Below are 69,468 nucleotides of genomic sequence, written 5' to 3'. Positions count from 1 at the left end.
AAAGTATTTGTAATAGATTATGATTTAATGTACATTTTATGTTGTAATAAGTTTATCCATTTTCTTCGTTAATTAATATAAAAAAAAATGAATTGAAATTAAACCGTATTTTATTTCTATCAGTTCAATTCTTTAACTAAAGTTAATCAATATTACTCATCCCTCGTCACAAAACTTGAACACGCATTTTTTTTTTGGTATAATGTACAAAAAAACAATTCGGAGTTACTTAAAAATAAAATTTAACCCTTTTTGATTCTTAGGGTACAATGCATCCCTCTGATTTTTTTATTGAACAAAAACCCCCCTTTCATCCATAATCACCGTTAATTGGTGATGTGGCACATAGGAAAAAAAATTAAAAACATCCTTAATGTTTAAACTGTTTACAAAATTTATATTTATAATTTTTTTTGCATATTTCACCCTCTTTTTATTTAAATACAAAAAAAATAAAATTGAAATATTTAAAAATCGACTTTCGGCAAACGGAATTCATTTTGTGCCACTTTCACCTATTTATCGATGTTTGTTCATAATTAAACCAATTAATTAAATTATTTATTAAAATCAATCGAACTTCAATTAAACAAATTGATACCCAATTAAAACCTAATTAATTCAATTTTAATCTAATTGAAATTTATTTCGAAAACTGTCGAAATTTTTCCGGAAACCACCACCGACCCTTGCCTGCAACCCAATGTCGGCCAGAGAACAGACCCCGCGGGTCTATTCTTGCATAAAACAAACCACCAGAGGGTCTGTTGTGACAAAATGCCGATGATCTGTTCTTGGGTCTATTCAAGCACATGGTGGTCTATTCTCGAGAACAGACCATCGGATCTGTTCTCAAGAACAGATGGTCTGTTCTCAAGAACAGACTATCGATGATGGTCTGTTGAGAATATATTCGGGTAGATCTGTTCCACCGGATCTGACCGAAATCTGATATGTCCGGCTATCGTTTTTAGAATAGGTTCGGTAAAAAGGTTGGCGCTTTCGGAATAGATTTAGTTAGGTTTTATTTGAATTCCAATTGGTTTTAATAAGTATTTTAATTATTAATTATTAATATCTAAATGAAGAAAAATGTTAAATATGTTAAAAAAATTATAAATATAAAATTTGTAAACAGTTTAAACATTAAGGATGTTTTTAAAAAAATTCCCTATGTACCCCGTCACCAGTTAACGATGATTATGAACGGAATGGTGTTTTTGTTTGATAAAAGAATTGGAAGGCCGCATTGTACCCCAACAATCAAAAAGGGTTAAATTGTATTTTTTTAAAAATTCCAAGGGTTTTTTTTTGTACCTTATGCCTATTTTTTGTTTATAAATATTACAAATGACTCTTTTGAATATTCTCATTTTCCCTCCCTATGAAAGTCTTCAACCATAAATACAAACGTATCACTTAAATTTTTATTTACTCTGTATAAATTTATCAATTAAAATTAGTGTATATATTTCTTTCACTAATCTATACTATATATAAAAGCACGGATGGGGGGGGGGGACAGGCAAATTTACCGAATAATCCTTTTCAGTTTATTACTAAATAAAGGTTTTATAGTCATTAACTAATTAGTTATTTAATTAATCACTATTGTAATTAAAGTCCTAATTAGAATAGGTAGCTAAATTATCTCCAATTCAGTTTTAGTATATAATAAATAACTAAATTGTCTCCAAATTATTAGGAATATCTATCTTTTAGTTTGATTTAACTACAAAATTAAAATATTGTATTTGGTCAATATATTATTATTTAAATTTATATCTTATTATTTTTAAAGATATTATTAATAAAATAAAGTCAATTATTTAATTGTGGTTATTAAACTAAAAGAAGAATAAATTTAGTATGGAAAAAAATTTAATAACCGAATAAATTTACTAATATGTTTATTGACGAATTACGTTACGAGCCACGTGCATAGCACGTAACGCAAAACTAGTAAATTATTAAAATTAGATTCAATCAATCATAATTTAACCTTACTTAAGATAATGATAAATGCTAACTTCAAATTTCAGTAAAATTAACGATTTAATCTCCAAACCAAACGGTGACCTGAAATAGGCTACCAACCAAATAATTTTGAAGACCCCACGATTGATCAACTTTTGACATCAATTGCCATGTTCCAAAATTTACTGTCTTCCAAATGTTATTGTCACAATGACATGAACAGCGTATATAGATATAAGCACAATGAGTGATCGACATTAGAATCGATATCCCACAATCAAGTTCCGTAAACTATGAGTAATAGAAATGCGACATTAGAGTCATATCAATAATCACAAAATTGAGGAAGAAACTAAAAAAACAGCATTCAGACTATTTGGTAATTCTCTGTAATCAGTTGTGTCCTTTGAGCAAACTTGGGGGAAGGTCCACCTTTCAGAGGCAGGACATTAACAACCTGCAAAAATAACTAGAAATTTTAAACCAACTCTACTATGGATTTGAAACTATAATACGATCTAACAGAAGTTCAATTATCAAATAGATAAACATGCTTATCAATTTAATTTTATAGCAGGTTCTCAACATTCCAAGTTTATGCTCATTATTCAAAGTGTCAAAGTATAAGGCAATAAGCTACATAACAATAACTCGATGGCTTCATTTAATGTGCGAGTTCAGTCGATCATTGCTAGACAAATAAATTCCCATCATTCTTTATATTTGGCTATGCTTTCACATTTTGCAAAGAAAATTATTCATGGAAAGCAGAAAGCAACCACAATTTCAATGATCAAAATTGCTATTAGCGAAAAACATCAGAGCCTGACAAACCTTTAGATCACTGTATGTGCTAGTCGCTGAAAACCGAACATTGATAGGGAAGAATGCTGAGGTATCTGCTGGAGGCACGGAGAATTCCATTTGTCCACTGCCCAGTTAATAGATTAGCATATTACAGCAGAAACTAGATTTGAGATGAGAACATGCATGATCAAACATAAATAATGCCAAAGAGATGATGATAACATTTTTCCTCACCTGCGGTTAGAATTATCTATGAGAAGAATCGACCATTCGAGGACAGAATTTCTTGAGTCATACCTGCATGTGAAAACAAATTAATAAACTAAATTCTGCTTAAGGCAACATGTAAATTGTGGAAAAGGCTCAATTAAAAACAAAAAGCAAGGGATTATAGTTTCAAAAATAAAGGATCAAATTTAAGCCCCTAAAGGTTTTTAAGGCCTACACAAGCCCTTAATGCCTCCAATTTGAAGCATGTATGTAAGCAAAGTGCAGTTAAAAATGGATGATGTTGGTACTGACATGGAAGATGACAAGAAAGACAGATATTTGACGTGCTCTAGTAATAATTAGTCTAAATATGAGGGTATTGATTTTTTAAATCTGTTATAGGTATGTTTGAAATTGTGAACAGCGAAATATAACTTTAAGTTAAGTTCTTCAAAAAAGATAGATAAATCTTCTAAAAATTTAAGTTAAGTTCTTCAAAAAAGATAGATAAATCTTCTAAAAATCAAACACTTGCAAAAATGTAGAAAATTACATCTAGATGGTTCCAAGGCAATGACACCTAAAGTTTGAGTTAACTGAGTCAACACTATTCAAGTAGCATAATTCCGAAATTTTATTAGTTCTCTATGAAAATAAAAGAATATAAGACTGTGTATTCATAGACTCACAGAAACCCTAATACTCCAAGAATTAGTAACCCTAAACTAGGTCTATTAAAATAATACTGACTAGGGCTTATTATGTGAATCTCACACCAAACGTGAGGGACATATTTAAACCTTTTTCCTAATTCTAAAAAAAGACGAGTACATAAAGGAAGACCTCTCACCTCCATTCTCCATTAATATCTCCAACACTCGGAGCTTCACGTAGAGCGGGAAGAGGTATCGAGATCACAACATTTCGCAGATCAAACATCGATGAAGCTTCATATTCCATGCTGACAAAAGTTTCATTTCCAGAAACAGAGGGCCAACAGTTGACTGTATAACACAAAGAATCAATCAATCATTAGCGCACAAACCAGAAACCATATTACAGCAAGGTAATCTGGACTAAAAATATAATCCCACTTGTCAATGGCACAATGGACTCATCAGCACTTTGCATTCTCCACTTCAAAAGGCCGACCCCTGCTGGATCACCAGTTCCAGCGGGAAACGGCCTGTTAGGATCTTTCAAGCCCAGAATATTTTCATTTGCAAATAATTCTTTATTCATGTTGGGGTGTGACTTGAAAACGACGCCAGGATTTCCTCCAGTTTCAATCTGGAAATAAGACTAATTATTAGATCCCATAGTACAGCTATCACAGCAACTTAAAAGATAATTCTTTTACTCAGTAATGACTCAAGATTGTAGGATCATAATTTAGTGTGTGCAACAAGTAAGCATCGTAGATAATTGCAATCTACTAAGTTGTAGCTTAATCATGAAACAATGTGTTTTCCTGTTCTCCAGCACCTAAAATATATCTTAAACTAACATTCTGCGGAAAGATTTTTTTTCAGCTACATTTTTAACATGGCTATCAGCTAGGCATATCAGAAATCATACAGTCAACCAAAAAACTTGAAACCCTCTAGAAAGACCAGAATGCAGCAAATAAACAGCTCAAGTAGACAACAATTAAATCAGATAGCGGCCATCAAACTTCTTTCATTGACATAAAATTTAAATTGAAATGATAAATAAATAGGAATAACATGATATATATGCTGAGTAGACGTAAAAGAGCAATCCACTAAAAAATAATTGCAAAACGAAAAGCAGTAGAAGTTTTCAATAAAGATTATTCAAGAGTTTTCCTTTGTGGACAACGAACTCTAACCTAGCTTATAGTAACATGATATTCCACGAGACTTTTTGTGGTGGACAATGAACTGACACAACTTATAGTAATATAACATCAACATATCCTTCCATTGACAAATTTAATTTTTTTGGCAATTACCTATATTAGATATTTCTTACCATTGGTCAGATGAGGTTAGAAAGAGAGGATCCTATACTCAGATATAGGCACAATATAATACCTAAGTTATAACATTCATGCTATGCAAGCACTGATTCATAAGAGAGAGAAACAAACCTGAACTTGGATTAACCCATCTTCTTGGTTAAGAATCTGAAGTGACAACTGCCCTTGAACATCAAAGTTGCTCAATCCACCATCCCGCTTCAGCGTAACATTGATTCTTTCCTCAACAGTTAATGTAATGGGATCAGTTGGTGGTAAGGTAGCAGCTGATCTGGATTGCCCTACCCTCGGTTGCACTTCCTCGACAATATCTTCACCTTCTGCTTTCAAAGATTCCAAGAACTGGTTTTCCCTTCGGTTTTTACCAAGCTTCATGCCAAGACCTTTAGGAGGAGCAGTGGCAGATGAAGGCTGACGACCTAGTAACAAAAAACAGATCTCTTATTGCATATATAAGAACCCAAAACACATTATGATAACTCTCACTCAAACAAACATTTGAATCATTGACTATACTAACCCTCACATAAGAGGAAGGGAACAGGAGAAGTAGAAGTCTAAGGATGAATAAGTATAAGCGTATGGTTAAAGGATAGAGGATGAATGCAAACAAGTAAGGAGAAAAGCAAAGAGAGAGAAATGAAAATAAGTAGCAGGGAAGAAGAAGAAAAAGAGATGAAAGTCCAAAGTAACAGTGACTTTAAGATGACCCGTGACTCAATAGGTTCATGTCCCAGCATACAAAACACAAAAATCATGCCCACAACTGCACAGCCCACGCCAATTATACCAGAAAATTAGCATGCGGTTTAAATCCCAAACTCCAGCTAACCCCAAAACAAATTTCTATAACTAAAAGAAAAACAGGAACATCCCCACATTCTTTTCATCTTGCGTCAATAAGATTACAAAATGGGAACATACCTTTAGATTTGATGGAAAAGGAGTCAACATCCGTGGTCATTCCAAAACCAGAACCACCGCCAAAACCACCTTCACTGCTGGAAATGCTCATATCACTAAATTTACTCTCAATCCTTCCAGAGCCCATCGACTGTAAGGACATAAATCCTCCTTTATCACCTCTATTCTTTTCAATCTGCAATATCACAGACACATTAGTAAGGAAGCACAATGAAACCATAACCTTACAATCTTTTCAGGAAGAGCCTCAACTTTATACCTTGCTCTTGTCAATCTCACTAGCTTTGCGCTTCATGACATCCTTGGTTTCATTGATCTTGCTCTGAAGGACAAGCTTGTGTAATTTTTCTTCATGACTCTCCATCTCACAGTACTGCTTAACTTGTGCAACTGTGACATTTTCCTTATGTCCAAGGGAGATTATCTCATCAAATGCAAAAATCAACTCAAAAGCTGTCTTGCAGATTCCCTCTTCGTCAAGAGATAGTGCATATTCAGGAACCTAAGACCACTTAAGGAAACCGCTAAATAACAAAGAAACATGCTTTAATAAACACAAAACACTGCAAAAACTTTAAGAATGATAAGCAACAAACAACAGCCATATGAAGGATACAAGCTTGGAAAGCCGGCTCAATGTATCCAAATCTTCAACAATGTTGCTCTGTTTAGTTGTGACAAGCAGCAAGTACAACATCTCTATTGGCTGGTAAACATATCGCACATTTTCGGTCTCGACAAAGGTATGCTGTTTCCCAGTTCCAATCAATTTGGGAAAAGCTGCAAGAAGACCTTCAATCCTCATACGAGTCATGTCCACAAACTGCCTAGAAACAAGCACTGCATTGATTGAAACATAAAAATGATATCAAGAAAACCATCTTCAAATTCATTTTTCATTAATTCATCGTCAGATAAAAAAAAACACATCTTCTACTGCTTGAAATTGAAAATAACATCTAATCTTGACATGGGACTCAAAATCCTTATTTGAGCCACAGAACCTTGGGTCAGAATCAGAATTCCAAATTTAGATGTCCATTTCGAAAGCGTACCAAACAAACCCTTAAGTTACCGACCAAGATAAATGCACTAGGATCAGCATCAGCCAACTTTCAAGAGAACAAAGTTCATACTTTAAGTACAAAAAATAACAAAAAGTAGATCAGTTTTTAAGAAACTAAAACTACATAAATTTTAGTACAAATTTGAATTAATCATTAAATAAATAAACATTTAAGTGACAGTGATCGGGTGGTTTGCAAATCTTTTATATATTATACTTTAAGAAACTAAATTAGAGCATTAATGTAAAGATTAAATCAAATTAATTAGAAAAAATAAAACCAACCTTTGCCAGACTTGCTCACAATGGAAGCAGCAAGCACAACCTGTAGAGTGTGACAAGTAACAGATATAATACTGCTACAATAATTAATTTTTTTCCAGAAGATAATACACAACAAAATAATAGCAAATTAGATTACCATTTTGATTAATCGGAGAATTCCACACTTCTCTACTAAAAAATGCCTTCACTGATCTCTACAAATAACCAACAAAAGAAAAATTATTCACCCAATTAGTTAGCTGATTAGTATCATCAAACACAATGTGATCTACAGCATTAGATCTAACATTAAAGAGATCGATTAGGTTACAAAATAAAAAAAATTGAATCGTGAAAATAATGAAGCAAAATCAGAATGGAATCAAAGAATTCGAAAGCTTAACAAATCCAAAATTGGAATTACGAATTCTAAGAAGATGAATGACGGGGAAATAGATGGATCTCGGAAATTACAATTCATTTCTATATGTAAGTTTAGTTGGTAATTACTCACCTGGATCTGGCTGATACAGCAAACACAGAAAATTTTGAAGAAGACAAGGAGGAATATGGGTTTATTTTCTTCTTCTTGGGAGGTCGAAATATGGGTTTTTATGGTATGTTATGCTCAATGGGCTTCTAGTTTAGCTATTGGATTCGGGTTAGTTTCGTGTTGGGTTTGAAAGAAATTGCACCATTACTAGAAATATGGGTTTTTATGGTATGTTCAATGGGCTTATAGTTTAGCTATTGGATTGGACTTTTTTTAAAAAAACTTCACAAAAGGCTTAATTACTTAAAAACCACCCATCTTGAACTTTTTTTTCGTTTATATTCTGACTTAGGAAAAAATTCATTTATACCCTGACGTATGTGTTTATGTTTCACCTCTACCCCGAGACACTAAATTAACCTCTTTTCATTTAGAAAAAAGTTTTAAATAATCCTTACTTTTGAACATTTTTAAAGATAAAGTATTTCTTTGTATTTTTTTAATAAAAAAAAAGTATAAAATAATCCTTATATTTAGTTGTTTTCAATAAATCATCTTTTTTTTTTGAAATTTGGGGTAGAGGTGAAACATAAACACATACGTCAGGGTATAAATGAATTTATTTCTAGATCAGGGTATAAACGAAAAAAAAATTAAGGTGGGTGGTTTTTAAGTAATTAAGCCTTTACAAAATCACTCTTTTTCAATAGTTTACTGATAAATTATTGATAGATTGGAGGTAAAACGGGAACTTTATAAAAAAAATAAAAAAATGAATAATAGATGGTAATTTTCCTATTGGATTTGGGTTAGTTTCATGTTGGATTTGGAAGAAATTCTAAAAAAAGTAAATTAAGTAGTAATTTGCACTCTCAACTTGTAATCAATTAGCAATTAACACATAAAGTAGGCAAATCAGTTTACAAACTTGATAATTATAGACAATTAGCTCCATATTTGGCAAATTAACTTACAAGTTAAGGGACGAATTGCCAATTAAAAGGACAATTAGCTTATAAATTGAGGGGGTAAATTACTAAAATGGGGCTGATTGCTCATAATCACCAAGTTTGTATACCAATTTATCTAAAAAAATAATTTATCTATTAATTTCTCATTACTTATAAATTGAGGGAGCATATTGTTATTTAAAACGTAGAAGAGTACAAAATATTTGAACTCTATTGTGCTAATTATTTTCATGAGTTCATAAATCAAAGACCAATATGTGCCCAATGACATTAACATTACATTTCCTAAACTCTGTTGGGTTACAACACTATTGAACCCGGTAACCCGATTCATATAAAGCAAGTATATCATAATTCAGCTAATGAAATGTTGCCAGTTCACATCCACACACGTGAAGTTCATAATATGTTTTATTGTGTTATTACTACTAAACATCATTTCTGTCTAGATAATCATTCTTGTCTTTCTACAGGTCTTAGGTTTTCTACCAATTTTGTCCAACTACACAATTTTATTCATGTGGCGATGATATGTGGCATTGCCACATCAGCGTCACATAGGCGCCACATGAAAAAATTTACATAATTGGACAAAATTGAAACAAAATCATGTGTTTCAGGACAAATTGGATAAAATTGAAAGATTTGGATTTTTGTGAAACTTTCATGAAATGTTTGGCCTTTTTTGGTTATTTGGCTAATATTTTAAAACTCTCTCAAATAGTACTTAAATAATAAGATTGAGATTCCTTCAAATTCATTTGAACTTGAGGGGATCATATTCACTATCTATACCGTTCATTATAAAATAAACTGTTTAGATAAAAAAGTACAATTTTAATCAAATTAATTTACACTGTTTCGTTTACAATGAACGGTATATATCGTGAATAAGTAAGAGTTAATAAGTGATAATTAAATTATTCATTTCTCTACTTAAAAAAGACAGTACTTACTTATTTAACAATACAAAAATTATCAAGGGATAATTATGTTTTGTCATTAAAAATATAGTACATTATATTAAAATCAACTTCGTACTTTCAGGAAAATAAAAATCGAAACAAACAACATCTATCAAACTTTCTTGGAAGTTGACTTCCCCATAATTACTAAGAATGAACGTATTGTTTTTTTTTGTAATGTTTGTGCATGATATATTTTTAGTTTTACGGTATTAGTTTGTTAACTACATGGCTACGTCTTGGCCAACTGCAAAAAAAAGAGTGAAAAACTTAACATATGCCAAAAATCACTAGCCATTATTGAAGCCATTTTGCTGTTTAATATACAGTAAAATGGCTTCAGTTCTATAATAGAGATATAGATGTTCTCTTGTGTGGATTGAATTTTTCTCTCTAAAATATAGATAAAAGAAACGAGAATTAGATATAAAGACTTTAATTGAAAGTCGCCATAAAATTTGCCTTTGCTTATTGAGCTAGTCGATGAGCTTTTCTGTTATATTCTCGCTTGATGTATTTGACGGCGCTATTTCGAAGGAGAAATTTCAGCCACCAAATACCTTGACAAATACCCCAACATAAAGACAATTGACAATTGGTTGTATTTGTGGACTGGGATACTTGGATTGCGTCTCCTTCGAAAGAAATATAAGCCCAATTCTTATGGATACTCCATTTCATCACTTCTCGCAGGGCAAGAAATTCTAATATTCTATGAAGCCATATACCTCTAAAAATTGTCGAGAAACTCCCCAATCTGGATCCTTACTTGGAAAAGGCAAGTCCAGCTATTGCTCCAAATTTTTTGTCCTTCTCTGTACTTGCGTTGTATCGAATTATAGTCGATCTTCCATCTTCGAAGGAAGTTGAAGGAATACGAGTTGTGGATCCTGACAATTGGTTAGCATTCAAAAGGGAAGAACAAAATTTAGCTAATTGAGCATGATGAAATTCTATTTCATAAGAATGAGCCATTTTAATTGCATTTGATTCCGTCTAGGCCTTATCTTTAAAAATTGCAGAAAACTGCTAGGTCGTGGGTTCAATTCCTTCCACAAGCGCTCCCCCCTCCCCAAATTATCAAAAAAAAAATTGCAGAATTTTGGGCCTTCTAGATTGACCAAATAAGATAACAAAAGGATTTTATGATATTCTCCGACCCATCTAGTTGTTTTAGGTCGACATAAATTTTTGACCAAGCAGTTACAAAACGTGTGCAATTTATGAGATTGGAATGAAAGGTGAGATTAGAACCAAACCACACCTTTCGAGCAAAAGCACATTGGAAAAAAAGATGGATGGCATCCTCCTCTGCATGGCAGTAAGGGAAAATATGGACAGTTTGCAATCAGAAGTTTAAATTTGTACCTGTGGCAATCCCATCCACTAGAGATCACCAAACAAAGACTTCAATTTTGTTGGGTATGTTCAAATTCCAGAGAAATTGCCAATCTTTTTTCCTTAAATGGTAGGATAAGCCCTCATTTGTACCCTCTTAAAGATTTAAAGCAATGTAGTAACCTAATTTTACCGTGTAGATGTCAAATTAAAGTATCCACGTTAAAAGCCTCTTATATGGGTAATGACTGAATGGATACAGTTGTTTGTTGATCAAAAATGTATCTAATAATTCCTTCATTTCATGTCTTAGAGTGGTAATTCAGTAGTTGAGATAATGTCGATGAATCAATTCTCAACTGGAAGAGGACTTGGTTATCCTGCTGTCTGATCGGGTGAAATAGATACTCAGTTGGTAACCATGGGTCCTCGAAAACTTTGATGTGTGACCCTCCAACTCCTCCTCACCCAATTATTAAACTCAGTTCCTAAAAAACATTTCTACGGTCTGTCATTGATGACTTCTTTTAAAAAAATTGTAACAATGTTCGCTTTACACTTAGGTGTATCGCTTTTAAATTCAAAACAAACAGAGACCGTTCTTTATATTATTCTCTTTAATTTTACTATTTTCTCTACATTATTTTCTATAGCTTATGTTTTCGCTTACGGAAACATTAAACAATTTCTTGATGATTATTTGGAAGGGAAAGAATTATACGATTCCATACTTATAAAAACGAACAAATTTAAAACCACATGCTATTTTTCTATGTTTATATAATTTCGCAAATTTGTTTATAATTTAGTGATTTGCATTTGTGTGGGTTGGATTTATAGGTTAATAGGTAGCAATATTAATATGTTTCTTACTATTGATTTTGCTTCATTAGGGGGCTTACTTTTTTTTTTTTAATTTTTTTTTTTTAGATCAAAATTTGTTATAGCTAGTGCATATTTATTTTTTGAATTTTGTGTCTTTTTGCTTTCTTTTTGTTCGTTAAATGGAAGGCAAAGACCTTTACCATTTTTTGTATAGTTAGGGTGGATTGAAATTGAAAAAAGGGTTCATTTGCCCTTTTTTTCATTAAACGGAAGGCAAGAGCTATTCTCTTAAGGGTTTTAACCAAACGGAGACGGCAGCCGCCGCAGCTAGCCCCAACTTCCCTCCGCCCTTGAAGTTTTACAAAAATTTGGAAGTTATGCTTTTCATATTAACCTAACATAAAACTCTAGACTATAGCCACGACATCTTAATTTTACCATAATTTTGCATATATGTAAAAATTCAAAAGTAATGCATTTATTTTCTAATGCATTTTCTATTAACTGTTTTTGTTTAGCTTCAATTTTTAATTGCTAGTGACGTGAAAAAATTTCTTGGACACGCTTCAATTATAAGACTGCAACATTTTATTTCTTAAAAACCAATTGTTCCAAGTTGCATAAAATTTGCTATGGTAATCCACGACTACTATTTTCAGCTTTAAAGATCATTACTGCCGCATATACACTAGTTCTAAGGTAGGTTCTTCTTAATTTTAACACAATTTTAGATGTTCATTTCTTATTTATATAGTAAAATGTTAAAATAATTTTATCTTAATAAATTAAAATCTAGAATATAATTAAATTCTATAGTAAATGAGTTTGTTTAGAACAATGATAACCAAAGACCATGACTATTGCTAAAAGCAACGGTTGCGACTATTAAAAAAGCTGCAACCTTTATTTTTCACCAAAGGACCTTTCCCTTTAAGTTTTTGTCCGGATTAGAGCCTATCCTCCCTACAAATATATCCGTTTTTGAAAATGAAGCAATTACCATATAAAAATAGTTATCTTAAGAGTTTTAACCGGACAAATGGGGCGCCGCCGCACCTAGCCCCACCTTCCCTCTTCCCTTAGAGTTTTACAAAAATTTGTAAGTCATATTTTTCATATTAAACTAACATAAAACTCGCAACGCCATCTCAATTTTACCATAATTTTGCATCTATGCAAAAATTCAAAAGTAATGTAAGTATTTTCTAATGCATTTTCTATTATCTGTTTTTATTTGGATTCACTTTTTAATTGTTAGTGACGCGAATAAATTTCCGTGACATTCTCGTGATATTCAATAATACAAACGCCAACATTTGGTTTTTTAAAGACCAATTATTTCAAATTACATAAAAATTGTTATGATGATCCACAACTACTATCTTCAGCTCCAAAAAATTTGTATTGCAATTTTTTCATAATTTGGTGCCATTTGTTAGTATAAATTAAAAATCAAATTGAACCAATTAATATGAAGAAATTTTTATATAAATTTTAAATAACAATTACATAAATATAATCTAAAACTTATTTCATAATTAATTTTTTTTACAGTGTATGTCTAAAAAGCATATGCTAAAATCTGTTGTGACTTTAGTGTTGGTGTTTGTAAATCGAAGACATACACAGAACTCTACAAATAGGATAGGTGAAGTGAAGCTAATGCATAATGAAGCTAATGCATGGTTGTGGATATATATAGATATCATACCAACAAGCCATTACCAATAAGATGATGAAAAAGAAGAGTATCAACTCATAAATTATAGAAATATGAGCTCTGATGTGGTAAACATAACCAACATAGAGAACAATAATATAACCAAAGATATTATTAGGCTATGATGGTGCAATATGCAATCAACTATTACATTGCATGCCTCTCTAAGATTCATTTCTTTTACCAATATTGATATAAAAAACATGACTCCAAAATGAATCCCTCCAAAAGCAATAGTAATCACTATTAAAAACTATTATTTCTTTGTAAAAGAAAGAGAAAAGTTTACAAGCGAAAAATATAGCCATTGAAGTCAAAACTAACCCAATAGTGGCTGTTTTCAAGCTTCTCTTAGCATAAGCTTTAGCTTTTGCATTCACTTTATGTCACGACCTAATTTCATGGATCTCGATCGGCGTTAGGGTATGGATATACTCGTACCAAAACTCGTTGTAAACCTCGCGGATAAACATACAAACATATAAACATGCAAGAAAGCCACTGACCGGGGGCAACCGAGACTCTAACCTATATCTAGCCGTTTATATAACGACTTAAATAATAACTAAAACATCTGAAATACTCGGCTAAAACCCAAGACTCAACATCATGTCTTAGAAAAAAGAATCTTGATGTTACATCAAGTTAGTCCAAGTGAATATCGAAAATTAGTTAATGAAGTAGAAATGATTGAAAAATCGCATATTTTCAATCCTTCATACCTGAAATACGAAGCAGCAGTGAAATTACAGAAAGTGTATAAAAGCTTTAGAACCAGACGGATGGGGCGGCGGCCGCCGCAGCTAGCCCCACCTTCCCTCCGCCCTTGGAGTTTTACAAAAATTTGGAAGTCATGTTTTTCATATTAACCTAACATAAAACTCTATACTATGGCCATGACATCTCAGTTTACCATACTTTTGCATATATGCAAAAATTCAAAAGTAATGCATTTATTTTCTAATGCATTTTTATTAACTATTTTTGTTTAGCTTCAATTTTTAATTGTTAGTGACGTGAATAATTTTTCGTGACATGCTTTAATTATAAGACTGCAACATTTGGTTTCTTAAAGACCAATTGTTCCAAGTTGCATAAAAATTGTTATAGTGATCTACGACTACTAGTTTCAGCTTTAAAGATCATTAATGTTGCATATACACTAACTCTAATGTAGGTTATTTTCTTCTTCTTAATTTTAACACAATTTTAGATGTTCATTTTTTATTTATATAGTAAAATATTAAAACAATTTTATCTTAATAAATTAAAATCTAAAATATAATTAAATTTGATAGTAAATGAGTTTGTTTAGAACAATAATAAACAAAGATCACGAGTCATGACTGTTGCTAAAAGCAGCGGGTGCGACTATTAAAAAAAGCTGCAACCTTTATTTTCCACCAAAGGACCTTCCCCTTTGAGTTTTTCTCCGGATTAGAGCTTATCTACCCTACAAATATATCATTCTTTGTAAAAGAAGCAACTACCATATAAAAATAGTCCTCTTAAGAGTTTTAACCGGACAGATGGGGCGCCGCCGCACCTAGCCCCACCTTCCCTCTCTCCTTAGAGTCTTACAAAAATTTGTAAGTTATGTTTTTCATATTAAACTACCTTAAAACTCGTAACACCATCTCGATTTTACCATAATTTTGCATTTATGCAAAAATTCAAAAGTAATGTAAATATTTTCTAATGCATTTTCTATTATCTGTTTTTGTTTGGATTCACTTTTAGTTGTTAGTGACGCGAATAACTTTTCGTGACATTCTCGTGATGTTCGATAAAAAAAAACGCAACATTTGGTTTCTTAAAGACCAATTATTCCAAGTTGCATAAAAATTGTTATGGTGATCCACAACTACTATCTTCAGCTCTAAAAAATTTGTATTGCAATTTCCTCATAATTTGGTGCCATCTGTTAGGATAAATTAAGAATCAAATTGAACCAATTGATATGATGAAATTTTTATATAAATTTTAAATAACAATCACATAAATATAATCTAATATTTATTTCATAATTAATTTTTTTTTATAGTGTATGTCTAAGAAGCATATGCTAAAATCTGTTTATGATTTTACTAAAGTTTTACATTTTCTTTCACTTGTTTAGTCAAGTGGCATTTGATAAAACTTAAAATTAAATGCTACAAATAATAATTACTGAATTAAATAAATTTGTTTGATAACTACAAATTTACAACTAAAAATTATTGAAATTATTATATTTACATATTAAACATTTGAATATCAACTATTTTAAAAATAAATTATTAAATACAAATTATATATCAATTAAATTCTTAAAACACAAATAAAAATATTTTAAAAATATTCTGAAAATTACATATATCATAAATAAAAATTATAAATTTTAGTTGCATATGTTGATAATTAGTCCTTAAAGATTATAATGATACTCCCCTTTAGCTTGAAATTAGTCCTTAAAGTAAATTATTAATTTTTTGGAACTCTAAAAAACCGTCTAAATCTGATAACCAATGTTGTGTGTTACAAACGAAAGTCCAAATAATAGTAAATAGCAGAAATATTAAATAAAGGTCTAATGCTTAAAAATACTTGACCTTTTGGCCCCTTCTCAATCTTACTCTAATGTTGAAAACCGGTCAATTTTATCTTATTTTGTATTTTCTCGTTTCAATTGTACCCTTAAGCATTAAATTGATATTTTTTTATTTGGAAAAATTTCAAAAAGGTTAATTTAATGCAAAAATGGTCAATTTGAAGAACTTTTTTGAATTTTTTAAATGAAAAAAATAGTTAATTTAATATTTACGGGTACAATTAAAACGAAAAAGTGTGAAACATGGTAAAATTGACCAGTTTTCAACGTTAGGATAAAATTGAAAAGAGGTTAAAAGGTCAATTGTTTTTAAAACATTAAGCATTAAATAAGCGACATATAGACTATATAAAAAGATAAAGATAGAAAACAAATATTTATAATAAAAAATATAGTAATTTGTACTTTTAAGTGTTCATTTAAGTATAATACGCTAATTGTGATAAAAATAAAATATATTTGAGATAAAATATTTTTATTTGTGAGTAATAATAATAAGAATATAAAACTAATATTTAATAACTTAATATTTTTAATAAAAAGAGTAAGTCAAATTTTTTAACTTATCATTTTAAGTGGTTTTTTAACTTAACTAAATAAGTTAAGTCGAACTGTTTTGAATTATCAAATCCACTTAAAATAATGTGTATACATTAATTTAAACAATAAGTTGAATTATTATTCATTGTTTTTAATTGGATTGGCGAAATGCCATTACTGTGGCCCAAACAAAAATACCAAACCAACCAATAATTTTTCCCCCTTTAATTTTGCCTTAAATTCTAGTGTTTTTGTTAAATATATCACAATCTTAAAAGTAGGATCCATCATCTTTTAAATATTTGCCAAATACATCCATGACTCATTTTGAAGTGATGTAACATAGTATTGTTCGTCTACAATACAATATTTTTTATTGAATAAAGGGTTAACGCGCCCTCTAAACTTATGACACGGGGTTATCTAATCCAATTTATACTTTTTTGACCAACTAACCTCAAGACTCTTCATTTTTGAGTCAAATAACCCCGTAATTGAATTTTTAAAACGCGTAAAATACAAATCGGAGGTGAGAGATGTAAAAAAGTAATTAGATACTTTTCTAATTATTGCAATATAATTATCTTAAATCTATTTTCTAAAATAAAAATATAAATTATAGGGTTATTTGACCCAAAAATGAAGAATTTTAGGACTAATTGCTAAAAAAAATATAAATTGTATTAGATGATTTCGTGTAAACAAGTTGAGAGGGCGCGTTGACCCTTTGTTCATTTTTCATTTGTTATTAATAATAGCAGCAAGGCATATATATTTGTTTCTAATAACAAACAACATTACATCATTATTATTAAAAAAAATAAACAAACGTTTTTACAGTTTAACCAACTCCATAATTTTATAACTCTTTACGGTTTTTCTGGTTGAACCGTATATTTGCTATTTAGAGATGAGTCAAGCCAGACTAACCTCCAGTTCCCGGTCGAACCAGCCGATCCAGTACAATTGTTAATATCATGATCATACTAATGCATTGCATGTTGCGTTATGAAACTACAAAGAGCCGAAATCCACCCTCAAGTAAGATACAAAAACGTGAACAAAAAACATAAAGAATCAGGTGGATGTAATGATCCATCTCAGTTGCCATATCCATGAGTACATTATTTCCAATGCACAGAAGGTAGAGGTTAACAAAAGGGGTACAAAGGGAAGCTTATCACCAACAAAGTAAGGATGCAAAAACTGACCCCATATTTCAATACCCAAAAGACCAACCAGGTAACACTTCCCAACCCATCCAAAAACGCGTGCTCTTTCGACATTGCCACTTGATCTTCCCTTTGAACCATATTGTTCACTTCCCTTTGTTGCAGAATCCCTTTCTTTCGTCATGAATTGTGCAGAAAAACTGTACCACATCAGAATGGTGTGTAATAGCAACAGCAGCACCTTGATAGGATATTCCTGAGCCTCGTGTAGAAGTGGGAATAATGAGTAATAGGATGCTGCATGCATAAAACATAAACCATCAACTCATGTCATTTTTTAGAAAGTGATTTCTAATGACAAAAATTAACAACTAAAGCTACCCGCTCCATCTGCAGTCGCGCCCACACAAAAAATGAGGAATTTGCTGTGGATTGTGCAAATGGCCATTGCATTAATTATCTGTGAAATATTGCACTAAATTTACAGTGCACATATGCTAGCAAGTGTGTTGTTTGGGGAAAAATATTCTTATCTCATACAAAAAATTGATTAATTGAGATGTAAACATCGTAGCAGCAAGCAAATGTTAGTAGTATCTCGAATAGCAAGTAAGATTCTTAGCATGGTTATGGTATTGAATTTTTCATACCGTACCCATAAAAATAGTTGCTGCACAGCAGCAGCTGAACCCTAAGTGTGTGCGCTGTAATTGTTTTTACAGTTTAATAGCTTACGCGCGCAGTACACGACAGTTTTGGCAATGAAATCCTCTCTTTTTCTTATTTGGCTATGACTAGAATTAAAAATAAACATAAAACCTCCCCCCCTAAGCATAATTTGGCATGAATAAGCATATACCTATAGAAAGTAAGAAGTAGTGCCTTGCATCCTCCAGACTTTGTGATGCAATAATAGCCAAGGGTATGACAAAATGGAGTGATGCTTTCTCATGGACATGCCAACCGAAGAAAAAGCCACATGTATAAGCATAAGCAATCCATCTAGCAACAAATCTTGGTTGAGGATTCTTCCAAGCTTTAAAGAGGCAAGGAGATAAGGCAAGCAAAACCATGATGAAGGTTGTCAAGGGGGTGACCTGCAATTCAGTTCATTTAAACAGATAACATCATGATGTCTTTCAAAAAGATTAAAGTCAAATGAGAAAGGGGAAAAAAAACTTAGAACCAGAGTTAGTTTTTTAGTGGTTAAATTACACAAGTCCATTGACTCAACAAAAGTTAATTTCCCAGAATCAATTTCCCAATAACCATGTTTCAGATAAGCAATGATGTCTAACTGTTACCTATTTGTTTAAATCAAGAAAAAAACGTCTATCACACACAGCCATCTAACATGAATGATTTATCATAAACGACAAAGAAGAAGAAGCTACTAGTCGAACATATTATTTCATAGAAATATCGCATCAAGTACATTATCTAAAGTGGTTGGAGAATTATAGCATCATTCTCTTTTGCCTACAACAATTTTATTGTGTAAAGATTACCTGAGGCAATACAGCAAAAGGAGATGAATCTCCTACCAACCCGCCAGTAAATGAGGCAATTGGAGCTTGGATGTTGAATCCTAGTTTTCTGAAGATGATAGAAAGACATTTATCCAACATCATATAAAACACCCAAAAATTTGGAGCCCAGTATGCATGGCAAAGTCCCCTCCCAAAAGGAAACATCCGTCTGATAACTTGTTGTATCTGCAAAGTAGGATTTATATAATGAATGCACCATAATATATATTATTGATTCTTACCAATGTACCAAAAAAATAGAGGTATTGTATTGAATAGTCATAAAATCAGCTACTAATCATTGGAAAGATAGCAGGACTTATGCATAACCTTTTGTGAAAAACAATTTGTTGTCCCTGTGCAATTGTCTATGTGATCAAGTGTATGAGACAGAGAAACAAAGAGTTCAGTACATGATTTTTCTTTGACACTGTTTACCAATACGAATATTCCAATTGCCATATTTATAATATCTATTAGTAGGGAGGTTTTGCGCATGCTGCCAGTGTTTTCTTACAACACAGGGAACTAGTCAGTGCAGGTACTGTGGAAACAGAATGTACAGACTACAGAGCTTACTATATAGAGCATACAGACTTCTTGTTAAAGGATTATTACAGACACTTCCTTTTCTGCTATATATTTAGCCGCAGAACATTTAGTGGATACTGACCAGGGTACTTCCCAAGTCCATCTGTGTCATAGATGATACATCACTCCATATATTTACGTATTAGTGTCAATAACTAGGTACATACACAACACTGTCAAGATGTTTAAGGAAAATAAAGAACCCAGAAACACATCATCAGATACAAAACAAGAGAATACCAAATAGCCCCAAGAACACACCCAACTCAATGGCAAAGAGGTCCAGAACCAGTACGACTACATGCCAAGCTAATAAAATTATGACCAATTGAGCATAGCTAGATGGCATACAACGACAGCAGTAATTGTATTACATAAAGCTGAAATCCCACTGTTAATTAATTATGCTGACATCCACACAATAGTATTACATGATAAGAAACTATGGCATTGACTCCATTCATGCAAGAAACAAACCAAAAACACAAATACCTGACCATGGTATAAGAACGGACCATAAGCAGCCGCGAAAACTACCACAACCACCGCCCCCAATGCAGAAAGCCGTCTAAAACCTACGAAAAATCCTTTCCAGCAATAGTGCCTCATCAAGTATACAAAATAAACCGGTGCAGCCACAGCAAACAAGTGCTTAAAACACAACAAAACTGCAAAAACAAAACCACCCATCACATCTCTCCCTTCTTGCAAGTACGAAACAGACAGCAACAAGAGCCCTAGTAGAAACCCATTGTACTGAAAATGCATATGGTCTACCATTATAAGCCCTGGAGACCAAACCACCAAAACCCAACTCAAAATTCTCTTCCTTGGCTCCAGATTTTTAGTCAATCTATAAAGCCCTAGTAAGAGACACAAATCTGAGACGATCACAGTTATTCTTTGGAAGTAGAGGACAGTGTTTGACTTATAATTGAGGCCTCTGTAGATGTCAACTATTTGAGGGTCGATAAATTGGGCAAAAAGGGAGAGAAAATATTCATAGTAAGCGAAAAACGGAGGGTAATCGAGAGTCCAGGGGCTAGTCTCGTCGACGTACCATCGAGTTAAAGGGAGGGAATGGGTTAAAGCGAGCCAATGCCGATGGACCTCAAAGTCTGTGCTGTGGTATGATGGGATTAAAATGAGCTTAATGCAAGCTGATATGCCAAAAAACCAAAGAATCTGAACTATGGTGGCTGATTCGGCATGCATTGTGAAATTTGTTGGGTATACCAGTGTCTGAATCTAATAGCGGTTTACTAATTTTACAGAAGATCGAAGCTTGTCGAATAATTAATAGAACAGCATTTGTTTGGTTGCACAGAAAGTGAGGAGCAGACACAAAAATTAACAAAATTTTAATTTTAATTACTGTTACTTGGACTTTTGTGTTCCGGCACATGAGAAGTTGGATATTGCCTCGGAGAGAAGAGGTTGCAGATGGAGATGAAATGAATCCAGCAACAATGGCGGTGGTTTAGCTTTTACGATGGCTTCCACGGTGGATGAAGTAGCGGCAACGGGAATTCTTCATCTCTATTGCCGGCCGATATGGGGGATTCTTCACATTTGGGCTTATTTAGTTCGAATTGGGTTTTAGCCTTTTAGGTTTGGAAACTTTACACATTTACCAACTTTCCATTTTCTTTATATTTTCATTATAATTTCTTTTATTTTTAAATTTATATTTTATTTTAACTATAAAATGCACTTTGAAAAAAAAAACATTTTTTCCTATACAGGAAGCTCACGATCTGATTATAACAACTTTGATTAAATTTACGAAGTTTTGATTAGCTTGCAATTCAATTATAACTTCTTCTTTTTTAATCAAATCTGCAATAAAATGAGCTTTATACACAATTCAACTATAACTTTAGAAAAAAAAAATTAAAAACATATTTTTCCTATACAGAAAGCTCGCGATTTGATTATAACAACTTCGATTAAAATTTACAAATTTTATTAGCTTGCGATTCAACTACAACTTCTTATCAAATATGCAATAAAATGATGTTAAGCATGATTTTGTTTGTCTTTTAAAAGAATGTTTATCATGTATATCATGATTTGAAAAAAAAATCAACACGAATTAAGTTTACGATGTTCTAGCTTATAAATAATTATAAACAATTATTTAATGGGCTAGTTAAAAATTATAGTTCTTTTTTTAATAGATGATTTCGATTTGATTAATTAGTAGTAAAAATTAAACCAGAAAAAAGAAATTGCAATTTTTATTTATTTACATCAAAATTAATTCAATTTAACTATAATCAAATTAACTGATTTAAATGAGAAGTTGAGATGTTAATGTAGCAAATAAATGAAAAGTTTAGGATGTAACCAGCCTTTATAATTGACATCGGATCAGGCACACCGGTTAGCCTCTTGGGCCTTGCTTACACTTGCAGCAAGTACGAAAGGTAAAAAGAAAACAGAAGACAGTAACAGAATATAACAGACATATTCGAGTCAGTAAATAGTGATCGCTACTTGAAGGGGCAGCGTAGCTTCGGATTCATCTCCACCACTGACTCACCATTTTTCTGTAAGTATTCTATGGCGACCGTTTCTATTCCCTTTTCTTCTTCTTCTCTCCCCACCCTTAATCTCCGCCGACTCAATCGGTGAGTCCGTCTCTCTTCCTTTAAATCCTTCTAATTTACTTTTTTTTTCTTGATCGTTGATCAGCATTTTGTTTGCGTATTAGCCGATATCAAAGAAACAGCGGCATGGCATTTGCAAGTGTCAGTAAAGAAGGTGTTGGAGTAAAAGTTAGTGAAGGTGAAGGTAATTTACCCAAGGTTGTCCTTTCATCTCCTCATGGTAGGTTAGTATTTTCATTTCCCCAATTCACTCCTTTTTACTCTACTTTTTGGCTGTCTTCTCTCTTCTTAATTAATTAATTCCTCTATTTTATCGATTAGTGAGGCTGAGATTTATTTATTTGGAGGCTGTGTAACATCATGGAAACTTCCCAATGGCAAGGACCTTCTTTTTGTAAGACCTGATGCTGTCTTTAACAAGAAAAAGCCTATCAGTGGAGGTATTCCACATTGTTTCCCCCAGTTCGGACCGGGTGCTATTCAGCAGGTATATCATGATCCAAGCTCCTTCTAGATTATAATTGGTGTTTTACTATTGAATTCTTTTTGTTTAACTATGCGATTACAAATGTACTTAACAGCATGGATTTGCGAGGAATGTGGATTGGTCCGTTGTTGATTCTGAAATTGTGGAAGGCAGTCCTGTAGTAACTCTCATGCTCAAGGATGGTCCTTATAGTCGCGCCATGTGGGACTTTGGTTTCCAGGCTTTATACAAGGTAGGTGATTACTTCTCTGTAGAGAAACAGTGGTCAGTGTAACAGTAAATCTTTATTTAGTTTAGTGTACTTGGAATTTTTAAGTCACTCAATTTCTCTATCGAGATTCTATTTCAATATTCACATGTCAAGTTTTTCTTCTATTCCACTATTTGCAGGTTGTGCTTGACGAGAAGAGCATTTCCACAGAACTAAAGATTACAAATACAGACAACAAGCCATTTTCATTTACTACGGCTCTACATACATATTTCAGTGTAAGTATCACAACTTTAACAATTAGCAAACAAGTATTATGATGTTTTGCTATCAGATTTGATTTCGACACAAATATTGAGAAGTTGTTTTTTATTACAAAGATAAATGCAGAACTTGGGAACTTGTTTCTGAGATTTACTTAGCTTCAGAAATAACAATGCATTGTGAATATTGATTTTGGACAACATCCTGCAGGCATCTGTGACTGGGGCATCTGTGAGAGGTTTGAAAGGTTGCAAAACGCTTAATAAGGATCCAGATCCTACCAATCCTATTGAAGGCAAAGAGGAAAGGTCAGCAACATTTTTCTTACGTTGTGTTTATATACCAATATGTTCTTTTGTTTTCTTACTCATTGGCAAATCTCGAGAAAGAGAAAGAAGGATAAGTAAAATACGTTTCTTATTTCTGTTTGGTGATTATAACTTAACCTGACAATGTTCGTTTTCTTCTCCATTTGTCAATTTATGCAGTAGTAATGACAATGTCAAATTTACTAGACATTTGAACATGGAAACAATCATCCATCAACATTTTAGCAAAGGCAAGCTTAATTAGGTTAAGTTGTGTTAGATATAATAAAATCATAGTTAGAGTTAGCAACTTTCACCTAATAGTTTACACTTTTGGATTGATTTTATTTACATGGAGTTGGAGTTTCTATTTTTGAAACACTTAGAATTTGATCCATGACAGTTCCTATTTGGTTAATGTTATTGTCCTGCCTTTGGGATCGAGTTACGGGTCTTTGATTCACTATAGGATCAAAAGAAAAAGACCCTGTTTGTTTAGAGTTTCTCCCTTTTCGACCTATATTGAATTGAGTTTAGGGCTCGTTGGAGAGAACCCTTCGATCTCTGAACTTTAGGAGTTCAAACCCTTTTAGTAAAATTATGCTTATTTTATTCCATATGAAATAACGTTTATATAGAAAACAAAGTAAGGTTGACTAGACTAATCCTACCTTAATTAGGAAAGCATAAAACAAGCTAACGACCTGCTGGACTAATCCCACTTTATTTAGGAAAATCTAACCAGCCTAAATAAGGAGAATAACAATATCTAAATAGGAATATAAAGAAAACTAATTTAAGAAATTGACTTTTTCTTTCCATGTGTAAATCTCTTGTAAACCAAGATTGGTTTCTGCGATTCAGGAGTTCCCTTGCTACTGCTCGTAACAGTTAATTATATATTTGAGCACAAGGTAAGGTGGGTGGTTATTCGCATTTCAACCCCGATGGGCATTAGCTTGCGAGAGTGAACTAAAAGAAAAAATATCATAGTTGAAGCCTCACCTAATAGTGTAAAATTTTGTATTGATTGCTTATCTGATAAGTTGAAAACTCAGTAATCCTTTCATAAATTCATTGTTGCACTTTCTAACAACTCTGTTGATAAATCAGGGATGTGGTCACTTTCCCAGGTTTTGTTGATTGCGTTTACCTTGACGCCCCCGCAGAGTTGCAGCTTGACAATGGGTTGGGTGATTTGATAACCCTCAAGAGTGAAAAGTACTGAATTGGCAACGCATTGATGTTTTATTGTGCTTTGTTCACTATATCCTTCATCATCTGATCGCATTTTGGGTTTTTCCATTCTTTTAACTCATGGCAGTTGGTCAGACACTGTACTGTGGAATCCACATCTGCAGATGGAAGCATGTTACAAAGATTTCGTTTGTGTTGAAAATGCCAAGGTATATAGAATTTACTTTCTTCTTGAATAACATTCGAAGCTTTGTGGAGTTCTAGTGCTTGGCTTTTGAACGTAGTTGGTTAGCAAAGTCGTTATATGGTAAATAAAAAAGTGGATATTCTTATTAAATAAGTTTTAGGTTCCGGCATTGACTCTTGGTGAGTAATTTTCTTTAGTGTTATTTTCTCATGGCGCCTACTCTTTCTATGTTGTTAATGCAGATTGGTAAAGTCGAGCTAGAGCCTGGGCAAATCTGGACGGCGAAGCAGCATATCAGCGTTGGCTAAAATGTGGCAGTGAACTGTTTAAGCTTTGATTATAGGATGATACTATCCTTTCTTCCCATTTCCATTTATCTTCGGCATTAGGGAAGATATTCTAGCAATAAGTCACAACAGTTAAATTCTCTTTATGATGTCATTTGTAGTTTAAGTTAATTGAAATTACAGTTCTATACACAGAGTGACAGACTTGAGTGCTTGACTGTAAACATTATGTTCTTACTTTAATCAGGTGTCCCTCATTTTGTGTTCACCAATAATCAGCACAAGTGCATTTCCCATTACTGAAAACATGGAAACGGTTTCTGTCCCGCATGATAATTTCTCTATCATAAATCTTGGAAACAAGTTTCATTACTATGTGGCAGTCCTCACACACTCTGAGATTCTTAACAATTCTTATTGTTGTTCTTGGTTTTGTCCTGATTAGTCCAAATGCAACAGCCAGCCGTTCACTATGCTGATTCATGGCAGTTTCTTTTTCTTCATCGTTGAGATCAAGCAATAAATTCTGTGTTGCAGGTTTATATCCTTCTTGTCTTAACCGCTCTGAGATTTGGTACCACTTGCAGTTAATCTTTTCAATTTCAGGATGGGAATTGTCCCCAGCAAGAAACCCATGGACAGCCCCATCTAGACTAATTGTGCTGCATCCTGGAAGTTTAATTACTCCATTCGCTTTCATAGTCCTCCTTGCTTCAGCTGCTTCATCCCATTCTCCTGCAGCAGCATGAAGGTTTGCTAAGTGAATATAGCGACCGCTATGGCCAGGATCTATTTCGATGATATATTTTGCTATCTGTTTACCTAGTTCTACATTTCCATGAATTCGACAGGCATTTAACAGGGTCCCCAAAATGACTGCATTAGGTGTTATTGGCATTTCCTTGATCAGATCATATGCTTCCTTCAGCAATCCAGCTCGACCCAATAGATCAACCATGCATCCGTAGTGCTCCACTGTTGGATTCAAACCATATACTCTTGCCATGCTGTCAAAAATCGACTTTCCTTCGTCAACAAGTCCTGCATAACTGCATGCTGTCAAAATAGCGGTAAAAGTTGTGAGGTTTGGCTTTAATCCTTCCACTTGCATTTGCATTAATAAATTTAGGGCTTCTCTTCCCTGTCCATGAATTGCAAAGCCATATAGTAGTGCAGTCCACACAAAGATATTTTTCTTACCTATTCTGTTAAACACTGCTAAAGCTTCTTGCATACTACCACACTTTGCATACATGTTTATAAGAGCACATCCTAACATCGGGTCTATATGCATTCCATTCGTCTTAATGTATGCATGAATCCATCTTCCTTGATCCAATGCTCCGAGATGTGCACATGCTGATAATACGCTAGTCATTTCTACTTTGTCTGGTTTTACACCTGCAATCTGCATTTCTTGAAATAGGTCCAGCGCCTTCTCGTCAAGGCCTGCTCGTATGTGGCCAGAAATCATAATTGTAAATGAAACAGCATTTTTTTCTGGGTTGTCTCTGAATAGTTGATAAGCTGTTACAGTGTCGCCGCATTTCATATAGGCATCAATGATCGAGTTCCAAGAGACAATGTCTGGTTCTGCAATTCGGTCAAAGAGTAATTTTGCAGAAGTTATAAAGCCAAATGTTGCATATGCATGAAGAAGGGAATTTGCGGTATAAAGCTGTGAAGCAAAACCCAGTTTTATGATATGCCCATGGACTTGCAGAGTCTCTCCTATGGTCAAACAGGCTTTGAGCAGAAACGGAAAGGTGTGGGAATTGTGTAAAGCAGAATGAGTCAACATTTGATGATAAAAAAGAAAAGCTTGCTCGGGCTGGTTGCTATCGGCATATCCTCGAATCATAGCATTCCACATGAAACTGTTGGGTCTGCTGATTCTGTCAAAAACTGTATTGGCATAGGTTAAGTCACCTGAACTAGGAGAGGCAGCAAAAGCTAGCAGCTTGCTGGTGGTGATGCTTTCTAAATGAAGACCTGTTTTGAGCATCTGGGCATGGATCTGCTTTAATTCCACCATTGTTGAACATCTATCGAGCAGAGATAAAGTCTGTGCCATGGTCGAGTCTAGCCCGACCAATGCCATTGAGTATTTCTGATTAAATTTGTTTCAGCAAAGTTGGATAAGGTTCCTGAGATAATATAGAGCGGAAACCACCCAACGAGTGATAGCTTCTGCTTTTTATGACTTTTGTTCTTTTCTATTTTCCTACAACTTTTTTATTCTTGTTTCAAAACTCTCGTTCTTACACTTGGATTGCTGGTCTCCTGCACTTTGGTTATAGCTAAAAGTTCACTTCGAAAATGACATCTTTGTATTTTTAGTTTGATTTGGTTTTAATAAAAATCTAAAATCAATTCTATTAAATAAAAACAAAATTACATTAAATATTTTTATAAAATTTGGTTATGTTCATCTAAATTTATTCTTTTTGTTTGGTTCATTTTTATTCCATTAGTATAGTTTTAAAACATAATTTGTGATGATTCAATATACTCCCCCGTCCCATAAAATAGAAAAAGTGACTTCTTCAAAAATTTAGAAATTCATTTATTATGGTCAACTTTTTAAAATGTTCCTTTAATAAACTTTAAAATTTTAAAGAGTGGATCATTATATAGCCATTACATTAAATGCTAATTCAAAAATTACGAGTGTTTTGATAATTTATTTTTAACTAATGGACCGTCAAAAATGTCAAACTTTTTCTATTTTTATTGGATTGAGGAAGTATATGTATGTTACGTTTTAGAATAGAGTTTAGTAAAAATCAAACCAGAATTGAAAACTAAATTCTCAATTCATTTACATTTAAATCAATTTTTCAAAACTATTTTAATCAACACAAAATTAACTTTAGGTTTAGTTAATTCAGTAAAACAGTTTAATTCAACTTTTGCTTTGACACAACAAATGAAATTTAGCCAGCAAATACAGATCAACATAAAAGAAAGAACAACAAAAACTAGATTCTAGAGTATGAATGAATGCATACTATATAATATAATATGATAAAAATAAAAATTCATTTCAGAATCCTAAAAGCAGAAACAAGAATGAATTTACATTGCAGACTAAGAAAATAATGAAATTCAAGAAGCCAACAACCCAACAATGCAAACCAAAAGTATAACCAAAAGGACATACCAAACCCAGAAAACCAAAACCTTATTCTTATTCTTCATTTGCTTAGCATAGTAAAGACTATCAGTTCCTCCACTGATAAAATTACCAGCATACCCCACATTTTCTTCGATCTCATTCAACTTCTCCCCTTGTGTTTCCACCAATACCCCCATATCAAGAAACACATTTTGCAGCTTTGTCAAACTTCTCCGAATATCCATCACAGCCTCATGCCTCTCCTTCCCTTCTAATTTCCCTTCAAACACTCGAATTTCGACACTCCCCGAAACGATTTTATCGATCATTTCTTCGCTCGGATCTTCTCCGGTTGCAGTAAAATACCTTCTCTTGAGATCATTTCTGTAATCAGATAAAATCTTGTCTCTTAAAACCTGAAATTCATTCATTATTTCCCTGAACTTAACCCTCAAGCCATTACTGAGAGTTATTCTTGTCCTGTCGATAGGACTTCCTTGTCGATACAAATATGATATTTTCCGATTCGATTGATTGGATCGATCCATCGATTCGAGTCTTGCTTTAACAATCTTGGCTTTCCTTAAAACTGCTGTTATATTAGATTCTATTCGATCTCTTAACCCGCGAAGAACTTTGTTACTGTGAGTAGACTTGGTTTCTTGATCAAGTGCTTGAAGATCAGACAAGAGACTAGTGATCTCTTCCATTTCTGCGTTGATTGCATCAACTTCTTGAAAGAACTGAGACAGATTTGGGTCATCTGAAGTAGGGTTATGGTGCCCCGATTCTAAATCCGATTCGGTTTGAAGATCCATTTGGGCTTGTTTCTTGAGGTCTACATAACTTAAGAATGATTTGGTCATAAGATCATTCATCTTTGCAAGAATTTTGCAAATACACCAATCCCTGCAAAACAAATGTATCAAGAATAAGAAAGAATACTGTTTAAACAGATTCAAGATTTGGATTAAATCAAAAAGAAATATTTAAGAACAGTGGAAAAGATAAAGAAACTGTAAATATAATGAAAACAAGATGAACAAAAAAGAGCAGTTACCTCGAAAAAACTAGGTGCCCTCTGTTTATTCTTTTTTCTGATAATATGTTAGGGTTTGGGGAACTAGAGATTTTGAAGAAAAGAGAGGAGAAAGATTAAGAAAACTGGAAATCCGGGATTTTTAAAGAGGGAGATGAATGGATTTTTTTCAGTTTTATTAACGACTCTTTGAAGAGATTTTTTGAAACGATTCAAAATTCGGTTGTATTTAAAATGGTAGCCGTTACACTACACACCCGCTTCTACACCGCCAAAGTAGGCTGTGATGCAATTTTCCCAACGGCATCGTTTTAGTGCTCTCCTTTGTTTAATTTTCCTCATTGCAATTTTCATGTCTTCGTACTCACACACTAGATATGTTCATGGGCTTGGATAAGGCCAGTTCAAGCCCAGGACTAGAATTGGACAATGATCTTTTGCCCCAAATCTAGCTGGAGGCCCAAAAAAACTAGTTTATAAATTTTAGAGGAAATTAGGCCCAGCACCACCAAAGGCCTAATTAATCTCATGAATACGGATCATAATGTTTCATTGCAAAATCACTACATGAAATAAGCGTGTCTCATACCTAACTTTTCTTTTTTTAATTTTACGATTCTTTTGTATAAAATCAGGTTCTCAGTTTCACCTAAAAGAAATCAATCAAACAACAATAACAACAACAACATTAGTGCTTCGTCGTTATCGGAATCAGCAGAGACTACCTTTTTTGCCATAATCGGAATCATCATATCGTCGTTGATGAATGCCGTCGAGACTACCATTTTGCCATAAACCATATAATTGAAATTTGCAATCGGCTCTCCGCCTTGAGAGCATAAGAAAAAGCGGATGCTCAGCGTCGTAGAAGACGATCGGAGACAGCGGCGGTGGTGCTTGGCGTTACTTGATTTTGTTGAAATGAAATCGCATATTGTAATTAATTTAGGATATTTAGTCATTAGTGAGTTGAGTTATATTTCTTTATTCTTTCTTTTTTGTTCATCTGATGCAACTCTCTGCACAAGATGGGTATGCAATCAATTAGAACTGGAGATCATAGCTTAGTTTAGTTTATGCACATAACATGCTCGATTGTATGACTGAGAGAGTAGCATTGTAAAATAATATGGTTTTTTTTCACCATATATTAATGATATTAGAGCAGCGTTACACCTATATAATAGAGCAGTATAGTAATCACTAGCTAGAGTTGAACAATTGGTTACTCCTCTTAGTTGGGACAAAATTCAGCAAACACTAAAAGTTTGGATCATAAAGACCTGATTGTGTCTTTTTAGTGTTTTTTGCAGTACGCAAATATTTATTAATAGAAACAGTAGAATTGTCCCACCAATTATTGGTTTAGACCCCTTTATTTGTTTGCTCACTCGGTTTAAAATTAAATGTATTGGCAGATGGTAAATGAGGCCAAAAGTTCGGGGGTCTGCTTCTAACATGTGCTATGTATGTATTAAACAAATTCAAGAGCATACTAATGTTGCTTAACCATTAATAGTCTCATCTTTTGTCAACTTATTTGGAGTATAATATTGATTTCTGTTCTTTTATAGCTATCTATCATTAGTGTCATATTCAGTTTTTTTTGTTTTACCATAAAGATTTGCCTACTTCTATTTCAAATGTTAATGAACTAATAATAAACAGATGTTTAGTAAACCGTTAGTAAACCGATAATAAATTAATAGCAAAGTTATTTTTATTATAAAATAAAAATAATAAAGTTGAAACTAATTTAATACATTTTTTATACTATTATTGGTAAACTAATAATAAATTAAATAATAATTTATTTTAACATTTTATGATTTAAAAATAAAAAATAAAATAAAAAATAGTAATTTATATTTTAAGTAAACCAATTATTTTAATTTTAATAATACCGTTAGTACATATTAAGTTAACCGTTGGTAAACCTAACAATTTTTTTAATGAAGTGAATTTGTTTCAGCTTAGGTTTCTATTAGGCTTCAAGAACAGCAAAGAGACCCCATTGTTTATCATTTTTTTTAGTGGGATTTTTCAATTTGGCGGTTGTGGCATTCCCTTTGCACCACTCCATGTAGATATGAAAGTCCCATTTGTATTGCTCTTGGTTTGCTTCTACTTTTGTGGTTGATAGCAATTTGGTTCAATGTGAGCAATTTGGTTCAATGAAAACACGAAAATTGTTCTAAGGGGTAACATACAGAGCATTTATTGCTTTTTGTATCCTTCTCGGGCATTATTGCTTTTTGTATTTATTTTTTTAAATAAATTTTAAATGCTATGATTTATGTTGTTTCTATAATTCTAAAACTGTTGTCTAATTCTTAGTAAAACGATAGTCAATTGTTAGTAAACGATTAGTAAATTAATTTATCTTTTAGTAAAAGGTTAGCAATTTTTTTAGTAATTGAAAATGAATGGTGTTGGGTAACCAATGGTTAACATTGGGTAAACCGTTGGTTAATTTATAATAAATTTTATTTTGAATATATCATTAATAAAATCGTTAGTAAACTGTTACTGAATTTTATTTTTTATTGCCAGTTAACCAATGGTGTACTAGTGGTACACCCATAACCTTATTTTTAGTACACTGTCAGTAGACGTTGGGTTAACTGTTGGTAAATGTGTAATAATTTTTATTTTGAATATATGGCTATAAGTTGTAGTATTTTGTGTAAATAAGTATATTGGCCTTTTTATATTTTTATTTTTAGAATGTCGTTAGTGAACCGTGAGTAAACCGTTTATCTTTTTTAGTAAACCAACAGTCAACCATTGGTAGTTAACTAATGGTACACCAATAACCTTATTTTTAGTACACCGTCAGTAGACGTTGGGTTAACTGTTGATAAATGTGTAATAATTTTTATTTTGAGTATACGATTATAAGTTGTAGTATTTCGTGTAAAAACGTTTATTGGCCTTTCTATATTTTTTATAATTTTGCTTTTAGAATACCGTTAGTGAACCGTGAGTAAACCGTTTATTTTTTTTAGTAAATCGTTAGTAATGTGATAGTCAACCGTTAGTAAACTTATATTTAGTAAACCGATATAAACGATAAGTTTAGTATTTTATAATTTTAAAAAATAAACAATAGTAAATTTTTTTTAAGTAAACTGATAGTCAACCGTTGGTAAACTTATATTTAGTAAACCGATATAAACAATAAGTTTAATATTTTATAATTTTAAAAAATAAACAATAGTAAATTGTTTTTTAAGTAAACTGATAATAAACCGTTGGTAAATTTATATTTAGTAAACCGATATAAAACACAGGTTTAATATTTTATAATTTTAAAAAAATTAACAATAAGTAAACTGATAGTAAACTATTGGTAAATTTATATTCAGTAAACCGTTACTAAATCGATAGTCAACCGTTGGTAAATTTATATTTAGTAAACCGATATAAAACATAAGTTTAATATTTTATAATTTTAAAAAAATTAACAATAAGTAAACTGATAGTAAACCATTGGTAAATTTATATTCAGTAAACCGTTACTAAACCGATAGTCAACCGTTGGTAAATTTATATTTAGTAAACCGATATAAAACATAAGTTTAATATTTTATATTTTTTAAAGAATAAACAATAATAAATTGTTTTTTAAGTAAACTGTTGGTAAATTTATATTCAGTAAACCGTTACTAAACCGATAGTCAACCGTTGGTAAACTTATATTTAGTAAACCGATATAAACCATAAGTTTAATATTTTATATTTTTTAAAGAATAAACAATAATAAATTGTTTTTTAAGTAAACTGTTGGTAAATTTATATTTAGTAAACCGATATAAACCATAAGTTTAATATTCTATATTTTTTTTAAAAATAAACAATAGTGAATAGTTTTTTAGGTAAACTAGTAGTAAACCGTTGGTAAATTTATATTTAGTAAACCGTTACTAAACCGATAGTCAACCGTTGGTAAATTTATATTTAGTAAACCGATATAAACCATAAGTTTAATATTTTATAATTTTTAAAAAATAAACAATAATAAATTGTTTTTTAACTGATAGTAAACCGTTGGTAAATTTATATTTAGTAAACCGATATAAAAAAAGCATCCATAAGCTTTTTGTGATGATGTGGGTATGGAGAAGTCTGTATGAAATAACAGTGTCATTTTTATGTATATGTATATATATATTGGTGGCTTATTTATGAGTGTTTTTATTTCTATTTTCACTATATATGTTTACCATGAGACAACATTATTATGATCCATTTTCTATTTCTTAAGAGATGTGATTTTTAATAGAGATTGGTTTCTTTAATAGTTAGAAAGTCCTTATTTTTTGTGATTTTCTTGTCAAAGATAGGAAATTAATAGCAATATGTTAATATTAGTTGTAATATACTATTAGTAAATGTTAGGTTAACCGTTGGAAATTTGTAATAATTTTTATCATGATTATATGGTTAATAAATTGTTGGTAAACTTGAATTGTGTATTTTAAACAAACTTCACTTTTAAAAAAATTAAAAAATTTATTTTTAGTACAACCGTTAGTTAAATGTGAGTAAACCGTCGATAAATTTATAGTTAATTTCCATCTTTTAAGAAATTAATATAATTTTTGTGATAGTACACCGTTAGTTAACCGTGAGTAAACTGTCGATAAATTTATACTTACTTTTCAAAATATTATTTCCATCTTTTAAGAAAAATAGCCAGCAAAGTCGCAATCGATAAATTTATACTTAATTTTAATAATACCGTTAGTAAACCTTAAATTTATACTTAAATTTATACTTAATTTTAAAAAGTGTTAGTACCTAAACTTGTTCTGTAAGTGTTGAATTTAATTAGACAAAAGTGTTAGTACCTAAGCTAGGCCAAAATCGAGTCACCCACACCTGCAAACAAGAATAGCAGGACAAAAAGAAGAATTAAAGTGAAGAGAACATGCACAAATCAACAGTGTTGCTAAATGTATGATAAAACAAACATCTTTCTCTGCCATCTTCCTCTCTATTAGAAACCCATGAAATAAGCTCATTTTTCAAACCAGTGATACGCTTCTCAACTTTCTCACCCAAATCAAATCGAAGCAACTCACCCATTTCAACAATAAATGCAGTTGTATGAAATTTCACTCGGCAAAGTTGGTCAAATTCGAGTCAGCCACCAATTCCACCTCCGAACACACAACTACTTGCCCCGATTCAAATCTGAGAAATTATAGCCGGTGATTTTCAGTTCCGCTGCCGGAATCTCGATTCCAGCGACACTAAAGGAAGAATAGTAAATCAGACTAATGCGAATTTGATTCTTGTAAAGATTCTCATACCTGTTTAAGAAATCGTTTTACGATCTTTGGATGAATCCATGGCGGATCGGGACTGTTTTTGGTTTCTCTAGCTAGTTTCTTCGTAGGTCTATTCAACAATTGAAACAAGCTAAATAGACTAAGGAGTAGCAGATGTTACTTATCAGAATTGAAAAAGTCGTATTTTTGCAAAGAAACTTGAGTCAAATGGTAAAATTATTATTCTTTTAGTCAATAGGTATGAGTGAGAATATTTTGTCTATTTGAGGGTATTTGTCTAAAAATCTCTAAATTTTATATGTAAGTCCATCCAAATCCGGCCCGGACCCGCAAATATATAGTGTTTGGGCTAGATTTGGATAGATAAACAAAGACCGAGTCGAACTTGTACTGAACTTGAGCTTGTATAAAAAAAATAAAAAAGCCTGAAGGGTCCGGCCTGAGCCCGGCCGATGAACAGGTCTATCGCACATTGATCATCAAGCGACATTATTTAAATTTTAATTTTTTGTTCGCAAATTAGAAGAAAATTTAATATCCTTTTGCAGAATAAAAATATTATTATTTTTAAAATTTTTTTTGTTAGGAGGAGATTTTATTTTTCTTTGCTCTTTAAAAATACAAAAAAGTTCAGATGGGTGCATGATAATATGATAGCCAAAATGAAGCATGTTGAATTTAAATAAAAGAAAAAATCACATGACTGGTATTTGGAATTTTTTTGTGTTCAAGTTTTGGTATTTTTTTATTTGTGTTTTAACTTTTTAAAATATATCAAAGGACTACTCAATCATTTTTCGATCACCTGATTACAAATAAGTCTAAAAATAAATTTCAAGTTCGCTATTATAATTTTGATTCCAAGTTAATAAGTTATTTGCCATTTTTGTTTGCTACTATGATAAAGAAATTGAAGGACATGTGAATTGTTTTTTTTTTTTTTAGAACAATGGGGGACCGAAAAGCAGCTAAATATCACATGTTTGCTATATCTTTATACAGTTAAAAATATTAATTAAAAAAATCAAATATTAAAATAGGTATAGTCAGCAAAATTAAGACACCAAAAATATAAATTGTTAATAACTTAATAAATAAATGAATCCTCAAAATGACATAATAAAAACCTAAAAACTGAACTGTTGCCTCAATCAAGAGAAACATTACTAATTATTGCGATTTCAAAAGCACCTCTGCTATAGGAAACATCTATAATATACCTTTGTAAATCATATAATCAAATTACATCATTTCTATTAACTTATCTAGAATAAATAAATTATTAATTCATATAGTATATCTTTTAACTAACTAAAATATAAATATATGTTAAATATGTTTGTAAAGAGATAAAAAAAACCAAGTTCTTCCAAAAGATAAGGGAAGACACAATTATCTCTAGTTTTTATCATAATCCATTCTGAATAGAAACAACTGAAGATTTTATGGTATTGTGTGAAAAGCATGTGTAGAAGAACCACATTGCTTTATTTCTATGTATTCCGTAAAATATATTTTAAAAAGAACACCGTAGAGATCACATCAAGAAATTATTCTAATTCGTGTGACATATTCGCTAAAGCCGTAGTCTAATACGCTGAAGTGATTGAAGCTTAAAGTTCCTTTTCTGAGACTGGTTGTTTTTGAGCCTTGTCAGCCTCAAGTCTTCTTAACATGGTGGAGCTGAGCTTATCTCCACTAGATCCTTCAGAAAGAAGATCCACAACCTCAATCTGCTCATTTAAGATTATTTCAATTCTATTTCAAGACATTTATACAACAGATGCAGACCACAGTACATTTATGAATGAGAAGGAAACTCAAACCTTTAGAAGTGGAAGTCCTTTCTCAGCCCTCTTCTTATTAACCGAGATCCCACCTGCTACGGTCTCCTTACTGCCGCAAAAACAAAAACTGGTCATAAATAACGAGAGGGGCCGGTGATGAGTGAAACTTGAGATCAATTCAAGGGATGATACTAGTAATTATCTCTATATTTATTGGAAGAGTGATATCTGATTAAGGGACCAAATTGTAGTAACTTATAAAAGCAAAGTCAAAATCAGGAAACGAAGATGAGAACTACGCGAACATAATAAACAAATGAAACTTACCTTACAACTATAGCCTCCAAATTTGGATCAACGATTGAAGGTCCATAGGGATCTATAATAGGTTCAACTTGAACTGCAAGTTCAGATTTTATAGACTGCACAAAAGATATAAGTTTGATGATGATATTAGGGGTTCCATTTAGAGATACAAAGCATGCACAAGGAAACCACATGAGCTGCAAAACTAATATTGGATATGAAGATCAAACTGATTATATGCAGTTGAACACAATGACCTAGAATTTGAAAGATTGAAAAAAGCATTCTTTGCAAATGTAAGAAATACCTTGATGAAATTTTGAACATTCCGCATCCTTTCTTGAATGGGCTGTATCAAGTAAGCAAACTGCAAATACAAAAATTTCCAATCTCTTCAATGGAAGAAAATTGTCAATTTGCCTAAGTCAAACTACACAACAACAATTGTTTTCCAATTGTAATATCACAATAATCAATGAATAAACATGTTCCTACTTTTTAAAATAGAGCATATTTAATTTACTTTTAGCTAAGACAATTTACATCTCCTTAAATAGGAACAATATTAATAAGCAAAGAAAAAAAGATGATTAAGAAGAAATAAATGAAACCTGCTTATTGGTGAGCATAGGACCATCACAAACTCCAACAACAATTCTATTTCTAGCTAGCTCTGCTGATGCCTACAATCAACAAAATCATTTCTTTTTGATTTCAGAATTTACCAAACAGAACTAAAATTGAAAACAAGAATTGAGTGGGTTACCTTGAGGAAAAGGCGATGGCCGTCGTGTAACCGGTCAAAGGTGCCACCAAGAACAACAGCATCATAGGTATTGGGAGGTGATATTTTTTCCTTGATCAAACATTCCTCCACAATTCCCATTTACTTACTCTCTTTCTCAGTGATAGCCAGCAAAGATATGAATATGTATCTTCTTCCTTTGGATTTGAATACTATTTTGTTATCACTATTAATTTCTCGTTTCTAATTGGCTTAATGCCTTAAAAAAAACCCCGACCTTTCATCTTCTTTTCAATCCTAACCTGACGTTGAAAAATTGTCAATTTTATCCCAGTTTGCGTTTTTTCATTTTAATTGTACCCTGAAGCATAAAATTGATCTTTATTTATTTGACAAAAGTTCAATAATTTTTTTAAAATGGTCAATTTAATATAAAAAGTTAATCTAATGCAAAAAGGGTCAATTTAGAGAATTTTTACCAAATAAAAAAAATCAATTTTATACTTAAGGGTACAATTGAAATGAAAAAACGTAAAATAAAATTGACAGATTTGCAACGTTAGAGTAGGATTGAAAAGGGAATGAAAGATCAGGGTTTTTTTAAGATATTAAGTTTTCAAATATAAAAAGCCAAAAGTTTTATAAATTTTGATAGGCTTAATTCCTTAAAAAAAACCACACCTTTCACTTTTTCTTCGTTTATACCATGATCTTGTAAAAACAACATTTGTACCTTTTATCCACAAAAAAAAACATTTGTACCTAATTTTGGATTTTTATGTTTCATCCCTATACAAAAGCATTAAATTGTACTCTTTTTATTGGGAAATGAGTTTAAAACATACCTTTTTCTATTTTAAAAAATACAAATAAATCCTTAAACTTAAAAAATAATCAAATACATTCAAATAATTAATTAATTTTTTTAATTTTATAAAATAATAAAAAATTAAAAAAATTATTATTATTTTTAATTTTTTTGTCGGAAATATTTTTTAAAAAAATTAAAAAAAATCGGATTTATTTTTTATAAAAATTATTATTATTTTTAATTTTTTCTAAAAAGATGGTATTTTTGTACTATTAATAACATTAATATCTAATTAGTATATAAGTTAAAAATGAAGGATTGTTTTAAACTCTTTTTCAAATAAAAAAAGTATAATTTAATGTTTTTGGGTAGAGATGAAACATAATTGGATACAAATGGTGTATTTACAAAGTCAAAGTATAAACGAAAAAAAATGTAAGGTGAGGGTTTTCTAAGGAATTAAGCCGATTTTGGTACAACGAACCTGGACCTTTTCGCATAGGAATTAGTTAGTTGTGGCTTTGGTGAAGCTTAAATAATGTACCCAACATATAAGAGGAAAATTGTTTTATTTTGTAATTTGAGTTTATATTGCATTGCAGATGAAGAGGTAACAAAATGCTTGCATTTCTTTTCTTTATCAAGACTTGATAATTTTATCAAACACCACATAGTTTTACTTCCCTCAAAAAAAAAAATTATAGTATCATATTAAAAAGTATATAGTTTTAATTTATTTAATCTTAAACAATTATAAAAATCTAATTAAAATAAGAAATAATTCATCAACAAATTGAGCCTCTCAAGAAACCATTTAATGCAGCTCTTAACTATTCTCAACTGTATCCATCCAAAATGCAGACCCTACATGTCACATTTCCTTCAGAAAGAACACAAGCGGTCGCCACTTCAATGAATTACTACAATGCTAGTAAATATTGTGAACCTATATGATCAGTAATCCTAGCGATAAATAAGGGACCACAAATAACAGTTTAAGTGTGGTTAACTACAGTTAAACACTCTCTTAAGAAATTATGTAATTGCAATTGATATGTGTCTGGATAAGCTCGGTAGTGATCCACATGAGGAGATGATTCAAAATTATAGCTTAACACTTTCCTTCCCATCGTCCTCTGAACCTCCATCTCCGATTCAATAGATTGAAACGGAACAACCTTGTCTGCTGTGCTGTACATATAAAGCTGAGGGCAATTAGGCTGCTCCTTCGTCAGGACTGAGATTGTTCTTCTTAACTTCCTGCAATTATTAGTTAATCATTAGAACGGTTCATTTAAAAACCAACCAACCAAACTGACTGAATTAATTCATTTAATTCGGTTAATATATAAAGAATACTCTTTCTGTCTCAATCTAATTGATACAAATTTTCTTTTTGAGTGTCATTGTGATTGATAGTTTTCATTTATATGATATTTTTTTACTCTAATTTTTCTTTTTTTTGCCAACGACAAATAATGCCGTTAAAGAGATGCTATGTATATAATCATTTTAATGTAATATGAGAATTTAAAAGTACAATCATTGAAGTAAGCATTAAGTATAGAGAATAGCAATTAAAGGAAGTAAAAATATTCAGTTAATTCAGTTAATCAAATATTTTAACGTAACTGAATCAAACTTTTCAAATTAACTGAGTTAACTAAAACTTCTAACCAAGTTAACCGGAATAGATCGATTAATTCGGTTATCTGAATTTGTGCTCACCCCTACTTATCTGAAAAATAATTATTGAAGGATGTGTAGGAAACTAACCGATCTACATCAGGCAACTTCAGTATGAAAGAGAATAGCATCTCCAATAATGATAGCACCATGGCTTCAACCAAAGGTGGTTCCTTCGAGTTGCCAGATTGATGTTCTAATCCATTTATTTTGCTCATCTCACCCAATTGTTGCGCTGTAGAGCTTCGTTTCTTCAACAAAGCAGCAGAAAATCCAGCAGCCCAGACCTGGCAGCATGGAAGAACAACATCACAAGGCATCCTTTTGTTTTTGCCGATTTATCAACAACGATCAAATACTCATAATGACAGATATAGATACTCTGGTAGGATCCAACATAAATTATTGTCTGCTTCCAACATACATCAATATTAAACAAGGTTCATCTCAGGAAAAAAAAATGAAACTATGTCATTCAACAAAGTCACAGGACTAAAATCCTGTCAATTGTGCATGCATCAGGAAGATCTTATAATTTAATTAGATGAATATAATTAACTGTTATACCCGAGGATAACTGCAAAGAAACTTCAACTATCTCATAGCAAAAAACTCGTTTCCAGAAATTACGAAGTTCGGTTACGGTAAGATAAATCATTATTTGGTTTCTCGGTAGTGTTCAAGTAGATTTTCCATTTTACTGTGCAGTATTTGTCGCAAAAGCAATGAGATTACAACACATGAAAGAAAGGGTGAATCATAATGCAACATTTGTGAAATTATGATACTTCATTAACCTAGGAACTTTCCAATTCTAGGCAAGATCTAGCTCTTCCCAGATCACACAACAGTCTAAGACAGTTGTGGCCCGCCATGATGTCCCTAAAATAGCAAGAGAGCTGAATAAGGTCTCCAGCCTTAAAATTTTCCCACAGTATTACATTCTAAAGAAGAACAAAATCAAAAAGGCATGCTTCATAGTTTGTCAATCGGCATGGTGGACAAAGAAACATGTAACACGATTGTTTAAACATTTAAGAAAGACAGAATTAACTGAACAAAGAGCATTATAATTGTCAAGAAAAGAAATGAATAATTCATGAAACAAATTTACAAATAAACAGTAAATGTACAAGCAAAAGCAAGAATATGCCAGTACGTACAGAAAAAAAATCAAAAGTTAAATTCCAAAGCTCCAATGACCAATTAAAGCAAGAAATAAAAATAGATATCCAAGAAAGCATCTATCGCAAGCACCAAGAAAACATGATCAACCATGGATTGCAAAATGCAAAACAAACAACATGCATATTCCCTGTAAATTTACCAATTAACTGAACATTAATAATCCATATATCCAAAACAAGCATATTGAGCACTTATGATATGCAGACAATAATTGAATTTACCAATCCAAGGTTAACTTAAAAATTTACTCACGGGATTTATAAGTTCCAACTATATGCACAGGCGAGGAGGATCTTGTTTTTAAATTAGCTGAAATAAGGTTACCTTTGTTTATTACAAGATTTATAGTACATATATGCCACACTATGGTACAATGTCTCTCCTCTAGCAAACGTCAGGGCAATTTTAAGGGCATTGTTAAGCGTGAAGGATACAGCAACTTTCTTGCTGAAAAACATTCAAGTATAATTCCGGTTGGAATTAGTAAAATTCCGTTTACCACTAAGTAGAAATTCTATTTCAATAACAGACAGCAAAAAAATAGAAAGAATATATTAAACAAAACATTAGAGTCCAACTAAATCGGCAGCTCTACTAAGGTTCTCTCATCGGGGATCCTTGGGGAAGAGAAGAGGATCAAGTTAGCTGATTTCAACAATCACTTGTTTTAATTCAACATATTGATGTATAAGAAGTTTTCTTCTCGTACGGCCCGAGAAAAATGATTTGAATTCCACAAGATCTAGTTTCAAGGATGAAATTTCAACTATATAGTCACAATAAGCTATAACTTCCCCGTTATTTCTAGCAGGACAAAAGCTCACACTTGCCATTTCTACAAGAGCTAAGAGACAGTCATGACCAGTGCTGCTAGGCATATCGGTCAGATGAATTAGCTGTATGGGTTTAACTCTTTCTCAAGCATCACTACCTAGTTATATGAACAGCAAATCTACAAAAAGCCTTACTGCATAGATTGTCAATCAGCATAGTGAAACCAAGCAAAACATATGGAATGATGAGAAGGACAAGTAAGAAAGGTGGGAGTATAGCTCAATTCTGAGATTGAAAAAAAGCACACATTCGATCATTAAAAAAAGCTAATTTATGTGCACAAGAGAGTCTTATTTCTACAATTCAAATTACAATCTCAGTAGTCAATAGACTCAATACTAAGTTAACTACAAAAAGAATTAACAAGAAGATCGACATAACGACTAACAAGTAACTATATAGTATGATATGCACTAAAAGTTTATAACAAGAAAATGTAAACATCTTGAATCTTATAACATATATCAATAGCTTCAACATATGAAAATCAGCACATAAAGTAAGTAGACAATCAGTAAATCTAAGAATCAATAATATAAAAAACCTTAGGGTTAAACGGCTCGCCCCCTCCGGAATCAAAAATACAACCTTTAATCTTCTCTTTCAAGTCCTCTCTATCTCGCAAAATGTCGAGAATATCACCATACCTGCAAACAACAACAACAACAGAAACAAACACATAGTTATTACCATCAACTCAAATGCAAATGGATCAATCAAAAACCAATTTATAAACAGCACAGAAAAATCAAAAATTGAAGTCAAGAGAACATACACAAACCAACCAGTGTTGCTAAATGTATGAAAAAACAAACATCTTTCTCTACCATCTTCCTCTCTATCCGAAACCCACGAAATCAGTTCATTAGCCAAACCAGTGACACGCTTCTCAACTCTCTCACCCAAATCAAACCGAACCAACTCACCCATGTCCACAATAAATGTAACAGCATGAAACCCTCTTGAATTATACCACTCCACATATTTTTTTAAATGTTTCTGCTGTGCTCCAAGCCAACCCAACAACACTACAGTCACAACTGGTCCGTCGCCACCCGAAATACCAGCATTGTTCTCATTAATGACAGCTTTGTTCCATGTGAAAATGGGATTATTTGAATTGGACTTGAAATTGGAGGTGAAATTGGAATTGTTAAACGATAGGTCATTTAAGAGACGAGAAAAGGAAAGAGAGAGAAGAGAATTGTTGATAAAGATTGGGGTTGAATTTGGATTTGGTGAATAGGAAGAGCGGATTTGAAGAGGGCGGTGGCGGTGATGGAATTTACGGTGGTGAGGGATTGTTAAAGATAGATGAGAATGAAATGGAGAAGATTGGGAAGAAATGCAAGGAGGATTAACGAGGATAGATGATTTGGTGAGGAGCTGGCGATTCAAAAGCCTGACTGTAGCTTCCATTGATGAGTGGAAAAATTGGATGTGATCAGAGTATACGAGAGAGAGAGACTTGAAATGTGAGTTGGGGATGGTGTAACAAGAAGGTCCTCGCCGGGTTGTTGCACTTGCCACTGAGAGTTTTTAGTATAAATTAATTTGAAGTTAAATACTATAAGAACAATTTTATAGTCTAATATTAAAAACATTACACTAACTGATTCTAATTATTTAATTAATTAAATAATTAATAGCATATATTTTATTTACATATTAGATTTATGAAGAAATTATAATTAATAATTATAAATTAAATAAGTTGAAACAGCAAATTGCAATTTAAGTCGAATTATAAAAACTACAAAGATGTGACTTCTAAAATCATCAAACCGCCAACAATCATCACATAATTTTTCTTTAAGAAATATAATTGAAACAGATGACAGACAAAATTGAATGCAGCAATTTCCAAACTAAACTGAATAATAAAATATGCTGCTGTTTGATAACTCAAAACTCCTACTCTCGCATTACTTTGCACTACAAGCACACTGCCACTGCCACTGCCAGCAACAAACTAGAGCTGAACGATTTTGATGCATCTCATAACTAGTATATATTACAGTCAAAAAGTACATAAGCCATGTGAACTGCGACTTTCATGCAGAATCAAGAATCTTCAGGACTCCGTCTGCATATAAAAGAAGTCGGAACCTCGCCATCTTGATTTCATTCAGAATCAATATCCGACTCACCCTGTCCTTCTCTATATAGCTCGAAGTCTTCAGGACTCCATCTGCATATTAAGTGAAGTTTGAATGTAGCCATCTTGATACCCATGGATCTCTGCACTTGAAGTAACAAAAACGAGTAAAGAACAGACAAATAAAAGAAAGAAGATTTGCAGCAAACAAAATTTCAACTATATTGCAGCTTATATAGCAAATCAATAGAACTTGTTGGCAAGTATACAAAGTACAAACCCAAAAGAACATGAGAGCTCAAAGAATATAATTGTAACTCTCATACACATGTAAAAAACTCAGTAACAGATGGGAAATGCACGTTGGAACATAAAGGTAATGAATAAAATGACAATCGGGATCAAAAATGTATTACAGAGCAGTACAGTAATACAGAACTGCCAAGACATGCATGAACAATCATAATCAATCATAACCTATCACCTATAATGTGAATCGCAGCACACCAACCATGCTACTTTAGTGGTCATGTTAAAAGACAAGATTCAACTACAAGGGAGGAAATGGTTGAATAGAAAAACTGAACTTCAAAAGCAAGAAACTCAAAATTTCATTTAAATGAAGGTTGAAGGAGAACTTAGCAGACAATAAATCACTTAAGAGAACAATAAGTTTCAGTTCAAGTTTTAATAACTTCTTGATAAATAAAATCATAAGAATTGAAGGTGGGAGAGTTGGAAAGATGAGTTAAAAAATATATCTAACCAGTATGCGAGCAGACTCGGGGGACAAATGCTTTCCCTCTTCACAGACAACAAAATCTGAAACAAGCTCCACAACACCTGCACATTTTCCATTTGAATTAACAAATTTCACGTCATACATATGCATTTATATGCATCGCTATCCAAGACATCAAATAGCACAAAGCAAATATGTACCCTTGTTCAACCGAACAGGCATCTCTTGCTTGCGCAAAAATGGCTCCATTTCATGAGTGAACTGCTCCAAAGGACCCTCCTTTAGTTCTACCTTTTACATTCAAAAACACAGAGCATCAGGATAATCACCTTCCCAGAAAACAATAATGTATTTCTTAATTATATAATGCAATTTGAACTTGAATGGTCAGACAAAATTTAGCATGCTTAGTGCATACATAAGAAAATCACAATGGACAGTTCAAAATCCAGGAATCGGTATTCTTTGACAGACGTTACCTCCATGAACGAAAATGAGAACATACACAAGCACATTGAACTTTGTTGACTTAAATATCTGGCATGTAAATCAACAACAAAACATGTTCCTTACCCTTTCTGTTGCAATGCTTCCTGTCTTGGCAAAGTCATAATCTTCATATTCATTAATTATCCTGCAAATTGTCAGCTATAAATTAAACAAAGTTTGAATTTTTCTTTATTATACTAGAGCATGGCTAATGCAAAATATGTTTTTATTGTTGCAAGAAACTGCTAAATCACATAGCAAAATTTATGTGAGGGAAGATGAAGGAACCTGTAAATACTCGTATAAAAGTTCAAACTTTTTTGTAAGAAAATTTATAATAGCACATGCCCACTTCTTTTTAACTTCAATATGTATGTTAACTTATCATAATAATAATCGATAGCTTAGAAAGCATAATAAACAATCTGATATTTTCCATGATTTGTTATGCCAGCCAAGTTGTTTCTGTAATCTTGACTACACTGTCAAGTAACAAGCTCAATATCCTATTTCGCATTTTCTTATCTCATAGAATACCAAGTAATAATCCACAATCTACTAATGTACTTGACAGCAAATTATAACCAAATCCACATATTCAATAGCAAAAAAGGCCACCTTTCAACTTCTTCTTTTGATAAGTTGGTAAGGAAAAGTCCAGCATCTCCGTGCAAGAGCTGAAAGAAATGTCGAGCAAACACAAGGTTAAGAAGAATACTTTCTAAAACCCACCACGCCCAGTCCCCTAAACCAACACCCAAGAAAAAGAAAACGATAACCAATAAAAATATTCAGCAGAGTAAAACAACTAGCCTACCTTGGAAACTTTGTGAAGGCCAGGCCTAATTTCATCAGAAGCAGATCGGCCTAAAGCTATTTGCATTACTTTATTTGATCCAAGAAAAAATCTGAAACCCAATATTAACAAACCAATTAAGAATCATTTTCAGCTTCCCTTACACATAAATTTTGGAGATTAAGTGGAAAACGTGCATCAACATGATGCGAATAGCGAATAATAAAAACAGTTGATCGAAATGACGGACCTGCTGGTAGTTTTGAGTTGCTCTCTGAACTCTTTGAACTTGAGATTTCTCATGTTCTCAAAAGAAAACACATAAACAGAACTGTATGTTTCGACAGCGTCTCTAATAGAAGTCACTATCAATTCCTTATGTTCTCTTCCTTTCTTCTTTGTTTTTGTTAGTGTAACTACAGAAAATAAAAAAAAATCAAAATAAATTACAGCAAACCCTAATAAAAGCTTATGAATGAGTAAGACAAAGGTATACCTGCTTTATTACGCTTGGACTTCGGCATGATTCGTAATCAAATGAACTGCATAAACACCTAATTTTAGTTTACGAGAAAATGAAATCAAACAATAAGTTGAACAATGGAAATTACAGAAGGTGAGAAATGTAGAGAGAAAGTACCAGTGTGTGCGGCTACTCAAGTCTTCAGCTCCAGATAATAAGCCCTCTATAAACCCTAACGACCCTAACCGCTCCTTTATACTTCACTTTTGTTATTTGTAAAAATTGGCTTCGACTTTCTTAAAATTACATAAATATGCACTACTCTCTGTAAATATAGCATAACAAGCCCAACTTTGAAATTTTTATTCTAATTTCCTTCTACACACATACATTTTTATTCTAATTTCTGCAAGACAATATTCATAAGATATGATTTGTTTTTTTCTTCAATACTCCTACTTATTTTTATTCTAAATTGTATTTATAAAAAGTATTTTTAGCATATGTAGAATTTATTTTTTATATGTAAATTACCTTATGTGATAACCAATATATTGTCTTATTTTTATATATATAATTATTATCTTTTCTATTTTTCTTAAAATTAAAATTTAATTAATTATAAAAAATTAGAATTTTAGTTTTTCATACAAATTACATTTATAGATGATTAATTTATATATAGACATTATAACCTATAGTTTATTATATTTTAATACTTTGGTGTGCGTAAAAGAATATATGTCGTTCTATCTATCATAAGCTCTAACGTATACTCTTATTTTATTTATCTGACTCAAGTATATTTAAAGTAAATTTAAATATTTTTTTTATTATGATTTATATAATATTTATAATTAGTTATACTATTTATTTTCTTATTATGTTTTTCATAATACTTATCTTTACTTGATTTATAAAAAAATAATTTTTATTGTATATAAAGTTTATTTTATTAAAATAACTCTAATAATAACTATTATTCTCTTAAATAAATATAAAGTAAATGTTAAAAATACAGTTATATTAAATAGATTTTTATCAATTAAAGAAAAAAGGAATAAAATAATAGTTTTACACTATCTTAAATAAAGAAACATTAAAATGATCTTTTTATAGCTAAAATGTAAAATTGATAAAAAAACATTTGTTCATTTTATTAAGTAATTAATTTGTGATGGATACCGAATCCTATTTAATATAACTGTATCAGAATCGGTTAGCTTCTACCCTGTTTTGCAGGTTTACATTAAGTTTTACTATCGCTAAAATGTAACATTGATAAAAAAACATTTGTTCATTTGTTCATTTTTTCTACATTTTCTTATTTTATTTGGCTATCACATAAGGTTAGTCTATTTTATTTTTTCAAGTGTTTGATTATTGAATTGTACACTACTTTTGTAAGTTATTCAATCCTGTAATTTTGAATAATATTAATTGGTGTCAAAATTGTTATGAATTTTAGGCACTACAAAAAAACAGGCGATTTTGTGACGGATGTGACAGAGAGTCAAAAATTGAGGTTTTGTGACGCCAAAGTCCATCACAAACAATTGTGACTCACATTGTTGTCTCTAATCGGTAACAAAAATTAGAATTTGTGATGGATTAAAATCTGTCACAAATCCGTTACAAATCTGTCACAAATATCAATCGAGAAAAATTCACGACCAACAGTTTTTTCTGTCACTAATTCCGTCACAAAAATAAAAATCCTTCACTACTCCGTCTCAAATTAGTGACGTATTTTTCCGTCACAAATTTCCATCACAAACTCACCGTTTTTTAGTAGTGAGAATTTTAATTAGTAAAAAATATAATCAAATATAATTAAAAAAATTTGATTCAGCCATTAATTAGTAAAAAATATAATCAAATATAATTAAAAAAATTATTATATTTAATAATTATTATATATAACGGGTCACGTGAATACCGCTCACGTGCGTAGCATGTGGCGAAAAACTAGTACTATCTATAAAAGCACGGATGGGGGGGACAGACAAATTTACTAAATAATCCTTTTAAATTTATTGTTAAATAAAGATTTTATAGTCATTAACTAATTAGTAATATAATTAATCAGTAAAAACAATATTACAATTAGAATTTTAATTAGAATAGAATTGTTTAAAATAGAATTCTAATTACAATGAAAAAAATAGCTAAAACGTCTCCAAGTTAATAGGTAAGAAGATGAAGTGTTGTCGGAGCTTGAGAAATTCAAGTCTCATGTCATTGCATGTACTTTAAAAACTTGAGAAGAGACGCAAAATCAATTTACTATGTCTGCTGCACTGGATTCATTTATTTTGTGCTTTGTTGGTCTTGAGGTTGATACAAATTGGTGGGGGGATTGTCAATTATACGTAACTATTTACAACACCTTAATTAAGTAACCATCAGTGAGTTTGTTATATTTATCTGTTTCCATTAATTAATAGTGTCGAAAAAAAAAAAGTAACGCAAGGCAAGGCAATGAACAATATCAAACTGGCTGAGGTGCAACAATCTCAAGCAAATTTATTGATTATAAATTAAAAAGATTATAGTGTTTGTTATGCCCCTACAAAACGACGACACTCTTTCACAGCATCCATTTGTTCCCCTAGGCAAAAACTGCTCTACAAAATTTATTGATGTAATTAATTTTAAGATTTAATAATAAATTGATATGTTAGATTTATTTTAAGTAAAAATTCTAATTAATTTAATCTTAATTATAAAAAAATTGATGTAATTGTAATGAGAATAATTAGTATATACATTGAAAAGTCACGTTACGAGCCACGTGCGTAGCACGTAATGCGAAACTAGTTACATAAAAACCACCCACCTTATAATTTTTTTTTTATTTATACCATGACCTAAGAAAATTTTCAATTGTACCCTATTTTTGATTTTTATGTTTTATCTCTACCTAATGAGTTGAATTGACCTATTTTCTTTTAAAAAAAGAGTTTAAATTAATCTTTTATTTTTAACCTATATTCTAATTAAACGTTAATTTTAATCATTTATGTATCTTGTTTTTAATATTTTCATCTTTAAATTAATTAAATTATCAAAAAAATTATTTTGGGGTACAAACGAAACATAAAAATCGAAAATAGGGTACAATTTAAAATTTTCCTTGGTCATGGTATAAATAGAAAAAAATTACAAAATGAGTGGTTTTTAAGTAATTAAGTCTTTGTTTTTCTGTGTCATACTATATTTTCACTCTGACCAGTTTTGAGCTTAGAATTTGCCAATTCTCCTATGCATTATTATAGTCGGGGAAGAAATTTGCGATTTCGTATAATAAGTAGTTTAAATAGATTATACCTCTTTTAATTGAATAGATTATATAAATTAGTATAACTTTCTTTTTATTGTAGAATTCATAGAAACTTACATATAACTTAAATTAACATTCTACCGGAGAGATGGACATGGTTGATTTATTTATTTTTATACGAAAGTGCATGTGTTTTAATTTAAAATTTAATGCAAATATTAAAAAACATCTATAGTTCTAGTTAAACTGAAACTTAATAAAATAAAATAAAATTATGTATAATCATACTACATAAGGGCAATACCCAATGGATTTTTTAAAATTGTCAAACTCTTTAAATTAAAAAGTTTGACAATAAATTAGGAGTCCAATGGACTTTCTATTCTTTATATTTAGGAGGAAATTACACTCTCTACATAGTTTTTCAAATTATTTGCAAACCCACTCTCTTAACTTTTTCAATTACAAGCGTGCGCGTTTCTAAAATTAAATTTGCATGAATACGCCTTTTTCTTTCTTCTTGCATTGTAACCAGCCACCTTTACCTTATGCAGTGGGACCATACCATGTGTCTTCCCTGATTGTTGTTGTGAAATTTTTTCTACTTACTTAAAATTCTAAATATAACTTTTTATACTTATTTGTTAACATAATTTTCTTTCTTTTAAAATAATCATCCTTGTTCTCTCCATTAATTATTCTTTTTATATTAAAAATCAAATTATTATTAAAAATACTATTTTTTTTATAAAAATAAATTTTAATTTAATTTCTACATAAATCAATTGAAATCAATATTTCTTCTTTTTCAAATTCTATCTCTTTAACTTAGAAAATGAAAGACGGCGAGGATGCCGACATCGGCGAAGATGATGATGATGAAAAAAACGATGGTACTTCTGGTGCAAATATAAGTTGAAAGCAGAGTAAAATCTTGAAATAGCAGATGAGATTGTAAAATTTTTAACTTTTTCAATACCTAGAAACATAGCATGATTGAATATATAGAGCTAAACAACTCTAAAATTATTATGATCAACTTTTTCTATTTTTCTATAATCTAAATAAAATAGATTTTATTTTAAAAAATAAAAAATATATATAAAATATATGTCTAAACTTATATGATAAATTTCTATATGTGAAGAACAAATAATGAGCAATCGATGATCAACCAATGAGCAACCAACGATCAACCAACGAACAATCAAAAAGCAATCAACGAGTAATAAACAAACAAGCAACCAACGAGTAATAAAAAATTAACCAACCAATATCTAAAAACAAAATCAGATTAAATTTAATATTCACATTTTTTTTTTAAATTACAACTTAAAAATTGTTGATTTTAAAATATTTTTATGAAAATAGATGATATTTAAACATAATAAAATATAAAAGAGTGTACTATCAAAAAATGTAAAACTTAAATAAAAAGTGTTAATATACATAGTGATTTGATAAGATAATATTAAATAAAAAAAATTAAAATGACAATTTTTTTTAATATATAGGATATGTATTTATATTTTTAAAAATAAATTTTTAAAAATAAATAAATGTTTTGATGATAAAAATAAATTTATTAAATTTTTATTTTTATTTTAAAATTAAAATTAAATATTTTAATTATAAACATAAAAATATATATAAAAAATATACAGTATCTGGAGTTAAAATTCTAAAAGTGTTCAAGTAACATAAATGAAATAAAAATATATCAAATATTAAATTATAATATATAAAAGGTATTTAAGGTATAATAATTAATATAGTGGAAAAAAAACAAAAACAAAATGTGATGGGGCATATATAAATTAGTTTGACTCTAGGATTAGAAAAAACAGCGTATAAATGCATATGTTTTTACTCAAAAGGAGTACGATTGTCAAAAAATTAAACCCAGCGTATATATACAAATGAATTGAGTAAAAGAGGTGATTATGTATAAAGCCCTATATTTAGAGTATAGAGTGAAAATGGCTCTCCACATGTAGAGAGCCATTTTCACTCTCTACTTCATTTTTCAAATAGTAAAATTTTAAATTTTAAAAAATAAGGTGGTTATTTTTACTTTTAGTCAAAAAACTGAATAAATAAATGAATAAAAAATTAAATAAATAAAAATTATTTTATTAATATTTAATATTTTATTAATATTTTATATGAAAACAAAATAAAATAAACTTTAATATTAGAGATATAATTAATTTAATATTATTATTATTTAATACTTTTATTTTATTATTAATTATTAAAATTATATACAATAAAAAATTAATATTAAAGAGTTCATTGGAGTAAAATTTTAAATATTACTCTTTATTTTTAAGATGCTCTTTATTTTACAAAAGATGCTCTTTATTTTAAAGAATACCATTGGGGATGCTCTAAGGGTGTGTTTTTATTAATAGATTTTGATTGCATTTGAACTCTAGTGATAAGCAAACGTGGAAAGCTATAAGAATTTAAATTTATTAGTTTTGAACTATTCATATTTTCATACATATACTTTTTAATATTGATATAAATTCTTAACACTCCAAAAATTTACTAAATTTATAAAGATTAAACATTTGTAATAAAAAAAGTTTAAAAATAAAATAAAATAATACCAATAAAGATATTAAGCAAGAGATTATCATAGATGGATATAAAATTAATATTAAAATCAATATCATTACTTTTTTTTTATTTTCAATTGCGTACTCCACATTCCGCATTGCTTTATGTTTTAAACAATCTTTAAAACATAAATCAAATTTATAAAAAACACATAAAAAATATCTATTCAATTGATACTACAAAGAAATAAGCAGTAATAAAGAATTAACCAATATAAACAGTCTGCGAAACCATAAATCCCTTATATATTAAGTATATGAATAATATGGATATACAAACTGCTCTAAACTACTTGATTAATACTGCAATTTGTTTGTCATTTATACTTTTGGTAACTTTTTCAATTGGCAAAGTAAATCATCGATCTATTTGCATAACTATCAAACATAAATCAGTACAACACACAAACAATTGAGATAATAAAACAGTCATACAATAAATATGAAACATTTATGCATGTAACTGCTAAATCTAAACAAAGGCAGATCAAAGAAATAAATATAAAAAACATGTCCTTGCTGACACATATATACAAAAATTAATCACAAATGCATATTAGAGCATCAATAAATTGGAAGAAAAATTGAGCTTACCTCTCATTTGCTTCCTCTGGACAATTTCCTTAAAAAAAACAAATTGGAATTGGTTTTGAAAGAGTGAAGTGAGTGCAAATAAGAAAAAAACTAATTTAATTTCAAAGAATGAATATTATGCTAATATCCCTATACAAGTGAAATCTGAAGAAAAAAAAGAGATTGGTATTGATAGAAAAAGTGAGAACTTATAGTAGTCTAAACCAATTACAATTCTTTTAGTTAAAATAAGAAGTCTAAATAGATTAAAATTCTTTTAATTAAATTGTATAAAAAAGTATAATTAACATAAGTGTTTTTAAAAAGGTGGGAACTCATAAAAATTCTCTATTTGGTGAAAATCAATAAGAAACCTCCGTTGGTCCTCTCAACTATATAATATTGAGAACTTATACTACATAATTATATAGGGTAATTTACAAAAATCCCCCAAAAATGATCCATTCTTATGTTTTTGTCTCAGCTTTTTATTTTTTGCAGAAATCACTCAAAAAAATAAAAAAGTTTCTATAAATCCCCTATAACCCAAAATAAGTTGGATTTACCATAAAATAGGACAAGATTACCCTTATATACTAAACACGTTAACTGAATGCATGGATGCAACTTGTTTGTTAGCATAAGTGAATACATGCATGCAACATGCTTGTTAGTATAAGTGAATGCATGTGCGACATGCTTATTAGTTTAACAAACTTAGTTAACAGTTGTCTTTCTAGTTGTATTAAATAGATAGAAATAATTGAACAAATTTAAAAAAAATCATAAGTACACATTCAGTTATTTATCAAGACAAAAAGTATATTAAACGTGATAAATAAATGCATGCTTGTTAAATATTTCAATTTATTTTTTATAGAGTAAATTTTCAAATTTTAATTTAAATTAATTAATTTAAAAATTATAATTAATTTATTAAAATATTATTTTATATTAATTTACTTTGAATTTATATTGAATTAATATTAAATTTACATTGTAGTTAGTTTTACATTTATTTTATTTTAAATTTATATTTTCTTTAAACTCAACATAAATTCAATGTCAACTTAATATAAATTTTTTGTGAATTATTAAAAATTAAAATTTAGCTTGGTGTAATCAAATTAATTTATTAATATTTAAAAAAATTATAAAGCAACAAATAAACTAATAGTAAATTGAAATTAAACTATTTATTTTTTCCGCGATGGTTAGTGTATAACTTAATGTGAATTCAATGCCAACTTAATGTGAATTCAATATGAACTTAATGTCAATTTAATATAAATTTATTTCTGAATATTATAAATTAAAAACTAACTTGGTGTAATCAAATTAATTTATTAATTATTTAAATATAAATAAACTAATAATAAATTGAAAGTAAACAATCTAATTTAAGAAATTAAAGTTAGTGGATTCATATATTAGTTTATTTTAAGTTTATATTGAATTTACATTACGTTCATATCAAGTATCGTATTATTTTTTGTTAATTTTGACTTTCAACTTACTATTAGTTTATTTATAACTTTATAAATTTATTTTTAATAGTGTAAATTTTTAATAAATTAGAGTAAGTTAATTTTAGATTTATAACCAGTTTACTAAGAATTAATTTTAGATTAGTTTATATTGAGTTGATATTAAGTTTACATTAAGTTAATATTGAGTTTATATTAGGTTCATATTGAGTTTACACAAACCACTGTAGAGAACTTTACAAAATTTTTGATTTACTATTAGCTTATTTGTCACTTTATAAATTTATTTTTAGTAGTGTAAATTTTTAATAAATTAGAGTAAGTTAATTTTAGATTTGTAATCTTTTTATTAAAAATTAATTTTAGATTAGTTTACATTGAGTTGATATTAAATTTACATTAAGTTGATATTGAGTTCATATTGAGTTTACATTAGGTTCATATTGAGTTTATATAAAGTTTACACCGACCATTACGAAAAAACTTTAAAAAATTTACTTTCAATTTAATATTAGCTTATTCGTCACTTTATAAATATATTTTTTATAATATAAATTTTTAATAAATTAATTTTATTAGAGTAAAGTATTTTTAGGTTTATGATCAATTTACTAAGAATTAATTTTAGATTAAGTTTAAATTGAGTTTATATTAGGTTCATATTGAGTTTATATTCAGTTTATACCGACCATTGCAGAAATTTTTTAAAAATTTTATTTCAATTTACTATTAGTTTATTTGTCATTTTAGAAATTTATTTTTGAAAAGTTAATTTGATTATACCGAATTAGTTTTAAATTTATAGCAATTTATAAAAAAATATATTAAGTTGACATTAAATTTAATTACACCGACCACCAAAAAAAATAGATAGTTTAAATTTAATTTATTATTAGTTTATAAGTAACTTTTAGATTTTTTTAAACTATTGAAAAATTTCAAAACTAAAATAAGCTTATTAAAAATTTATTTTATACAGCTTACTTTGAATTTATATTGAGCTGACATTGAGTTGATGTTGATCAGTTTTCACTGAAATACATTGAATTTATATTAAGTTCACATTAAAAGTTCATATTAAGTTTATATAGACCGACGTAAAAAATTTAGATTTCAAAATAGTTCATTTATCATTTTGTATACTAATTCGCAATAGTATAAATTCTATTAAATACTAAATTAATATTAAAATTATAATAAGTTTAATAAAAAATTATTTTAATTTGATGTTAAGTTTGTATTATATTTTTATTTAATTTAGATTAATATTAATTAATTTAAATAGACTAAGTCAAATTTAAATTTACAATCAGTTTAATAAAAAAAGTTAATTTAAATTATTCACTTTAAATTGTTATCAAGTTTATACTGTATTTACACTTACCATAACGGGTCATCACCACCATACATCAGACTATAAATAATTTTAATTTAAATTATATATAAATTTCTTTAATATAAAATTTATAATTTTTTATTAAATATTAAATTAAATAAAAAATAACAAACATGTGATTTTTAATTATAATTTATACACTTTAGAAAATAAGAACAATATAATAAAGGGTTAAGGAAAATTGAATTAAAATTAGTCAACGTGATAATGCATGTTGTTAAAAGGAAGTAACAGTGCATACTATTAATAAACATGTAATAACGCATTCTATTATATGAGCAGGTAAACATTAGCAAATAGAGGTAAATTATAGTGTATAATAGAAACACGGTAGAAACAAATACTTTAGGGATATAATAGGAATGATAAAGATTAAAAGGTAGACATGAAAAGATTTTTTGAAAATTGAGAGATTTTTGCAAAAAATAAAAACATGAGTCATTAATATAAAGATTTGAGATTTTGGGTGATTTTGTGTAATTTTCTCAATTATATACAGATTTCCACTCATCTGTATATAATTATGTAGTATAATTATGTAGTATAATTACGGAGACTTCTTATTTTAACTAAAAGAATTGTAATTGGTTTAGACTACTATAAATTCTTACTTTTTCAATCAATATCAATCTCTCTTTTTTTTAGATTTCAATTTGTATAGCCGATATTAGCATAATCTTCCTAATTTAGAGTCCAGGCTTCATCAACGTGTTGGGCGAAAAAGATTAAAATTCGACTTACAACGAGTAAAAGAAATTCCTTTGCGCCGCCGAACTAATATACGGTCCCTTTCAGAAGCACTGAAGCTACCGAAATCAACTCTTCATAGAAGAATCAAAGGAGATATCAGACCCCATTCAAATGCAATGAAGCCATACTTGTCCGATACAAATAAAAAGACGAGATTAGAATTTTGTTTGTCAATGGTGAAAGAAGGTACACAAAATTGTTCTAATTTCTTTTTTGACATGAACGGTCGAATACATATCGATGAGAAATGGTTTTATATATCTAAAACATCACAAAAGTATTATCTTCTCCCGGATGAAACAGAACCTTACCGTACTTGCAAAAGCAAGAGTTTTATCACAAAAATAATGTTTTTAGCTGCAGTTGCTCGCCCTCGTATTGATACAAATTCTGGTCAGTCAATTGATGGTAAAATTGGCATTTGGCCATTTGTGTTTAAAGAACCAGTCAAACGTACAAGTAAAAATCGTGTTGCAGGAACAATGGGAACGAAACCAATTTTGTCGGTGACAAAAGATGTGATTCGTTCTTGTATAATCGAAAAATTATTTAATGGAAAATAGGAAAAAAAAACGACAGCGTAATGAGTAAAAAAGGAGCAATGATATAAAGACAAGTGTATCGGTAAGGACCATATGTCTCCATTCCGACTTGATGTTGAAAAGTATGGCCCCCATGCACGAATTGCAATAGAGTCAGTACCCATCCACTAGTTCGTTTGCACCTTCATTTATCCAATATATAAAGTCTTTTTTGAAAAAGTATCTTCTAAGGTATTTTTCTTTCCAAATTGTTGCATTCTTGAACTCATAAGGACAATAGCTGGGCGGTTTACAGCAACCTGATTGTAAAATGAAAAATACAAAATACCAGTAAATACGTAATTTCAACTTCAACTATGCATAATATATAATTCAGTGTTATGAATCTTAAATAATTGTATAACTATTAGTCCTACTAGAAGAAAATAAAATATTTGAAACCTGTAATGGAGTCAAATTGGTATTGTAGAACTCCAAATCATTAAGATGATTGAATTGCTCTCCAAATCTAGTGCAAACTCCGAAATCTGCTACCGCATCGTACATAAGACCCGTCTGTGATTCTCCTGATGAACATGCTCTGATAAACTCCTTGGAAAAGTCCCCACGATCATACTCTTTGTAGGCTCTTCCAGGAACTACCCATCCTTCTCCCTTATGGGTGACCACCATGGCATAACCCATGACCGGGATGATCATGATGAGGATTTGAAGCATGGCCAGAGAAATCAAATTGGTTATCTTTGTTTTGCGACTCGGATAAAACCAGCACGTCATCTTCTTAAAGAGCCATACGGCCAACGATAATAGCCCCAGGTCTACGAGGGGGTTCGGATGAAGAGCTCTTCTCCAAGAACTCACGCGCTGGCCAAAGTATAGCCATGAAAACGAAGCTGCTAATCCTAATAACAAACACGAGTGGTTGATGAAACTTATAGCCAACTTTCTGCTGATGATATTGCTTGACATTATGAACGAACGAACTTGGCTTGGTTTGGTTTGGTTTATCAAAAAACAAAATCAACTATGGCCCTTTTTATATATGCATTCATATCCTTTTCCTAAACCTTTTGGGAATGATTAAATCAACGAACCAATTAAATTACTGCTCCTTATTGGAAAGGAATTATTGTCATGTTCCATCTCCTACAACTGTGGATATTATTGGGTTAATTCTTAGAAATTCTTGGAATCAAGAATTATTAGAGTTTGTTAAGCTGTAAAACTCTCAAATTTTAATAGCAATAGTACGCGGATTGTTTGTTATTCATCATAAACCTAACCCTATCTATACCATACCTATAATCAATCCTCTTTATGTTATTTTGGTCCAATTCAGTTTGGTTTTCTCACCCTACTTGCGCCTAAAATAGATCAAATAAACATAACATTTTTTCGTCATAGTTTTTGTGTTTTGCTATAATCACTGGAAGTGAAGTCAGGTGTATGGTAATTTGTTAGTGTTAGTGATGATCAATATGCCTTTTCAAATGAAGATCCAGCCGATTGATTCAGTCACACCTACGGCAAGCGAGCAGTTTGAATTGACGGAGAAGTTTTGCTCTGCAGTGAAGCACATAATTAAGTTAGTCGACGAAAGAAATGAAGTTTCCTGGACAGCTTTAATTTCCGAGTCCATGAGATATGGATTTATTTTTGAAGCTATCTATTAAGCTGCTTTTTGTGATTCTTTTATCTTCAAAATGTGTTTGGTTCATTTGTGTCTGTCATGTGTGCTTAATACTGTAGTTGAGATTTGGGATAAATATAAAACTTTCATTTAATTTTTGTAGTCAAAGGTTACTTTTTGTTATAGTGTTGCATGATAATTATCTGCAAACTAGTTCAGTAAAAGCAAATCAGAAAAGAATAGATTTGAAGAGTTGTGTGAGATACAGATTTTTATTAACAGTCATCTGGAGTGAAACTGACTACGTCATCCCACATATTAAAAGATAATCTTGTGTGTTGTAACTGGTGATTCCCTAAAATAGTTAGTTCCGATTCCATTTCCAGAAAAGCAAAGCAATATGTATCTTTTATAAGTCCAATTGAAGTCATAATATGCTCTGGTGCAAGTTGAAGCTCTCTATCTTCGTCTGCAAAACATAGGGATACTTTTGGAATGTAGTCCCCAGGGGTGCTCCCGGGTGAATAAAAACAGGTGTCAAAGCTTTCTATTTTGAATGCTTTCATTTTACCCTTCACACCCTTTAAGAACGAATTGCGGACTTTATTGTACACCATCGGTGGAAATCTTGTTAACGTCGTACCACTATCCACCATTACACCATATTTACCTAGTTCATCTCTTTTCCAAAATGCAGCATCGATGGGGATCATTACATCATCAATTTTGATACCCATAAACTCTACATAGTGTTGACCTGAGTGCGTGAGTTCCACAATAAATGTTGTGTCCTCGTTAAGGTACGGGAAATCATAGAGATACAACGTGGAACTATCTGGCATCTTTTGAAATTTTCTATCAAATTTGGGCTGACTAGGCACGAAACAGAAAGAAAATTTGTCTGCTTGTATTTGGTTTGGAAAAGATAATGGATCATTCTGGAATCCCAAGATTCCAGCATAATACCCGTAAAAGGCACCTTTGTTTATTACCCCACATCCAAAGATGATCTGCTTTTCTAACATGCCTCTTACATCCGAAATTGTTTCATAGGCATAAACACCCTCAGAAGTAGATCCATCTCCATATTGTATCTTATAGTGACACATATGGTTTATGCATTGATTTCTAATCCCACGCCCGCTTTTCTCAATACAATTTATTGATGGACAGAAATGTTGGTCATAGTCTTCAGAAAGAGATTGATTGTAGACAGGATAGTTTATTTGTTTAAAGCAATCTTCGCAGGGTGCACACTGCCACCAAATAAGGGGTGATCCGGTGTCTAGCAATAGAGGTACAATTTGCGATCCAACTTTCATATCAACTATGTATTCGCCAGTGGGGTACACAGCGAGAGACATATTGACTTCAATAGGCTCTGGCATCCAAAAATTTTTGTATCTTTGTTTTGTTAGCCGAATTCTGGCTAACAATAAAGACTCCGAATCATTCATCAATTTCCCAATATGATACATGGGAAATTGAAGGATTTGTTTATTGGAACTGGAAGCAGATGAAATGGTTATGGAAAAAGAAAGAAACAAAAAAAGTGTTATGACAAAAAGAGAAGCAACAGCCATGGTTTGAAAAACAAGAGTGATAGCTTTTAGAATCAATTAGCTCTTAGAATTAGAATAAGAAAGGTGGTGTAGTTATGGGCACTAGAAGGAGGATTATATAGATAGTTTTTGGGTTTTGTTGGTTAAGTTTAGAGGTTGATTAGCTGAGTTAAAGTATATGTTTAGTATGTCTAAGTTGAACACTAATTGTATGTGCTATGTTGGTATTGTGTAGGTTGTGAGAAAATCTGATATTCAATTGATGATGCTGAAACAAATATTTTCTAGGTTTGATGCTGTTGAGACATGTTGAATGCTGGACATTTTTTTAATATTCTGTGTGTGTGTGTGTTTATCTGCAGTGCAGCAGACTCATATTCTGTTTAAATACTTTGTTTCTGTAGTGTGCTTTTGTTCCTATCTGAAGACTAAGGGATCCTGAAGGCAACAGATACTGACACTTTCTTTCAGCCTTCTTAATCAGGCAACTACGAGAATCACATATAAATTTTCAGGATAAACAAAATCAAATAAGAATCGTTCCTTGTAGATGAAGTAATCAGTTCTATATGACCCAAACGACTTCTGCTGGCTTGTTTTATTATTTCAACTTGTGCCATCTGTTCTCATCTTGTCCACTTCATTTATAAGTATTGCTCAAGCTCAAATAACCGACTTCTCAAATTTATTTAAACACTGTTTTTAAGTTGGATGTAGATTAATGGTTGATTTCAATGATGATTACATATATTTTCAAATGCAGAAACATAACTAATCCTACTGGCGTATCTAATTAACCATCTCTAAATTTTGGTGACAAAAAAAAGGGTTTGGTCTTATATTTTAGCAAAGCAAACTCGGAGATTGTTCCATTTGAGTTTTTGTTTTTGTTTTTGTTTTAAACTGTAGTGCTAATTGTTTGAACCATTCATTAGGTAACAGGGTGGTTGTGGGTTGCCATTGGACCATGGACCAACTGTTAGTGGAAGAGCATTTGATAGAGTGTATGCTGGAGAATAAACCTGAATGTTATTAGAGGAATGGAATTTGAATCAAAGGAGAACTTTTGGTCTATAAAGAGTATGCCAGACCTGGAAACCTCGATGTAGCACGTAAGTTGGTCGATGAAATGCTGCAGAGAAATAAAGTTTCTTAGGCAGTTTCAAGTTCCGAGTTCATGAAATTTGCTGAAACCGTCTCTAAAGCTACGACGGGCATTTCAAAGAAGTGATTTGTATTCTAATCGTATTAAAATCGCAACTTCATATCAATCAATAATCTTTCATCAATTCGAGGTAAAGTTCATTCAGATTTTATGTGAAATTCTTCTTTTTGTTTTAATTTTATTTTAGGTTTTGATCAGTTGAGTTTGATTTTGCAATCAATGCAGTATAGATTCGAATGGTTAACATAATGTGGTTGTGCTATAAGTTTTTCTCAACATTTTTTCTTTACGATTGGCTATTATGTTTACTGTTTATGTAGATTGAAAATCTTGATTAATACTGTTAATTAGTGTTCTAGTTTTTAGCTATTGTCTGGTTTCGTCTTTAACCTTTTCTTTTTATCTTTACTCACTTCAAGCCCCAAGTTTCATGATCTAAAAGAAATTAGAATACTCCCAGTCCAATGGAGACCTTGCTTGCCTATGGACAGGAACTAAGTTTCCATTGAATGGATTAATGAATAAAAAGATGCCAATTTTTTATGCTGATCTTACTGTTAAGGCTTTCCTTTTGAATTTCCAGCTCTATTCCTTTTAAATTCTACTGAGAACTTAGAAGACGTTTGTAAGTAGTAGTACAAAAGATGACAGCTGAGCTTGATTTCAGTTTAATTGATTTGTTATGATTTGAATTCAGGTTTCATTGTTTGTTTCTGATGTTGAACGACAGCTGAGCTTGATTTCTTCTTCTTTTTTGTAGTGGACATTGGCGAAGGCGAAGGCTTTGATATGATTTAATATCAGAAAATTTCGGGTGAAGTTAACAATCCTCACTCGTTTATGCTTTTTCACTTTCCTCTTATATATAAAACTGAATTTGGTTTCTTTATTCACCTTAATGCTTTTTTTTCATTTCAGTTACTTTCCATTGGAGCAATCACACGGTAGGAAAATCGATCCGAGTGTTTGCAAGAGAATTATAATCAATTTGAGATTAGGTGTGGAACCCTGTGATTTATCTTACTTTGGAAACAAAATGGATGATCATTCTGTTTGGATTAAATTCTTTGATAACATTAATTTCCATGTCATTTGTAAATGGCTTTGTGAATGCTTTTAATTCTCTTTAGATATAGTACTGCAATAGAAAATAAGAACTTAATATGATTTGACTGAATTCATAAATTTTACTAAGTTAGTTTATGGATGGATAATTAAAAAATCTTCCTTTTTCCTTTTGTTTCAACTCATTGTGAAAATTCTAGGAAAGAGATCTAAAAGATCTTCTTCACTCAACTCTTCTATTTTCCGATCCGAAGTTAAGAAGAAAGGAATGAAGAAAAAAATTGAAACAGCGGATTGGATATAGGTTCAGGTTTGTTTATTTAAACTGATGCTGTTTGTTTTTGCCTGGCTAATTTTTAATTTTAAGTTCACCTTGTTTTTGTTTTAGGAACTATTCAGAGCAGATATTGCAGTCTTCATTGCTCAAGTGAGTCATCAGTCTTTTGTCTTTCTTTAACATATTTAATGCAGTGCCATGATTCACCTAATATAACTGATTATTTGGGAAACCTATTGCATGAATGAAATTTATTGACATGTCTAGCGACTTCAAAGCTGCCCCTACTTACACTCCTTTTTAGTTTTGGATTTTATTCGTTTTAATTTTCTAATTAAACAACAATCAAAATTTCTTGAATTGTTTATCTTTTTACAGATAAGAACATATGTGGAAACACAAGGTGGTTTTATAAGATTCTTTTGGCATAGAAGTAGACGATGGTGCATTTACAGATGTTGAAGACGTTATACTGCGATGAGTTATCATATCTAGTAATTAAAAACATCTTCAATTTTCCTTACTACACTATTGATTTTTAATCAGCTATGTTGAATATGAATTAGTTAAATTTTAATTGGGTCAGGGTATACAGCCGAACGACCAGTTTTAACTTTTAACAGTTATGTCTTACTATATGATTCAGTCATCTGGTAAGATATGGAATGTCATCTGGTCTGCTAGCCCAGTATATTTCCAATCGAATGTTTCATAATTTCTTAGATCTCTTACATTCTTTTTGAATTACATATTTAGGAAAAGACTCTTTAAATTTTGTAGCTGTTGCAGAGATTATCATTAGTTAGTTTCACAAAAATTTGGCAAGAAATTACACTGAAATAATATGCTTGAATTATTGTATTAGACTATTATACTGTTGTTTGTGCTTATTATTCATGTTGCGACTTCTACTTTCTGTCTAGCAGATTTTGACATCTGTGTGTGAACCTGGCGGAGGGGCTATGCATGCTGATACTATCTCTTGAGAGCTCGTTGAATTTTGAGACGTAGAACTACTTGAAGTTTTGTGCTTCTATGTACGGAAAATGGGGTTAATCCCGTATTAGTGTCTATAATTTCTTCCATTAAATTTTGTTTTAAACAATTTCCGATTTTGTGTCTTTTTCTCTTGTGATTCGCAGAAGCGTTCTCCGAATTAAGGGTGGTTCGTAAAACACTTCTGCAAACCATGCCTTATTTAATCGCATGTCCTCCACCGTGTCTGCAGAATACATCTATGAATTGCTTTAGTTATTTTGGGAGGGAATCATCTGCCAAAACAATAGAGTGAAAATTATCGCAATCATTTAATGATTGGGAGAATCTTTTCCCTATTGATTTTTTTCAATTTTTAAAATTAAAAATTAATTTTAATAAAAAAACTCACTTTATTTTTTATTTTTTTATTAATTTTCATTTTATAAAATTCAACCCTTATAAAATATAGAATTATCTCCCTTAAATTTTTATATAACCCTAATTAGTAATTACTAATTTCCATTTAATTCAATTTCTAAATTAGTAACCCGCATTTTTTGTTAAAATTCGTAATTCCTAAATGTTAACCCTTAATTTTTAATCCTCACGTTATAACTCTTAAATCATGAACTCGTAAAATACATTATTACTATACTTGTTAATTAAAAAGTTAACAATTGATTAGAGAAATAGATGCATCGAATGATTAAAAAAAATCAACCACTGCTGAATAAAATTAATATATGTACCTATAAAAATAATATAATTAAAAAGGATTGATCTTATGCTGTCCTAATCCATGTTCTATTATCTGTGAGCTTCTTTCTAAGAATCTAATGCGAGTATCTTAAAAGCAGCAATAGGCTTCGAAAAGAGATATCACCTCACTAACCAACTGCATAGGGAAACAAAACTGTATTTAGGGCTAGTTACAATCTGAAGGATAGTGTACCCATAGATTTGTAGGAAGTTACCTGTTGCCTGAAGGAGGTACAGAATAGACAAGCACAGCTCCAGCAAGATCAGGGTACAGCCCTTTCAGTTCTAGAATTGAGTACAATGAATCATTATAACAATAATGTTAATGCAAATCGAAGTGATTACTTTACCAAGACACAAAACAATCAATCTCTGGCTTGACGAACGCTAAAAAATCATTCCATCACAAAATCAAGCTTTGAAACAGGGATCCAAAAAAGTGTTCTATACTTGCAATTAAAAAAAAAGGATTTGCATCTAATAATAGTCCTAGCCAACACCTTCAGGTTGGCTTTATCCAAAGAAAACAAAAGGAAATAAAGTTGACATTTTGTTGGTTCTGGGTCACAGAAAAAAATGAGAGTATTTTTCTTAAATTTGAGCAACAACTTTCCACCCTGTTGACATGCAGTAAATGTAGAGTGCATATCAACAAGGTATATGATGATGATTACCTAAAGATAGGAAGAACGAGATGAAAATTACCTGAATTTTTTTTCATTTCTTATATTTGCTATGTAGTTGCTGAATAATTAGGCCTCCAAATGAATGTCCAATAATGCTGGCGTCAAATTAAGTTATTCCTGGATGAAGTCAGCAATATCACCTGTATGCGTCTACTGCAGGATTTATAGATGAACAGAAAATAAGACTAATTTGAGAATTTTCTTTATCTAAACAAAAGGTCGAGAAACAGAGAATAGAAGAAGGTGGTTATATAATATGAGCTATGATGCGCAAAAACTTTTCGAGTCATGCATTTAGTTTTTGTTTTCGGAAACACTTATGGATAAACAAAACACTACATTTTTAACTTATTCTTGTAAAAGATAGTATTACTATTTTTGTTTAGGTATTTCCCATTTTAACAAATCTGTTTCTGTTCCTGCTTTTGTGCTACATACTTAAATAGGAGATTTTTCTTTTAACAAGAATTCATGCCAGATATTGAGATTTTGCTTTCTTTTAAAATTTTGTACAAAAGAGCACAAGATAATCGAAGTATGCTAAAATGAACTTAACAGAGTGAAGCAGGGAAATCCATAACACTTCCTTACTTTGGCTTTCATCCAAAAAAAAAATCTTCCGAACAATAGATGTCATTAGAAAAAAGAAAATGTTTGAAATCCGGAACAAATGAAATACTCAAATTGTTGTGGAATTCATTTGCATTTCCAATAGATTCCAGGAATTGAAATCAGGTACTGAACTTAGTTATAATCTGAGGATTTGCAATCCTATCAAAAAAAAAAAATGATTTTCAACTAATTAGGGGAAAAAACAAACGACTCTGTATCTACACCTCACAAAGTCGATGTATTGAAAGATTGAATTAAGGCCAACAAACATATTACTAACTAATACTAGTAACTTAAACAAGATAAAATAAATATATCTGATCAAAGTTAACATGTGTTAATCTAGCAATGTAATGTATTCAAATAGAGAGAGGTAAAAAAAAAAGAGCAGACCTGACCCAATAAGCTAAGAGATTAGCAATCCTAGCCAAAGCTTGAAAACAATGGCAACCAATGCTCAGCACATCACACAGTGGCGGAGCCTCTTGAGCAATAAGAGAGGGTAATTAACCCTCTTATTCAACAAATTTTAGTTTTACATGTTATATAAAATAAATGTTATATTTTACCTTGCTTACGCCACTGAGCACCAAGCCGCATGATAACTTTCACTGTTCCCCTTATCTGGGGTTTCTATACTTCTGTCCAATCACTTCCATGTTCAGTCCAGAAGGAAGCTTGTGAAAACGACGATTCATTTTGTTGGAATCGTTGAGGACAGCAAGGGGTTTAACTGTGACTTTTGGTTCTGTTGTGAGGTTTGGGTGGAAGAGTGTGAAAAGAGAACAAGTTGCCATTGTTGTCTAGTACCTAACCCAGTCTTTCACACGAATGATTTGCGTTTTTTTCAGCTATTTTACTTATTTTAGTAGCCCTCCTATATACGCGTAATCAAATAAATAGTACTTATTTAATAATAAATTTATATAAGAAAATATGAAGAAAAATTCATATGCAAACTAAAAAAATTATATTTTAATTTTATAATAATTTATTTATAATTATTGACTACTTTAATTACTAATATTTTTTTAATAATAATATTTATGTTGGATAAAAATTAAATAAATTATAATAATAAAATAATAAAAATTAAATAAAAAATATGTACTTGTCAAAATCTTAGGTTAATTTATTTTTAAAAAATTAATACTCAATAAAGTAAATAATTTATAGAGATTAAAAGTTTATATATATTAAAACAATATGAACAAATGAGCTGTAATTTAAATGGTATAAGCGCTGGACAGCAAACTGTCAAGGTCGTGGGTTCAATTCTTTCCACAAGCGCTCCCCCCCAATTATTAAAAAAAAAAACACTATGATGTATTGAAATTAGTAGTTAATATATAGTAGAATACTTATTAAAATAAGGTTTAACCCATTTAGAGGTCCCTGTACTTTATACTTTAGTGAAACACAATGACTACCTAAATTCCAACCAGCTCTCACGGAGTTTTCCTCTAAGTTTTTAATTACCTATGTCTATTTAATTAACAATCTCTCAATTAGTTAATTAAACACAAAATCATGAACTAAGTGATCAAATTAATTCAAGCATTAATCTTAGTAATTAAAACACAATTTTACTCACTTAATAAATCCTAATCCAATTCGAAAAATAATCTAAGTGTTCATATCAATTCCCGAACAAAGGATTTAGTTACTCATGCTTAAACTTAAATTAAATAAAGAAAAAGATGAAGAATTAAACATAATTAGAACAATAAATACCGGAGTTGTCAATTTCGGAAGAATCGTCTTGATTAAACTTGAAATCTTCACAATCATTCTTTGCAGAAACTAATAATAAACTACTTATAAACTGCTGGAAAACAGAAGCTAAAACGCTATTTTAAGAGAACGAAAATATAACTAATGTATTCTAATTATTCAAACCAGTCTATTACAAAGTCTTTATATAGAGGAGGAAGCTCTGGAATCTTCTAAGTCAATTTACAAAACGAATTTGAAATAGGAGTCGCGTTTGGAGTCGTAAAAGGAGATTGAGTCCAAGTCCAATTCTGATTAGGCAAATTTCAACTCTTTCTCGTTCGGGAATTGGATTCTCGTTCGGGAATTGGATTCTCGTTCGAGACATATGCCAAATTTCCATGGTTCTCGTTCGTCCTTTGCTTTCTCGTTCGGGAATAGGAGTTTCCGAGAACAAAATCTCGTTTACCCATCCTTGGTTCGAATGAAACCTTCATATTTTCTCTTGAGTCTCGTTCGAGAATGGCTTTCTCGTTTGAGACTCAAGCTCTTTCCTCATGGTTCTCGTTCGAGAATTGTGTTTTTCGAACGGGAACATCTCTTTACTGCACAAGTTTCGTTCGAAACCTCTTGATCTTTTTTCACGACGTTAATTTCTTCGTCCGCAAGCTACGCTTTTACTCCAACGCTCAATCCATCATTAATTAGCTCCAAATACTCGATTTTCACCTAATTTCCACTGAAACACTAACAAACACTATCAAACATAAAAATGCCAAATAATGTATAAAATTAATAGTAAATGTGATAAAAACCGAGAAAAGTCGACCCTAATTATAGGAGTAAAATACTCCTATCAAACCTCCTCACACTTAACCTTTGCTTGTCCTCGAGCAAGAAATAAATCTTACTCTACAAAATATGTTAGAAATCCTTAGCATATAACTTAACAATGAATCAATCAAAGAAATCCCCAACCTATGAACAATATGAACAATCAAAACTTCTAAACCCGACAACTAAATAATGATGCAATCAAATAACAATAATAATTTATGACATAATTCAATATAACAAAGGTTACTAACTCATTAGTACAAGGTCAAATTGAATCACACTTCAAGCTTCACTATCACTTGCGGGACATGAAAAATAATCAATTTCTCACTTAGGCAAATCATAGCACAAATTAATAAAAACGAGCTAATGGCATCAATATTTCAACTAGTAGGGTATATATAAAAGAAAAACTCACAATTGAGAACATGTATACTCACCATAAGCTTGCTCATAGTCCCGGACTCCGCTACTTGATTCGGTAATCAACAAAAATCATATGGTCTTTTTATGAGGTTGTAATGTGGCTAAGGTAAAAGGGTAGGTAAAAAGAGTAAAACAAAGGCTAATTATCAACTTAATAAACTATTTAT

General features: G+C 30.9%; 10 protein-coding genes and 2 long non-coding RNA genes across 16 annotated transcripts; 2 read left to right on the top strand and 10 right to left on the bottom strand.

Annotated features, from left to right (window-relative positions):
• Window positions 1-2,121: 2,121 nt before the first annotated feature.
• On the bottom strand, window positions 2,122-7,874 carry LOC126677680 (coatomer subunit delta). The gene is made up of 12 exons (XM_050372433.2): window positions 7,765-7,874; window positions 7,408-7,465; window positions 7,272-7,311; window positions 6,537-6,760; window positions 6,180-6,422; window positions 5,921-6,095; window positions 5,108-5,415; window positions 4,089-4,284; window positions 3,845-3,998; window positions 3,019-3,081; window positions 2,812-2,908; window positions 2,122-2,434 (listed from the first exon to the last, which is right to left on the bottom strand). The coding sequence occupies exons 2-12, from the start codon at window positions 7,408-7,410 to the stop codon at window positions 2,345-2,347; spliced, it is 1,593 nt and encodes a 530-aa protein (XP_050228390.1). The 5' UTR covers window positions 7,411-7,465; window positions 7,765-7,874; the 3' UTR covers window positions 2,122-2,344.
• Window positions 7,875-17,658: 9,784 nt separating this feature from the next.
• On the bottom strand, window positions 17,659-21,625 carry LOC126677372 (probable dolichyl pyrophosphate Glc1Man9GlcNAc2 alpha-1,3-glucosyltransferase). Its single transcript, XM_050371945.2, has 4 exons — window positions 20,477-21,625; window positions 19,373-19,579; window positions 18,724-18,961; window positions 17,659-18,161 (listed from the first exon to the last, which is right to left on the bottom strand). Exons 1-4 carry the CDS (start codon window positions 21,197-21,199, stop codon window positions 17,770-17,772), a joined length of 1,560 nt encoding a protein of 519 aa, XP_050227902.1. The 5' UTR covers window positions 21,200-21,625; the 3' UTR covers window positions 17,659-17,769.
• Window positions 21,626-22,398: 773 nt separating this feature from the next.
• LOC126677374 (putative glucose-6-phosphate 1-epimerase) lies at window positions 22,399-25,815 on the top strand. Of its 3 annotated transcripts, XM_050371950.2 has the most exons (10): window positions 22,399-22,410; window positions 22,466-22,538; window positions 22,682-22,820; window positions 22,918-23,083; window positions 23,178-23,315; window positions 23,474-23,572; window positions 23,769-23,866; window positions 24,980-25,087; window positions 25,191-25,272; window positions 25,493-25,815. In XM_050371950.2, the coding sequence occupies exons 3-10, from the start codon at window positions 22,723-22,725 to the stop codon at window positions 25,556-25,558; spliced, it is 855 nt and encodes a 284-aa protein (XP_050227907.1). In that variant the 5' UTR covers window positions 22,399-22,410; window positions 22,466-22,538; window positions 22,682-22,722; the 3' UTR covers window positions 25,559-25,815. The 3 variants fall into 3 exon arrangements, with proteins under 3 accessions (XP_050227907.1, XP_050227906.1, XP_050227905.1); XM_050371949.2 differs by lacking the exon at window positions 22,399-22,410 and having other exon boundaries at window positions 22,443-22,538; window positions 22,701-22,820; XM_050371948.2 differs by lacking the exon at window positions 22,399-22,410 and having other exon boundaries at window positions 22,465-22,617; window positions 22,701-22,820.
• On the bottom strand, window positions 25,803-27,812 carry LOC126677371 (pentatricopeptide repeat-containing protein At5g66520). The gene has a single exon (XM_050371944.2). It carries the CDS (start codon window positions 27,636-27,638, stop codon window positions 25,803-25,805), a length of 1,836 nt encoding a protein of 611 aa, XP_050227901.1. The 5' UTR covers window positions 27,639-27,812.
• A 750-nt stretch (window positions 27,813-28,562) lies between these two features.
• On the bottom strand, window positions 28,563-30,107 carry LOC126677375 (syntaxin-112). The gene is made up of 2 exons (XM_050371951.2): window positions 29,716-30,107; window positions 28,563-29,564 (listed from the first exon to the last, which is right to left on the bottom strand). Exon 2 carries the CDS (start codon window positions 29,531-29,533, stop codon window positions 28,646-28,648), a length of 888 nt encoding a protein of 295 aa, XP_050227908.1. The 5' UTR covers window positions 29,534-29,564; window positions 29,716-30,107; the 3' UTR covers window positions 28,563-28,645.
• A 6,269-nt stretch (window positions 30,108-36,376) lies between these two features.
• On the bottom strand, window positions 36,377-38,046 carry LOC126677378 (phosphopantetheine adenylyltransferase). Its single transcript, XM_050371956.2, has 6 exons — window positions 37,851-38,046; window positions 37,696-37,767; window positions 37,392-37,451; window positions 37,106-37,200; window positions 36,818-36,887; window positions 36,377-36,724 (listed from the first exon to the last, which is right to left on the bottom strand). The coding sequence occupies exons 1-6, from the start codon at window positions 37,968-37,970 to the stop codon at window positions 36,605-36,607; spliced, it is 537 nt and encodes a 178-aa protein (XP_050227913.1). The 5' UTR covers window positions 37,971-38,046; the 3' UTR covers window positions 36,377-36,604.
• Window positions 38,047-39,421: 1,375 nt separating this feature from the next.
• LOC126677373 (uncharacterized) lies at window positions 39,422-43,896 on the bottom strand. Its single transcript, XM_050371947.2, has 4 exons — window positions 43,124-43,896; window positions 42,893-42,995; window positions 40,417-40,613; window positions 39,422-39,900 (listed from the first exon to the last, which is right to left on the bottom strand). Exons 1-4 carry the CDS (start codon window positions 43,765-43,767, stop codon window positions 39,636-39,638), a joined length of 1,209 nt encoding a protein of 402 aa, XP_050227904.1. The 5' UTR covers window positions 43,768-43,896; the 3' UTR covers window positions 39,422-39,635.
• Window positions 43,897-44,145: 249 nt separating this feature from the next.
• On the bottom strand, window positions 44,146-47,211 carry LOC126677376 (uncharacterized). Of its 2 annotated transcripts, none has more exons than XM_050371952.2 (9): window positions 47,114-47,211; window positions 46,970-47,015; window positions 46,724-46,889; window positions 46,495-46,585; window positions 46,296-46,354; window positions 45,762-45,822; window positions 45,389-45,479; window positions 45,213-45,289; window positions 44,146-44,589 (listed from the first exon to the last, which is right to left on the bottom strand). In XM_050371952.2, exons 2-9 carry the CDS (start codon window positions 46,995-46,997, stop codon window positions 44,473-44,475), a joined length of 690 nt encoding a protein of 229 aa, XP_050227909.1. In that variant the 5' UTR covers window positions 46,998-47,015; window positions 47,114-47,211; the 3' UTR covers window positions 44,146-44,472. The 2 variants fall into 2 exon arrangements, with proteins under 2 accessions (XP_050227909.1, XP_050227910.1); XM_050371953.2 differs by having other exon boundaries at window positions 46,970-47,027; window positions 47,114-47,150.
• A 10,225-nt stretch (window positions 47,212-57,436) lies between these two features.
• Window positions 57,437-59,251, bottom strand: LOC126677377 (tetraspanin-8-like). Its single transcript, XM_050371954.2, has 2 exons — window positions 58,033-59,251; window positions 57,437-57,890 (listed from the first exon to the last, which is right to left on the bottom strand). The coding sequence occupies exons 1-2, from the start codon at window positions 58,558-58,560 to the stop codon at window positions 57,780-57,782; spliced, it is 639 nt and encodes a 212-aa protein (XP_050227911.1). The 5' UTR covers window positions 58,561-59,251; the 3' UTR covers window positions 57,437-57,779.
• A 245-nt stretch (window positions 59,252-59,496) lies between these two features.
• Window positions 59,497-60,699, bottom strand: LOC126678569 (aspartic proteinase nepenthesin-1-like). The gene has a single exon (XM_050373463.1). The coding sequence runs from the start codon at window positions 60,697-60,699 to the stop codon at window positions 59,497-59,499; it is 1,203 nt and encodes a 400-aa protein (XP_050229420.1).
• A 2,160-nt stretch (window positions 60,700-62,859) lies between these two features.
• On the top strand, window positions 62,860-63,777 carry LOC126677380 (uncharacterized). The gene is made up of 3 exons (XR_008790552.1): window positions 62,860-62,946; window positions 63,214-63,440; window positions 63,669-63,777. It is a non-coding gene; the product is annotated as an uncharacterized LOC126677380 (long non-coding RNA).
• A 1,194-nt stretch (window positions 63,778-64,971) lies between these two features.
• Window positions 64,972-67,134, bottom strand: LOC126677379 (uncharacterized). 2 transcript variants are annotated; one of them, XR_008790650.1, is made up of 4 exons: window positions 66,895-67,134; window positions 65,733-65,866; window positions 65,243-65,312; window positions 64,972-65,163 (listed from the first exon to the last, which is right to left on the bottom strand). It is a non-coding gene; the product is annotated as an uncharacterized LOC126677379 (long non-coding RNA). The 2 variants fall into 2 exon arrangements; XR_007640505.1 differs by lacking the exon at window positions 66,895-67,134 and adding an exon at window positions 66,719-66,877.
• Between the last annotated feature and the right edge of the window lie 2,334 nt (window positions 67,135-69,468).

Source organism: Mercurialis annua, linkage group LG4 (assembly GCF_937616625.2).
Source record: "Mercurialis annua linkage group LG4, ddMerAnnu1.2, whole genome shotgun sequence".
In the NCBI taxonomy this organism is placed as follows: Eukaryota; Viridiplantae; Streptophyta; class Magnoliopsida; order Malpighiales; family Euphorbiaceae; genus Mercurialis; species Mercurialis annua.
This window is presented reverse-complemented; position numbering and strand designations above follow the sequence as displayed.

Excerpts from the sequence above, each read along its gene's own strand:
- LOC126677375 (XM_050371951.2), bottom strand. The coding sequence starts at position 29,533 with ATGAATGATCTTATGACCAAATCATTCTTAAGTTATGTAGACCTCAAG.
- LOC126677371 (XM_050371944.2), bottom strand. The coding sequence starts at position 27,638 with ATGGCATTGGTCGGGCTAGACTCGACCATGGCACAGACTTTATCTCTG.
- LOC126677374 (XM_050371948.2), top strand. The coding sequence starts at position 22,550 with ATGGCGACCGTTTCTATTCCCTTTTCTTCTTCTTCTCTCCCCACCCTT. Across the intron at positions 22,618-22,700 it reads AATCTCCGCCGACTCAATCG|CCGATATCAAAGAAACAGCG; the intron begins GTGAGTCCGTCT and ends TTTGCGTATTAG. Across the intron at positions 23,316-23,473 it reads GTTTCCAGGCTTTATACAAG|GTTGTGCTTGACGAGAAGAG; the intron begins GTAGGTGATTAC and ends CACTATTTGCAG.
- LOC126678569 (XM_050373463.1), bottom strand. The coding sequence starts at position 60,699 with ATGTATCATATTGGGAAATTGATGAATGATTCGGAGTCTTTATTGTTA.
- LOC126677376 (XM_050371952.2), bottom strand. The coding sequence starts at position 46,997 with ATGCCGAAGTCCAAGCGTAATAAAGCAG. Across the intron at positions 45,823-46,295 it reads TCAAAAGAAGAAGTTGAAAG|GATAATTAATGAATATGAAG; the intron begins GTGGCCTTTTTT and ends GACAATTTGCAG. Across the intron at positions 45,290-45,388 it reads GCCTGTTCGGTTGAACAAGG|GTGTTGTGGAGCTTGTTTCA; the intron begins GTACATATTTGC and ends GAAAATGTGCAG.
- LOC126677372 (XM_050371945.2), bottom strand. The coding sequence starts at position 21,199 with ATGCATGCCGAATCAGCCACCATAGTTCAGATTCTTTGGTTTTTTGGC. Across the intron at positions 19,580-20,476 it reads CGTTCTTATACCATGGTCAG|ATACAACAAGTTATCAGACG; the intron begins GTATTTGTGTTT and ends CCTACTTTGCAG. Across the intron at positions 18,962-19,372 it reads CTTTTGCTGTATTGCCTCAG|GTCACCCCCTTGACAACCTT; the intron begins GTAATCTTTACA and ends ACTGAATTGCAG.
- LOC126677378 (XM_050371956.2), bottom strand. The coding sequence starts at position 37,970 with ATGGGAATTGTGGAGGAATGTTTGATCAAGGAAAAAATATCACCTCCC. Across the intron at positions 37,452-37,695 it reads CTATGCTCACCAATAAGCAG|TTTGCTTACTTGATACAGCC; the intron begins GTTTCATTTATT and ends TTGTATTTGCAG. Across the intron at positions 36,725-36,817 it reads AAGGACTTCCACTTCTAAAG|ATTGAGGTTGTGGATCTTCT; the intron begins GTTTGAGTTTCC and ends TTAAATGAGCAG.
- LOC126677377 (XM_050371954.2), bottom strand. The coding sequence starts at position 58,560 with ATGTCAAGCAATATCATCAGCAGAAAGTTGGCTATAAGTTTCATCAAC. Across the intron at positions 57,891-58,032 it reads CCAATTTGACTCCATTACAG|GTTGCTGTAAACCGCCCAGC; the intron begins GTTTCAAATATT and ends TTTTACAATCAG.
- LOC126677373 (XM_050371947.2), bottom strand. The coding sequence starts at position 43,767 with ATGGAAGCTACAGTCAGGCTTTTGAATCGCCAGCTCCTCACCAAATCA. Across the intron at positions 40,614-42,892 it reads GCGAGCCGTTTAACCCTAAG|GTCTGGGCTGCTGGATTTTC; the intron begins GTTTTTTATATT and ends CCATGCTGCCAG. Across the intron at positions 39,901-40,416 it reads AAGTTGCCTGATGTAGATCG|GAAGTTAAGAAGAACAATCT; the intron begins GTTAGTTTCCTA and ends TAATAATTGCAG.
- LOC126677680 (XM_050372433.2), bottom strand. Across the intron at positions 3,082-3,844 it reads GATATTAATGGAGAATGGAG|GTATGACTCAAGAAATTCTG; the intron begins GTGAGAGGTCTT and ends TTTCACATGCAG. Across the intron at positions 2,909-3,018 it reads ATAGATAATTCTAACCGCAG|TGGACAAATGGAATTCTCCG; the intron begins GTGAGGAAAAAT and ends TTAACTGGGCAG.